Here is a 60948-nt window from a genome sequence, read left to right as displayed (position 1 = left end):
CGTATTTGCAAAAATTATAAAAGTTAGATATTTTTAATGTACTCTTAAAGACGAATCAAATAAGATCTCACATGAATATATTTTCACTTATGTATCGAGAGTGCAAATTGAAGTTGAATGTCCGCTTATAAATAGTGCGCAAAATAGAAAGTTGCAAAGTGGAGTTGAATGGAGGGAGTATCAGGTCCACTTATGAGTCATAACCTTCTTTTATTTTTACCGTTGCTTTAATAATCAGAGTATGAGAGAACATTTCCCTATTTGTTTCCTGCAATTAAAAAGCTGATTCCTTTCACATATATCAGTTTCTATATCCAGTTTTTTCAGCTACCTACCACTTTAATGTGCTGCTGTTTTATTTTCCTCATTTAATTCCTTCTTTCATTCTTTTAGCTGTCACAACTTTCAGTTACTCAACCCATTTCACAAAATCAGATCTTTTTCAAATAAAAATTAAATTTTTATTAGTTTTATATGAATTTATGCATTATAATATTTGTATGAGTGTATTAGTGTTGTGTATGTCTATGTTACTCAGACTCGTTTAAAAGGATCTACACGGGTGCATATTTAAGTGTCGGAAACGGGTATGTGAAGGAATAAGAAGAGTTGGACATTTGTGGGTGTTTTTCCAAATTTTGTGATTGTTTTGTTTTGGGAAATGAAGTCAAGTACCCTTCTTGATTCTATTGCATTTCAGCTCACACCAACTAGAACAAGGTGAAATTCTTTATTTTGTGTTTAATTTTGTTGATTTTATTTTTAATTTAATGCATTTTTTGGTGGGTAGTAATTTGATGAGGATTGAGATGTTCTTAGGCATTGTTTTGAGTAATTGAGGTTGAAATATTATTTAATTTGATGCTGAAATTGGTTGGTTTTATGCTTTTATGTTAGTTTAATGCAAATTGTTGGTGATTGTGTAATTAGTGATAAACCCTTTGATTGATTGATGTTCTTAGGCATTGTTTAGAGTAATTGAGCTTGGAATATTATTTAATTTGATGTTAAAATTGGTTGGTTTTATGCTTTTATGTTAGTTTAATGCAAATTGTTGGTGGGTAGTTTAGTTGATTGTGTGATTAGTGATAAACCCTTTGATATGATTGATGTTCTTAGGCATTGTTTAGAGTAATTGAGCTTGGAATATTATTTAATTTGATGCTGAAATTGGTTGGTTTTATGCTTTTATGTTAGTTTAATGCAAATTGTTGGTGGGTAGTTTAGTTGATTGTGTAATTAGTGATAACCCTTTGATTGATTGATGTTCTTAGGCATTGTTGAGGGTAATTGAGCTTGAATTGGTTTAGGTTTAATAGTGTGGAAGTTGCTTGAGATGTTAGACTATATTTGAATTGGTTAGATAATGTAATTTAGCTCTATTTTCGGTTTTCTGGCTTTGTCCTTTGTCGAATTTATAGAATTACATTCCGAAAAGTAAATGACATCTTTGTATGAGAATGAAAATTACCTTTGGGGGGTTAGAATTAGCTAGAGTTGAGAAATGCAAGTGAGGGACGGCTTGCGAGTGTGCACTTGGGGAGCCAGTAGCGCAGTTTGATGTTGACGGGTTTGGAACCATGAGTACTACCCTACATGGCTTACCTATGTATATGTAAAGGAGACCTTATCCCGATACTTCCATTCCTGTTGTAGTGGAGCCTTACCTCTCATAATAAGCTTTTGCATCACTTAGCCTTTTAAGTCCCTATGAGGGCTTTGAGCAAGAGTGGGCTGCTGGCAACCATTTGAGTTACAAGTTTGCCTTGCGTTTTTGCTTGAATCAGTAGACATGTGGTGATGTGTGCAAGAGTTGCTGTAGAGGGGAAATGTAATGTTTGTTAGAGTGAATCTTTTGACTCTATAGGATGTAGAATAATAAGTTTTGGTTCATGCTTGTAGATTAATATAACTATATAAAGTTTAAAGACTCGGAGCAAGGTAATTGAGAGTTAAGAATGTGGTCCGTCTCTTATGTCTCCGGGTTATGACTATCTTGCATGGATGCATATATACCCGACTATTTTATGAAAAATTCTCAGGTTGGCTTAAAATGTAGTTTCCACATGTCATACCCATAACCCATTTGACCATGTTCCAGTGTCGACTGTCAGGTACGCTAGGTAATCTTTAAGAGCCAGAGTGACATGATGAAATATAATACCATCTGACCAACTAAAGCATTGTTTCAACTTTTAACATCGTCTACCTGAAAAAGTATCTAATCATCAATTTATTTGTATTCTTCATCAGGTGTGACCTAGTGATCACTGCAAATGGCAAAACTGAAAAGATTGCGTCAGGTTTACTGGACCCTTTCCTTGCCCATTTAAAGGCAGCTCAAGATCAGATTGGGAAGGGGGGATATTCAATTGTCCTTAAACCAAATCATGGAAGCGATACCTCGTGGTTTACCAAAGGAACAGTGGAGAGGTTTGCTAATCCTTCACTCATTTTCTCGTGCTTCTATTTCTTCCAATTTTCCACTTCCTTCTTTGCCCATTTGAAGTGTTTGACGTATTCCATTTAAGAGCATGAAAACACACTAATGTCAACCTTCCTGTGATATTATAGGTTTGTTCGCTTTGTGAGTACCCCAGAGATACTTGAGCGGGCATATACGATAGAATCTGAAATCCTGCAGATTGAAAAGGCAATATCCCTCCAGAGTAGTAATGACCCTGGCCTTCACAATGTAAGTAAAATCTTTATGTTTTTTTTTGTTACTGCGACAATCTTTACTTGGACCAGCGTCTGATTTCATTTTCATAAAACTTTCACTTGCATCAGGCTGTAGACAATCCCCTGAAGCGTGAGGATAGCCTTGAAGGTATAGTCACTATAGGCTTTCTGGTCGTGTAAAAAGTCACCTACTTATTTTAAAAAAAAAATTGCATACTCGACAAATTTTCTCTCATTATTGGACGTTTTTCAACCGCCTTCCCTTTTAATCTCAAAAGATTAAGGTGTAAAGATTTAACTGTATTAAATTATTAATGCCAATGTCCGATATCTCAAAAGTGGCTTTTGTAACAGGTAGCAAACCTGCACAGGGTGGCAATGAGGAGAAAGCAATCGTGCTTTACCAGGTAATTTTATGGCGCCGCTATGGTAGATAACTAGAGTTACTAGATGCTAAACCAATATTTATTATTTAAAAGAAGGATTAAAATATGGATTCTTTTGTCATTCCATAGCCTGCCAACCATCAAGCAGAAGATGGAAGCCCACTGGAGAAAAATTCAAAGTAAGCATTTTCTGATTCCGCCGAACATAAATTGTTGTAATCTTTGTAAATTGTAATTTGTAAGTAGTAACTAATTATTATAATGTTTGATTAGAGTGCAGCTGGTACAAGTTCTTGAGACACGTAAATCTGTACTTCAAAAGGAACAAGGCATGGCCTTCGCACGTGCTATTGCTGCTAGCCTCGACATTGACAGCATAGCAGCACTGATTTCGTTTGCTGAATGTTTTGGGGCTTCGCGTATGTTGTAAGTTGCATTTCTTCCTGTCACACAATGTAGCACTATATTTTTTTAACAAATTAAGAAACAAACATCCCCTTTTTTTCGCTACCAGTGAATCAGTGATAATATGTTTAAATTATTGCTGCAGGGATGCATGCAAAAAATTTGTTCATCTGTGGAAAGCAAAGCATGAAAGTGGCCAATGGGTTGAAGTTGAAGCCAATGAAGCAATGTCGTACCCTGCAGACATGCCTTCTTCAAATTCATCAGGCATTGTGTTTCATAGCTCACATGAATATTCACAGGGCGAGGCTACTCCTGAAAAAAATGGAAAAGCAGGTGCCTTTCTGCCTCTAATGATTATTTTTCACCCTTAGGAAACTAGTGGCAACAAAATACTACTACCTCCATTCCGAATTTATCGTCCTTATTGGACTGTAGTTGTCAACTAATGTCAGTTTATCATTATTTCTCCGAATATATATAGATTAGTTAAATTTTTTCATGTTTGTGGTTGAGCGAGCTTGTGTTTGTGGTCTTCCTATTGTTAATGACCTAAGGCCTATGCTTCTTAGTCCACTTTATATGTAGCCATATTTTTGTAGAAGATTAATGAGAATAATTAATTTTCTCTTATATTTAGTTATCTCATTTATCGTTTGAGATTAATTAGCTATATGACTCATGCCTGTTCACTGAGCAGATAGATATGACCGATCACAACCGCATCCTATGTTCGCACCCTGGCAAATGAATTCTCAAGGAAATGGCATGCCAGTTTTTCCACCATATCCAATGCAAGGCATGCCTTACTATCAGAACTATCCAGGGAACAACATGTTTTTCCAGTCACCATATCCTCCACATAACGAACCTAGAGTACATCCTGATCAGAGAACGAGACGGAGGAGGCATTCAGTGGATAGCGTGGACATGAGTTGTGAATCTGAGACCGAGGAGACAGATACTTCTAGAAGAAGAACGCAAGATGATGGAAATAGAGGTGGAAAATCTTCCAAAAAGCGGGCTGGAAAAGTCGTGATTCGTAATATTAACTATATTGCTAGAGCAAAGGAAGGCTCTGGAGACAGTGACGTAGAATCTTGTTCAGGTGATGACTCTAATGATGATTCAGGGCATAATAAGGGCAACGATACAAGAAAAAATGGAAAGCCAGTGAAATCATCGTCAGGGGATGATGGAAATTGGCAAGCTTTTCAGAATTTTTTACTCACAGATGCCGATGAAAGCCGTAACTCCGTAAATAGCATGTTTGCAATGGAGGGTAAACTTCAAGGTAGGAAACGACAAAATGCTATTGGGGACTCTTCTTCTGCTCTTGGACGGCGTAGTATGGGTGAAGGTATTGGTTCCAGTGATCGCTTTGAGATTTCCGGAGACACTACCTGCATTCGGAAACAGGTAGATGATCAAATGCTGAGCTACAGGCGAGAAGCAAACTTAGTGAATTCTCCGTTTGATCCCGTCATCTCAAACGGGCTTCAGGGTTCAGCCGATAATAACAGGAACTCATCGCAAGCTTTAGCTGATGAATCTTTTGTGGGCCTGCATAGAAGAGATTCTGTGGATCAGGTTGCTGGTGATGGCCGGGCTGCAATGAATATGAACTACGAGCTCCCGGCCGAGAATCATACCGTTGGGAATGACCAAAGTAATTATGAGGCAAATGATTTGAACTTAATGCCTAATCGTGCGATGGAGGTTGGGCTTAGTGATTACGACCCGGCTGTAGATTATCAAATGCAGGCCCAAGTAAAGAAGGCCATTCAACAGAGTGGTAACAGTAAGAAAGTTACTTCAGGTATCAAACAAGGGCCTAAGAAGACTGTCAAGGATCAGAAGTTGAAGGCTGAGAGACTTCTTGCTAGTACAAGGAGAGAGAAGCCTTCTAAGTCGAGTTCTTTAGAAGATGCCCGAGCTCGTGCAGAAAAATTACGTGCTTATAAGGCTGACTTACAGAAGCTGAAAAAGGAAAAGGTACTTTCCTTGCTCATTTTATAGTTAACTTTTAATTTGTAAACATCCCGAATAAAGTGAAATGACTTACAAAATCGGACGTGCGACTTTTAGTCGTGAAGTAATCATTTTAATGCACTTTTTCTCATGGATCATTTGAAAACAACCTCTTAGTGTTAGCACATACACATGCGTAGTTACATGGCGTAAATCTGACCTTTTCACCGTGCCATATGCGGGAGCCTTTAAGGAATTGGGTAATAATGTTGTTACTGATTAATGGGATTATGTGATGTTCAACTTATTATTTTCTGGTCAGTCAAAAAAAACTTATTATTTTCTGAAATTAAGCCATAGGGAGAGTCCCGAGTGAAGATCACAATTGTGTAGAGAAGTCTCCTTTCAAGTATGACCGTTATGTATCCTCTTATACTCTTCCAGGAAGAGGAACAATTAAAAAGATTGGAAGCTTTAAAATTGGAGAGGCAGAAGAGAATTGCTGCTAGAAGCGGTACTACTGTTCCTCAATCACCTTCGGCGTCCCAACAGGCTCGCAAATCACTACCAAAACTTTCTCCCATCTCTCACAAAGGCTCTAAATTTAGTGATACAGAGCCTGGATCATCGTCACCATTACAAAGGTCCACGATAAAACTTGTCCGAAAGGTATCAAGTGACAGTACTAAAGTTTCAAAGCCGGTGAAATCAATTGGTGGAAGCCAATCGAATGGAAATAGGTTGACAAGGTCAGCTTCGTCACTGAGTGTGCGTCACGAAGAAAACAATGGCCCCACACCAGAATCAAAGGCGACGATAGCGAGAATTAGAAGATTGTCAGAGCCGAAAAACATCGTCCATCATGTTTCTTCTGGAAAGACCCAGAGTGCTGAGGGTGTGTCAAGACGTAGAGTAGCCGAGAGGGCTGAAACGAGGAAAAGGCCAGCTGATGTGGACTCTGACAATGCAAAATCTTCATCCCTTCCAGAACAGAAGTTAAATACTTCAAAAGGGTCCTTGGTATCTGTTCAGAAAAGATTAACATACAAAGAGAAGTTGCAAAAGCCGAGTGAGAAATCACTTTCACATCCTGCCAGGGATGGAGATGATTCAGTAGTTGAAAAGACGGTTGTCATGCTTGAATTTAAGAAACCTGAAAACTCAGTCTTCCATCAGCATGACAATGAAACAAGTATTCACAATATGCAGCGGGGTGTAGACGAGAATGTTGGTGGTATACTAGAGGAAGATACATCCATTCCTCCACCGGCTTCACCAATCATTGTCAAAGAAATTGAATGCAAACCATCTAGTCGGGAAGTCAAAAGGCATTCCTATACTCGTGTAAGTTCTTTCTTCCCGTTTATGTGGTCCAAAAATATTTTCTTACAATATACAATGGTTAAAACTTTCTGAAGTAGTTTTGATAAACAAAACATGATGAATTTTATGTTGTATCACTTGTTCCCTACATATTTTTGGAGAAATTAATGGTCAAATTGTGAAGCTGTTGTTAGGGCAACTTCGGCCTCGATCTACTAATTGTTTCTAATTACAGTCAGTAGACGTATCATCAAGCTTACCCAATGTTGGCACTGCTGAAGAACCATATCGGGCGCCGTATGCACGCATATCCTCCACAGAAGATCGCTGTATGGTTGAGTCTGAGTATGGGAAGGCACTTCCGACAAGCTTTTCTATGGCATCAACAGGTGTCCAGACTACTAGAGCACTTGTCTCTGACGGTCAAAAGGAGGATTCCATTAAGATATCACAAGCTGTTTTAGGTAAACATCAGGGAAAGGATTCAGCAAAAGGTTTCAGAAAGCTATTGAAGTTTGGAAAATGGAGCTCAGCAGGCAGTGACTCCAGCATTGATTTAGATAAAACAAGTCTTGAGGGCGCTGGGGCCAGTGATAATGCATTGAATGGTTCTTCTAGTGAAGGTATAACGTTCCGTCTTTACTTTTTTTTTTTCCTATATACGTATCTTATTGAGAATAGAAAGCCAAGGAGCTGCTACGCAACACCGAGTTTGTGTAGAGACCATGCAAAATAAAAAGTATAAAATCCAAAAGATTAAACCACCTTAACAGATGAAAAGAGAAAAACCCAGAGCCATGTAAGTTCACCATAATACTTGCTTCATGCGTTCCGCTTTCATTTTGACTGTCCCAATCTCAAGACCCATTTCTCGATGTACCAATGGAGCATCGACACCAAATTGCACCCACATCGTTACTGTTTCACCCACGCCGCTTGTTCACCTGCATTGGAATTCATACAGGGATTAGTGCATCAGCTTTATCTGCTTTCTTGAGTCTATCTGTATATGTGAGTCTGATCAGCGCATCAATCATCTGACTACTTGTTTCACAACTGCAACTTGTCTGCAAAACCTGGAATGTTGAAACTAGATGTTATGTTGGCTTAGAGGCAATATCCTATATTGCCTTCAGTGGCAAAATTTTGCCGTTTGCCACCTTTGGGCCACGATTCCCACGATTGTTCCCTTGTAAAACTAAACTATGACTGTCTGTCCGACTTTTTAATCTTCAACTTCTGGTGAAAACCAATTTAGATCAAAGTATGTAGCTGGTTTAAGTTGACAGTTAACCAGCTCTATTAGTTACATGCACCATTTTACTAATGAGAGAAATACCATGGGGGGCTAGATTCCATGTAAATTATCGAGATTGAAGTATCTCTTGAAAATGATGGCTTAATGCAGTGATGCTCGTCTTTGTTGATTGATTACCTACAAAATGGTTTCGAATTCAAGATATGTTCCTTTTCTCGGTAAAATGTAGCCAAAGACAAGACTAGCATTCGTTAATTTTGAAGTGCGATGGTATAGGGAAGTTTGCTTACTAAACGTTTGTGCAAATTGCACGGTATGTAGCACAGTTTTTATTGCTTGACTAACGTTTTTGCGTTTGATTATGCCAAGCAGTTTTCACATTGAAAAATCTTCTGACTCAAGAGGAAAGCTCCAGCACTGTCACTGCTTCAAAGAAGTGTAAGACACATTGAAATTATTTGCCTTTCAGTTCCTAATTTTCATATGCTTCTGGACTCATCACAAGTTTCTGTACTCATTTGCAGCTTCTCGATCCTTCTCCCTTCTATCGCCTTTCAAAAGTAAAAGCTCTGAAAAGAAGGCGACCGCCTGAATACTACTCCCGTCTATCTTGCACCGAGTAATACACAAATTTTGTTCCACACATTTTTCTATAATTAGATTGGGAAAGTTTGTTGTATGAGAAAATGACACTGTTCTTATGAAATGTAAACCTAGTAAATTTAGTCAGGCCATGTCACTTGACAGAGGTCTCTTGTTGTACGGCCGAATGATATAAATTTTCTATCTATATTCATCTGATATTCTCGACTCCGCCGATCACAATTTGTCAAGATTTTTTGGTGTTAACCAGGAGTATTCCCTCCAAGTTTGACTTTTTCATTCGCAAGAGCCAGGAATCGAACCCCTGACCACTTGTTTAAGAGATGAGAGTCTTTATCGTTGTTTTGAAACACCAGCCAACTTTGGTACAAATATGGTTGTTTTGAAATGAGTTAGCGGGCCACGCCTACGTAAATTTTTGAATCACAAAATCTCATTGAAGACGGCATGTATCCGTCACTCTGGAGTGACGGATACCATTTCCTCTCACAAATGACCCAAATAGAGGAGAGAGGGAAGCACATGGGGGTGCCCCCACCTTGTCCCCCCTATCCGTTTTGTGAGTGGCAATGTGGCATTAACCGTCACTTGCTCCGACCCGTCTTCAGTTTTGAATATGCAGTGTATGTAATTCTGTGTGTCTTTTCCAGGCCTGTCCAATGAGCTATATCGCTCATGAACAGATGTGGTAATAGTTTGTGTTACGACGTCCAAGGCATGACGCGTGATTTGTCAAAAATCGCCTATAATAGATCGTCAATACAAAGAATCGTGTTTTTTTTATACGATTACAAAGTTCAAATTTAGGGGTTTCAAAAAATGTATAATTCTCCTAATCAAAACGAATAACTAAACAAGAAATGGTGCTTTTGCTCATTCTACTTAAAGCTTCCCTTGCCAGGCATTCGGCCGCTTCCTGAGCATCATCTATGTGCCAAATAAGGTCTACTGCTTCTTGATTTCTCATTACCTGAATGACACGACACAAACTCATCAGCTTATCCGCCTTTTCATGCACTGATTTAGGGATACGAATAATGTAAGATTATTGCACAGTTAGAAATACCTCGAAAACACCAGTACTTGCTAAGATCAGGAATTCAGTATCAGAATCTAGTTTCTCAGTTACAGTAATGAGTTCTGTACTGTTATTCTGTTTTCTGCTTGATTGTCTCCGTAATTGACACGCTTGTATATGTACTTTTGGAATGCGCATCGCCCCTGATGTCAACAATGTCAAGCACGAAATAAGCCGAGAGCCTATCTACTGACGATCCATAAAGAAAATTGAGTCGAAAATTTAGATACCTGAAAGAAGCCTGTGGTGCCAAATATTCCCTTTATGTTGATGCTTTGTGTGCAACTGATGAGCAATGCCATCTCTACAAACAATAACCCTGTAACCACCCATTTGAGCCATCACCAGTCGTTCACCATTTACGACAGTTACTGATGTCGAGGCAGCATTTACCGTCTTCTCTGATATTTCACTCTCTACCTTAGCTTTTGCTGTAAGGTATGCTTTCTTCATTGCTTCTTTGCTTTTACTTCTTACTTGACTCTACATTACAACAACAACAACAACATCAGAGCCTTAATCCCAAAATGAGTTGGGGTCGGCTGACAAGAATCATCCTTTGGAACTATCCATGGGTAAACGCACACCTCAATGCGAAGAAAAGAAAAGAAAAAGTGAACAACAAAAGGGGAATGAAATCTAATATAAAAGCCAGGTAAACTTATAGGTTTTAAAATAGAAATCCGATTTTTTTTTATAAAAAACGAGAATTTAAATCGAGAATAAAGATTAAAACGGTTTTGAAAACAGAAGTAAAACTTAAGGGTCTGGTATACATCAAAAGTGTCTTAAGGGCTTCTGCAGATGACAGGGTTAAGGGGATCAGATGTATGTTGCCTTGTTCAGTAACCACATAGAGGTTTCAACTTTCAAGAGACCTAGGATGAAGATTGTGTCGAAAATTGCATTAAAAGAGTGCAACTTTACAATGGAAAGAAGTCAGTAAGTCATTTGGCCTTATACATATTCTACAATAACGATTATTTTTGTTTGATACGGTCGATGGAAGAAAGCAAAATGACCCATTAAAGTTAAAAAAAAAGGCGTCTTGAAGGATACATGACGCGTACGCCTTCTTAAACTAAAATTTATACAATTGGTCTTGCTTAAGGTCTCGTTTGGTTTCCCCTTCTAAATCATGGGAGTTGTAAAATCTCATGAATTAGAAAATTGCAACTTGTTTGGTTGCTCATTTTTTGGCATGATGTAGGAATTCTATTTTTCAAGGAGTTTAAAACTCCTCCATAATGGAGGAGTTGGATTACCTAGCCCCCTAGGTAATTGCAAATTCCTGTGTAATTGAACACTTATATCAGCAACCAAACGGAGCTAATTCACGTGAATTTAATGTGGGAATTTAAATCCCATGAATTCGATATTTCGGTGGAATTGTATTCCAATAGTGTGAAAATAATAAAAAGTGATATACCTCCTTGAGTGGCTTTGAGAACAAATGTGAATGCATATAACTACTGATATTGTCACCAATTACTGAATCAGAAAGACTAAAAAACCACAGTTCCAAATTACTTATTATTTCCCTCTGAAAAACCAAAGTGTCCTGCTTCTCCAACCCATTTGGTTCCGGGTCTTGTGTTCGATCCTCGACGAGATAATATCCATGGGTGATTGACATCATCCATGATGGTTTATTCATATTCTTAGAATTAGAATCTCTTTTGTTAACATCATCACCTCCCTTAAAAAAACTCCTTAAGCTCAATTCCTACACGCGTTTTTTTACAAGGAAAATGAGATGACGCCAATAAAAAAATGGATAATGATAGGACGCCACCAGTGATACCACCATCTCACATACAAATAATAAATCATACACGTATGTGAAATGGTGGTATCGAGACTTCATACTACCAGGTGGTGTCATCTCATTTTATGTAAAAAAGATAAAATGAGAGGAATTACCTTCAATTTGAGACGTACGTCCTTAAACCTCATGATAAGCAAACTCGTGCAATTTCACACGGGTTTAAAACTAGTTTGATGGAGAAAAAGAAGAGAATTAGGAGTAGAAAAAAAAGGGAAAGCAAGAGTATGATGTAGCTAAGAATTAGGAGGAATGAAGAATGAAATGGGGGCGTATTCAACGTGATATTGTTTAAGAGAGTATTAAGTCCAACGTTTTCATAACCTCTTTTTTAAGTAAAGGTTGAATGCTCTTAATGACACCTATTTATTATCCTAAATATACTTTTTATAACGTTAGTAGTCAAAATTGTAATATCCAACCAATAAACTGATTCGAAACTCTTGTATAAACGCAGATGTTAGCTGCTTAGCTGGTGAAGTTACGAGTGTTGATAAATGGTACTGTCATATTTGTCATTGTGGCTTGGCATTGGACTGTGTTGGGCCGGCCCATCGTGCCTTCCCTCAAAATTGGCCGGCCCATGCAAAGATATTAGGTTGGCCGTGCCGTGCCTGGCCCACCCACCCAAACCCCCGCCGCGGCCCACTCCTGGCACGCCCAGTTTCGTGCTCGGGCCGCGCTTGACCCATGGACTAATCGTGTCTGGCATGTGGGCCGGCCCAATAGCTTTAATATTTTTTTTCTAAATACTTTTTTATTTATATAAATAAATAGTGAATATTAAATATTAATGTAATTGATGTCTTTATTAGTTGATTACTTGTATTTTTAATGTTCTAGATTTAATTAAATAATTAAAAAAAGATATTAAAAAAGGAATTTAATAAATAATTAAGAAACGGGCAAAATTTTGAATCGGGCCGGGCCTGGGTCGTGTCGGACCCTCCGTGCTTGGGTCGTGCCGTGCCTAGGCACGAGAATTCCCAAAAAACGCAGTCGCGTCCCGCCTCCAACCCGTTCGCGCCGTTCCCGTGCCATCAGTATTATTCATCTTGTCGCGCCCGTGCCGCCCGCCATAGCCCGGCCTGAATTGCCATCTCTATGTGGCTCCCAAAAACTCTCATACAAAATGGTCTTATAATAAATTTATGAAAAGTTAAAAACAATACAATGTTTTTTTTTTTGGAAAGAAAAAACAATACAATGAACTAGTAAATAAACCGCAAAAACTCAAATAATTTGTGAGACAGTATTTTTACGATAAATTTATGTACAGCGGTCTTACGTGATGATGTGTGTATTTTTTAATTTTCTATCAACCCCCTTTTTCAATGTTTTGACAATATGGAAAAAAACAAGTTGCATTATTCATGCTTTTGTTTAGAATAAAAAAAAGGTAGACGGGTAGTTTCATGCCTTATTGACAATTCTTATATCAGTCGGTCTCATTGACGATGGTCTCTATCGTCACAAGCTGAAGACGAATAGTGATACTCTCACTTGCACTATCCATTTGCATTTTGTGAGAAGGACACTATCCGTCTTCAACTTGTGACGGATAGTGTCCGTCTTCAATGAGAATTTGTGTTCGACATTAGCAATAGACAAACCTTCAATAGGTTTGTCCTCATCCCACATAAGATAATATACAAACCCATTTACTCACAAACCTCATACCAACAATAGATAAACCTCATCAAGTTTCATAACATGGCCCACTATACTATTTATTCTCTCACATTCTCTCTTCACAAACCTGGATACAATATTGTAACCCCTATCAATCAATCAATCTATCTATCTATCTATCTATCTATCTATCTATCTATCTATATATATATATATATATATATATATATATATATATATATAGAGAAAGGATCAACTAAGGTCCATAGATAAAATAAGTCCATAAGTCCTATTGTGAGCCATTGGATGGAGGGAGATGGATGGCCAAGATCAACCTCCAAAAGTGTGTTTATGTACTAATATCACTCATTCTCTCCTCATTCACTAATCCTTCTAATTAATCACTAATTCACTATAACTTCTTTTCCTCTCATCCACTTCTCTCATATATCACACAACTCATTTTCTCTCTAAAACCCCAAAAAATAAAAACCCAAAAAATCCAAATAAATAAAAAACCCAAAACCCAAATAAATTAATAAAACCCAAAAATTCCAATTAAATCAAAAAACCCAAAAAATCCAATTAAATCAAAAAACCCAAATAAATCATTCATTCTTCTCTTCCTCATTCACCACCACCCACCACTATCCCACCCGACACCAACTCACCGCCCACCACCGCCGCCACCACACCGCCGCCACCGCACCGCCGCCACCGCACGGCCCCCAACTTTTTTTTTTTTTTTTTTTTTTTTTTTTTGCCTCGTTTTTTTTTTTTTTTTTTTTTTTTTTTTTTCGTTTGGTCTTTATTTTCATGTTTTGAGTTGTTTTTTCAATTCATTTTTTGTTGTTGTCTTTTATTTTCTTTTATTTTGTTACTTCTCCTTTTTTATTCATTTTCTCAAATCTCTTCTTGTTATACTTTTTTTTAAGATTTCGGGTTTTAAATCTTGTTATTTGGTTTATTTTAGATTTCGGGTTTGGTTGGGTTGTTGATTTTTTGGTTTTATTATTGTTATTTGGTTTTTTGTTTTTGTTATTATGAGTTTTTTTGGTTTTTGTTATTATTTTTACAAGAATGGACCAAAGTTATACAAAAAATGGACTAAAGTTATACAAAAATGCCTAGAGTTATACATTATATGCCTAGAGTTATACATTATATGCCTAGAGTTATACATCATATGCATAGAGTTATACATCATATGCATAGAGTTATACATTATATGACTAAAGTTATACAATTTTGGACTAAAGTTTACAAATATGGACTAAAGTTATACATATGAAGGACTAGAGTTATACAAAAATGGACTAAAGTTATACAATTATGGACTAAAGTTATACAACTATCGACTAAAGTTATACAAAAATATACCAAAGTTGTACAAAAATATACCAAAGTTGTACAAAAATGAACTTTGTACAAAAATATACCAAATTTATACAAAAAAAGACTAAAGTTATACAAAAATTGGACTAAAGTTATTCAAAAAATTGGACCAAAGTTATACAAAAATGAACCAAAGTTATACAAAAATGGACCAAAGTTATACAAATATGGACTAAAGTTATACAAATATGGATTAAAGTTATACAAGTATGGACTAACTTTAGTCCATTTTTGTATAACTCTAGTCCATTTTTGTATAACTCTAGTCCTTCATATGTATAACTTTAGTCCATATTTGTAAAACTTTAGTCCAAAATTGTATAACTTTAGTCATAAAATGTATAACTCTATGCATATGATGTATAACTCTAGGCATATAATGTATAACTCTAGGCATATAATGTATAACTCTAGGCATTTAATGTATAACTCTAGTCACAGTTTGTATAACTCTAGTCATACAATGTATAACTCTAGTCCATACAATGTATAACTCTAGTCACAGTTTGTATAACTCTAGTCATACAATGTATAACTCTAGTCACAGTTTGTATAACTCTAGTCATACAATGTATAACTCTAGTCACAGTTTGTATAACTCTAGTCATACAATGTATAACTTTAGTCCATTTTTGTATAACTTTGGTCCATTTTTGTATAACTTTAGTCCAATTTTTTGTATAACTTTAGTCCATTTTTTCTATAACTTTAGTCTTTTTTTGTATAACTTTGGTCATAAAATGTATAACTTTGGTCATAAAATGTATAACTTTAGTCATAAAATGTATAACTCTAGTCGTAAATAGTAAAAAATCAAACAATAAATATGAAAAATATGAAAAAAAATAATAATAACAAAAACCAAAAAAACTCATAATAACAAAAACAAAAAACCAAATAACAATAATAAAACCAAAAAACCAACAACCCAACCAAACCCGAAATCTAAAATAAACCAAATAACAAAAAAAAAAACCAAATTTAAATATCGTGTGTATAACTCTAATGCACGCAGTGTATAACTTTAATAGACAAGATGTATAACTTTAGTCATAAAATGTATAACTTTAGTCATAAAATGTATAACTTTAATGTTTTAAGTGTATAACTTTAGTCGTAAATTAAATCTTAGCCATATAAAATGTATAACTTTAATGTTTTAATGTTTTAAGTGTATAACCAACAAAAAATTAATAACCAACAAAAATGGCTTCGTTTTTGAAGGGGTTGCGGGTTGGTTTGGGTCTGGGTATGGACAGATCTAGGTCGAGGGTGGTGAGAGGAGTCGAGTGGTGGTTCTTGGTGGCCGTGAGGGTGGCTGTAGGTGGCGGGAAATGGGAGAGAAAGAGGGATGTCGGGGTGGTTGTGGTTGTTGATGTCGCGGGAAATGGCCACCCTTGAAACCACCGTGGCGGTTGGCAGTGGGAGAGGAGGGCGGCGAGGAGAGTGGTGGAGTGGTATAGGGCAGTAGGAGAGGAGGGTGGCGAGGAGAGTGGTGTTGGGTGGTGGCGGGTCTGTGGAGGGAGGGAGTTTTCGTGTGGGTGGTGGGCAGAGGTCGATGGTGCGGCAGTGGGCAGAGGTCGATGGTCGATGGTGCGGTTGTTGTGGGTCCGGTGGTGGTGAATGGTTGTCGATGGTGGTGGTGAATGGTTGTTGAAAGGTGGTTTGTTGTATGGTGGTGGTGAATGGTTGTCGATGAAATTGTTGTTGTTTCTTTTTTTTTTGGTTTTTTTTTTTGTTGGGTTTTTTTGTGTTGATTTGGGTTTTTTTGTTTTTTGAGAGAATGAGAGAAAGATGAGAGAGAATGAGTGTATGAGAGAAGTGTGAATGAATGAATAATGAGGAAGTGAGTTGGGAGATTAGAATGTTGATAGAGTTGTACAAAATTAGGTAGAGTTATACACAATTAGGGAAGGAGATTAGGGAGGGAGAATTGTGACCCTTCAATGAGATGTAATCTCATCCCTCCATCCCTTCCATCCAAGGGCTCTTATAAGGACTTAGGACCTTATATGGTATAAGGACCTTATAAGAACCCTTCTCTATATATATATATATATATATATATATATATATATATATATATTTATAAAAGAGACTTTTTTCAAGCGATTCTAGAGCGTCCACATCATCAAAAATCAATTTAGGAAAGTATCATAAATAATAATTTTTGATGTAAAAAATAAAGTAGAAAATCCTTTAATTATTATAATATATATAAAGTTCCTCGGGTCAGATAAAGCGGCCACGCAAAATTTGAGTAGCAACGGAAGACATTTGGGGGTGCCGGTATGCCATAAACCAGCATTCGCCGAAACTCGGATTATCGTGAAAAATGTGTTAAAACTCGTTATTCGAGGCTGGAATCGAACAGGTTGATTCCTGAAATGACCTCGGACGCGTGATAGAAAAACCGGGTGAAAAAGAAACAGGGTCCGATACGACCTCCCGAACGGCTGAAATGGAAGTGTATAATACACGGTTTTCCGGGATTCCAGGGTCCCGGAGCAAAATTCTCCGGAAATGAGATAGAAAGTTCCTTGGGTCAGATAAAGCGGCCACGCAAAATTTGAGTAGCAACAGAAGACATTTGGGGAGGCCGGTATGCCATAAACCAGCATTCGTCGAACTTCGGATAATCGTGAAAAATGTATTAATACTCGTTATCCGAGACTGAAATCAATTAGGTTAACTCCTGAAATGATCTCGGACGCGTGATAGAAAAATCGGGACAAAAAGAAACAGGGGCCGGTACGACCTCCTGGCTGAAATTGAAGTGTGTAAATACACGGTTTTTCGGGATTGTAGGGTCCCGGGAAAAAATTCACCGGAAATAACACACAAAGTACCTCGAGTGAGATAATGCGGCCATGCAAAATTTGAGTAGCAACGAAAAACATTTGGGAGTGCCGGTATGCCATAAATCAGCATTCAACGAACCCCGGATAATCGTGAAAAGTGTATTAATACTCGTTTTCCGATGCTAAAATCGAATAGGTTAACTTCTAAATGACCTCGGACGCGTGATAGAAAACCGGGAGAAAAAGAAACAGGGTCTGGTACGTCCTCCCGAACGGTTGAAATCGAACAGGTTGATTCCTGAAATGAGCTCGGACGCGTGATTGAAAAACAGGGAGAAAAAGAAACAGGGTCCGGTACGACCTTCCGAACAACTGAAATTGAAGTGTAATACACGGTTTTTCGGGATTCCGGGGTTGCGGAACAAAATTCTCCGAAAATCACATAGAAAGTTCCTCGGGTCAGATAAAGCGGCCACGCAAAGTTTGAGCACGAACGGAAGACATTTGGGGGTGCCGGTGTGCCAGAAACCAGCATTCACCGAAACTCGGATTATCGTGAAAAATGTGTTAAAGCTCGTTATTTGAGGCTGAAATCGAACAGGTTAATTCCTGATATGGGCTCGGAAGCGTGATTGAAAAACCGGGAGAAAAAGAAACACGGTTCGGTACGGCCTTCCGAACGGCTGAAATTGAAGTGTATAATACACGGTTTTTCGGTATTCCGGGGTCCCGGAACAAAATTTTCCGGAAATCACATAGAAAGTTCCTCGGGTCAGATAAAGCAGCCACGCAAAGTTTGAGCAGCAAAGGAAGACATTTGGGATGCCGGTGTGCCTGAAACCAGCATTCGCCGGAAAAATATGTTAAAGCTCGTTATTTGAGGCTGAAATCGAACAGGTTGATTCCTGAAATGAGCTCGGACGCGTGATTGAAAAACAGGGAGAAAAAGAAACAGGGTCCGGTACGACCTTCCGAACAACTGAAATTGAAGTGTATAATACACGGTTTTTCGGGATTCCGAGGTCCCGAAACAAAATTCTCTGGAAATCACATAGAAAGTTCCTCGGGTCAGATAAAACGGCTACGCAAAATTTGAGCACAAACGGAAGACATTTGGGGGTGCCGGTGTGCCAGAAACCAGCATTCGCCGAACCTCGGTTTATCGTGAAAAATGTGTTAAAGCTCGTTATTTGAGGCTTAAATCGAAAAGGTTAATTCCTGAAATGAGCTCGGACGCGTGATTGAAAAAAAAAGGGAGAAAAAGAAACAGGGTCCGGTACGACCTTCCGAACGGCTGAAATTGAAGTTTATAATACACAGTTTTTCGGGATTCCAGGGTCCCGGAACAAAATTCTCCGGAAAACACATAGAAAGTTCCTCGGGTCAGATAAAGCGACCACGCAAAGTTTGAGCACCAACGGAAGACATTTGGGGAGGCCGGTGTGCCACAAACCAGCATTCGACGAAACTCGGATTATCGTGAAAAATGTGTTAAAGCTCGTTATTTGAGGCTGAAATCGAACAGGTTAATTCCTGAAATGGGCTCGGACGCGTGATTGAAAAACAGGGAGAAAAAGAAATAGGGTCTGGTACGACCTTCCGAACGGCAGAAATTGAAGTGTATAATACACGGTTTTTCGGGATTCCGGGGTCCCGGAACAAAATTCTCCGGAAATCACATAGAAAGTTCCTCGGGTCAGATAAAGCAGCTACGCAAAATTTGAGCACAAACGGAAGACATTTGGGGGTGCCGGTGTGCCAGAAACCAGCATTCGCCGAACCTCGGTTTATCGTGAAAAATGTGTTAGAGCTCGTTATTTGAGGCTTAAATCGAAAAGGTTAATTCCTGAAATGAGCTCGGACGCGCGATTGAAAAAAAAGGGAGAAAAAGAAACAGGGTCCGGTACGACCTTCCGAACGGCTGAAATTGAAGTGTATAATACACAGTTTTTCGGGATTCCGGGGTCCTGGAACATAATTCTCCTGAAATCACATAGAAAGTTCCTCGGGTCAGATAAAGTGACCACGCAAAGTTTGAGCACCAACGGAAGACATTTTGGGTGCCGTTGTGCCAGAAACCAGCATTCGCCGAACCTCGGATTATCGTGAAAAATGTGTTAAAGCTCGTTATTTGAGGCTTAAATCGGAAAGGTTGATTCCTGAAATCGAACAGGTTGATTCCTGAAATGAACTCGGACGCGTGATTGAAAAACAGGGAGAAAAAGAAACAGGGTCTGGTACGACCTTCCGAACGACTGAAATTAAAGTGTATAATAATACACGGTTTTTCGGGATTCCGGAGTCCCGAAACAAAATTCTCCGAAAATCACATAGAAAGTTTCTCGGGTCAGATAAAGCGGCTACGCAAAGTTTGAGCACCAACGGAAGACAATTGAGGGTGCCGGTGTGCCACAAACCAGCATTCGCCGAAACTCGGATTATCGTAAAAAATGTGTTAAAACTCGATATTTGAGGCTGGAATCAAACAGGGTAATTCCTGAAATGGGCTCGGACGCGTGATTGAAAAACCGGGTGAAAAAGAAACAGGGTCCGGTACGACCTTCCGAACGGCTGAAATTGAAGTGTATAATACACGGTTTTTCGGTATTCCGAGGTCTCGGAACAAAATTCTCCGGAAATTACATAGAAAGTTTCTCGGGTCAGATAAAGCGGCCATGCAAAGTTTGAGCACCAATGGAAGACATTTGGGGGTGCCGGTGTGCCACAAACCAGCATTCGCCGAAACTCGGATTATCGTGAAAAATGTGTTAAAACTCGTTATTTGAGGCTGAAATCGAACATGATAATTCCTGAAATGGGCTCGGACGCGTGATTGAAAAACAGGGAGAAAAAGAAACAGGGACCGGTATGACCTGCCGAACGGCTGAAATTGAAGTGTATAATTCACGGTTTTTCGGGATTCCGAGGTCCCGGAACAAAATTCTCCAGAAATCACCAAGAAAGTTCCTCGGGTCAGATAAAGCGGCCACGCAAAGTTTGAGCAGAAACAGAAGACATTTGGGGTGCCGGGGTGCCAGAAACCAGCATTCGTCGAAACTCGGATTATCGTGAAAAATGTGTTAACGGTCGTTATTTGAGGCTGAAATCGAACAGTTTATTTCCTGAAATGGGCTCGGACGCGTGATTGAAAAACAAGGAGAAAAAGAAAGAGGGACCAGTACGACCTTTCGAACGGCTGAAATTGAAGTGTATAATACACGGTTTTTCGGGATTCCGGGGTCCTGGAACAAAATTCTCCGGAAATCACAGACAGAGTTCCTCGGGTCAGATAAAGCGGCCACACAAAGTTTGAGCAACAATGGAAGACATTTGGGGTTCCGGTGTGCCAAAAACCAGCATTCGCCGAAACTCGGATTATCGTGAAAAATGTGTTAAAGCTCGTTATTTGAGGCTGAAATCGAACAGGTTGATTCCTGAAATGAGCTCGGACGCGTGATTGAAAAACAGGAGAAAAAAAAAGTGGTCCCGACGACCTTCCGATAAATTTGAAATTGAAGTGTATAATACACGGTTTTTCGGGATTCCGAGGTCACGGAACAAAATTCTCCGGAATTAACATAGAAAGTTCCTCGGGTCAGATAAAGCGGCTACGCAAAATTTGAGCACAAACGGAAGATATTTGGGGGTGCCGGTGTGCCAGAAACCAGCATTCGCCGAACTCGGATTATCGTGAAAAATGTGTTAAAGCTCGTTATTTGAGGCTTAAATCGAAAAGGTTGATTCCTGAAATCGAACAGGTTGATTCCTGAAATGAACTCGGACGCGTGATTGAAAAACAAGGAGAATAAGAAACAGGGTCCGGTACGACCTTCCGAACGGCTGAAATTGAAGTGTATAATATACAGTTTTTCGGGATTCCGGGGTCCCGGAACAAAATTCTCCGGAAATCACATAGAAATTTGCTCGGGTCAGATAAATCGGCCACGCAAAGTTTGAGCACCAACGGAAGACATTTGGGGGTGCCGGGGTGCCACAAACAAGCATTCGCCGAAACTCGAATTATCGTGAAAAATGTGTTAAAGCTCGTTATTTGAGGCTGAAATCGAACAAGTTAATTCCTAAAATCGGCTCGGACGCGTGATTGAAAAAGAGGAAGAAAAAGAAACAGGGCCTGGTACGACCTTCCGAACGGCTGAAATTGAAGTGTTAATACACGGTTTTTCGGGATTCCGGGGTCCCGGAACAAAATTCTCCGGAAATCACATAGAAAGTTCCTCGGGTCAGATAAAGCGGCCACGCAAAGTTTGAGCAACAACGGAAGACATTTGGGGTGCCGGTGTGCCAGAAACCAGCATTCGCCGAAACTCGGATTATCGTGAAAAATGAGTTAAAGTTCGTTATTTGAGGCTGAAATTGAACAGGTTGATTCCTGAAATGAGCTCGGACGCGTGATTGAAAAACAGGGAGAAAAAGAAACAGGGTCCAGTACGACCTTCCGAACAGCTGAAATTGAAGTGAATAATACACGGTTTTTCGGGATTCCGAGGTCCCGGGACAAAATTCTCCGGAAATCACATAGAAAGTTCCTCAGGTCAGATAAAGCGGCTACGCAAAATTTGAGCACAAACGGAGGACATTTGGGGGTGCCGGTGTGCCTGAAACCAGCATTCGCCGAACCTCGGATTATCGTGAAAAATTTGTTAAAGCTCATTATTTGAGGCTTAAATCGAAAAGGTTGATTCCTGAAATCGAACAGGTTGATTCCTGAAATGAACTCGGACGCGTGATTGAAAAACAAGGAGAAAAAGAAACAGGGTCCGGTACGACCTTCCGAACGGCTGAAATTGAAGTGTATAATACACGGTTTTTCGGGATTCCGGGGTCCCGGAACAGAATTCTCCGGAATCACATAGAAATTTACTCGGGTCAGATAAATCAGCCACGCAAAGTTTGAGCACCAACGGAAGACATTTGGGGGTGACGGTGTGCCACAAACCAGCATTCGCCGAAACTCGGATTATCGTGAAAAATGTGTTAAAGCTCAATATTTGAGGCTGAAATCGAACAGGTTAATTCCTAAAATCGGCTCGGACGCGTGATTGAAAAAGAGGGAGAAAAAGAAACAGGGTCCGGTACGACCTTCCGAACGGCTGAAATTGAAGTGTATAATACACGATTTTTCGGGATTCCGGAACAAAATTCTCCGGAAATCACATAGAAAGTTCCTCGGGTTAGATAAAGCGGCCACGCAAAGTTTGAGCAGCAACGGAAGACATTTGGGGTGCCGGTGTGCCAAAAACCAAAGATTCGCGAAACTCGGATTATCGTGAAAAATGTGTTAAAGCTCGTTATTTGAGGCTGAAATCGAACAGGTTGATTCCTGAAATAAGCTCGGACGCGTGATTGAAAAACAGGGATAAAAAGAAACAGGGTCCGGTACGACCTTCCAAACAGCTGAAATTGAAGTGTATAATACACGGTTTTTCGGGATTCCGGGCTCCCAGGACAAAATTCTCCGGAAATCACAGAGAAAGTTCCTCGGGTCAGATAAAGCGGCCACGCAAAGTTTGAGAAGCAACGGAAGACATTTGGGGTGCCGGTGTGCCAGAAACCAAAGCATTCACCGAAACTCGGATTATCGTGAAAAATGTGTTAAAGCTCGTTATTTGAGGCTGAAATCGAACAGGCTGATTCCTGAAATGAGCTCTGACGCGTGATTGAAAAACAGGGAGAAAAAGAAACAGGGTCCGGTACGACCTTCCGAACAGCTGAAATTGAAGTGAATAATACACGGTTTTTCGGGATTCTGAGGTCCCGGGACAAAATTCTCCGGAAATCACATAGAAAGTTCCTCAGGTCAGATAAAGCGGCTACGCAAAATTTGAGCACAAACGGAGGACATTTGGGGGTGCCGGTGTGCCAAAAAACAGCATTCGCCGAACCTCGGATTATCGTGAAAAATGTGTTAAAACTCGTTATTTAAGGCTTAAATCGAAAAGGTTGATTCCTGAAATCGAACAGGTTGATTCCTGAAATGAACTCGGACGCGTGATTGAAAAACAGGGAGAAAAAGAAACAGGGTCCGGTACGACCTTCCGAACGGCTGAAATTGAAGTGTATAATATTATACAGTTTTTCGGGATTCCGGGGTCCCGGAACAAAATTCTCCGGAAATCACATAGAAATTTCCTCGGGTCAGATAAATCGGCCACGCAAAGTTTGAGCACCAACGGAAGACATATGGGGGTGCCGGGGTGCCACAAACCAGCTTTCGCCGAAACTCGGATTATCGTGAAAAATGTGTTAAAGCTCGTTATTTAAGGCTGAAATCGAACAGGTTGATTCCTGAAATGAGCTCGGACGCGTGATTGAAAAACAGGGAGAAAAAAAACAGGGTCGCACGACCTTCCGAACAATTTGAAATTGAAGTGTATAATACACAGTTTTTCGGGATTCCGAGGTCCCGGAACAAAATTCTCCGGAAATCACATAGAAAGTTCCTCGGGTCAGATAAAGCGGCTACGCAAAATTTGAGCACAAACGGAAGACATTTGGGGGTGCCGGTGTGCCAGAAACCCGCATTCGCCGAACCTCGGATTATCGTGAAAAATGTGTTAAAGCTCGTTATTTGAGGCTTAAATCGAAAAGGTTGTTTCCTGAAATCGAACAGGTTGATTCCTGAAATGAACTCGGACGCGTGATTGAAAAACAAGGAGAAAAAGAAACAGGGTCCGGTACGACCTTCCGAACGGCTGAAATTGAAGTGTATAATACACGGTTTTTCGGGATTCCGGGGTCCCGGAACAGAATTCTCCGGAATCACATAGAAATTTACTCGGGTCAGATAAATCAGCCACGCAAAGTTTGAGCACCAACGGAAGACATTTGGGGGTGACGGTGTGCCACAAACCAGCATTCGCCGAAACTCGGATTATCGTGAAAAATGTGTTAAAGCTCAATATTTGAGGCTGAAATCGAACAGGTTAATTCCTAAAATCGGCTCGGACGCGTGATTGAAAAAGAGGGAGAAAAAGAAACAGGGTCCGGTACGACCTTCCGAACGGCTGAAATTGAAGTGTATAATACACGGTTTTTCGGGATTCCGGGACAAAATTCTCCGGAAATCACATAGAAAGTTCCTCAGGTCAGATAAAGCGGCTACGCAAAATTTGAGCACAAACGGAGGACATTTGGGGGTGCCGGTGTGCCAGAAAACAGCATTCGCCGAACCTCGGATTATCGTGAAAAATGTGTTAAAACTTGTTATTTAAGGCTTAAATCGAAAAGGTTGATTCCTGAAATCGAACAGGTTGATTCCTGAAATGAACTCGGACGCGTGATTGAAAAACAGGGAGAAAAAGAAACAGGGTCCATTACGACCTTCCGAACTATTTGAAATTGAAGTGTATAATATACAGTTTTTCGGGATTCCGGGGTCCCGGAACAAAATTCTCCGGAAATCACATAGAAATTTCCTCGGGTCAGATAAATCGGCCACGCAAATTTTGAGCACCAACGGAAGACATATGGGGGTGCCGGGGTGCCACAAACCAGCATTCGCCGAAACTCGGATTATCGTGAAAAATGGGTTAAAGCTCGTTATTTGAGGCTGAAATCGAACAGGTTAATTCCTAAAATCGGCTCGGACGTGTGATTGAAAAAGAGGGAGAAAAAGAAACAGGGTCTGCTACGACCTTCCGAACGGCTGAAATTGAAGTGTTAATACACGGTTTTTCGGGATTCCGGGGTTCAGGAACAAAATTCTCCGGAAATCACATAGAAAGTTCCTCGGGTTAGATAAAGCGGCCACGCAAAGTTTGAGCAACAACGGAAGACATTTGGAGTGCGGTGTGTGCGTAAACCAAAGATTCGCCGAAACTCGGATTATCGTGAAAAATGTGTTAAAGCTCGTTATTTAAGGCTGAAATCGAACAGGTTGATTCCTGAAATGAGCTCGGACGCGTGATTGAAAAACAGGGAGAAAAAGAAACAGGGTCCGGTACGACCTTCCGAACAGCTGAAAATGAAGTGTATAATACACAGTTTTTCGGGATTCCGAGGTCCCGGAACAAAATTCTCCGGAAATCACATAGAAAGTTCCTCGGGTCAGATAAAGCGGCTACGCAAAATTTGAGCACAAACGGAAGACATTTGGGGGTGCCGGTGTGCCAGAAACCCGCATTCGCCGAACCTCGGATTATCGTGAAAAATGTGTTAAAGCTCGTTATTTGAGGCTTAAATCGAAAAGGTTGATTCCTGAAATCGAACAGGTTGATTCCTGAAATGAACTCGGACGCGTGATTGAAAAACAAGGAGAAAAAGAAACAGGGTCCGGTACGACCTTCCGAACGGCTGAAATTGAAGTGTATAATACACGGTTTTTCGGGATTCCGGGGTCCCGGAACAGAATTCTCCGGAATCACATAGAAATTTACTCGGGTCAGATAAATCAGCCACGCAAAGTTTGAGCACCAACGGAAGACATTTGGGGGTGACGGTGTGCCACAAACCAGCATTCGCCGAAACTCGGATTATCGTGAAAAATGTGTTAAAGCTCAATATTTGAGGCTGAAATCGAACAAGTTAATTCCTAAAATCGGCTCGGACGCGTGATTGAAAAAGAGGGAGAAAAAGAAACAGGGTCCGGTACGACCTTCCGAACGGCTGAAATTGAAGTGTATAATACACGCTTTTTCGGGATTCCAGAACAAAATTCTCCGGAAATCACATAGAAAGTTCCTCGGGTCAGGTAAAGCGGCCACGCAAAGTTTGAGCAGCAACGGAAGACATTTGGGGTGCCGGTGTGCCAAAAACCAGCATTCGCCGAAACTCGGATTATCGTGAAAAATGTGTTAAAGCTCGTTATTTGAGGCTGAAATCGAACAGGTTGATTCCTGAAATAAGCTCGGACGCGTGATTGAAAAACAAGGATAAAAAGAAACAGGGTCCGGTACGACCTTCCAAACAGCTGAAATTGAAGTGTATAATACACGGTTTTTCGGGATTCCGGGCTCCCAGGACAAAATTCTCCGGAAATCACAGAGAAAGTTCCTCGGGTCAGATAAAGCGGCCACGCAAAGTTTGAGCAGCAACGGAAGACATTTGGGGTGCCGGTGTGCCAAAAACCAGCATTCGCCGAAACTCGGATTATCGTGAAAAATGTGTTAAAGCTCGTTATTTGAGGCTGAAATCGAACAGGTTGATTCCTGAAATGAGCTCTGACGCGTGATTGAAAAACAGGGAGAAAAAGAAACAGGGTCCGGTACGACCTTCCGAACAGCTGAAATTGAAGTGAATAATACACGGTTTTTCGGGATTCTGAGGTCCCGGGACAAAATTCTCCGGAAATCACATAGAAAGTTCCTCAGGTCAGATAAAGCGGCTACGCAAAATTTGAGCACAAACGGAGGACATTTGGGGGTGCCGGTGTGCCAGAAAACAGCATTCGCCGAACCTCGGATTATCGTGAAAAATGTGTTAAAACTCGTTATTTAAGGCTTAAATCGAAAAGGTTGATTCCTGAAATCGAACAGGTTGATTCCTGAAATGAACTCGGACGCGTGATTGAAAAACAAGGAGAAAAAGAAACAGGGTCCGGTACGACCTTCCGAACGGCTGAAATTGAAGTGTATAATATACAGTTTTTCGGGATTCCGGGGTCCCGGAACAAAATTCTCCGGAAATCACATAGCAATTTCCTCGGGTCAGATAAATCGGCCACGCAAAGTTTGAGCACCAACGGAAGACATATGGGGGTGCCGGGGTGCCACAAACCAGCATTCGCCGAAACTCGGATTATCGTGAAAAATGGGTTAAAGCTCGTTATTTGAGGCTGAAATCGAACAGGTTAATTCCTAAAATCGGTTCGGACGCGTGATTGAAAAAGAGGGAGAAAAAGAAACAGGGTCTGGTACGACCTTCCGAACGGCTGAAATTGAAGTGTTAATACACGGTTTTTCGGGATTCCGGGGTTCCGGAACAAAATTCTCCGGAAATCACATAGAAAGTTCCTCGGGTTAGATAAAGCGGCCACGCAAAGTTTGAGCAACAACGGAAGACATTTGGGGTGCAGGTGTGCCAGAAACTAGCATTCGCCGAAACTCGGATTATCGTGAAAAATGTGTTAAAGCTCGTTATTTAAGGCTGAAATCGAACAGGTTGATTCCTGAAATGAGCTCGGACGCGTGATTGAAAAACAGGGAGAAAAAGAAACAGGTCCGTCGACCTTCCGAAGCAAATTGAATTTGAAGTGTATAATACACAGTTTTTCGGGATTCCGATGTCCCGGAACAAAATTCTCCGGAAATCACATAGAAAGTTCCTCGGGTCAGATAAAGCGGCTACGCAAAATTTGAGCACAAACGAAAGACATTTGGGGGTGCCGGTGTGCCAGAAACCCGCATTCGCCGAACCTCGGATTATCGTGAAAAATGTGTTAAAGCTCGTTATTTGAGGCTTAAATCGAAAAGGTTGATTTCTGAAATCGAACAGGTTAATTGCTGAAATGAACTCGGACGCGTGATTGAAAAACAGGGAGAAAAACAAACAGGGTCCGGTACGACCTTCCGAACGGCTGAAATTGAAGTGTATAATATACGGTTTTTCGGCATACCGGGGTCCCGGAACAAAATTCTCCGGAAATCACATAGAAATTTCCTCGGGTCAGATAAATCGGCCACGCAAAGTTTGAGCACTAACGGAAGACATTTGGAGGTGCCGGTGAGCCATAAACCAGCATTCGCCGAAACTCGGATTATCGTGAAAAATGTGTTAAAGCTCGTTATTTGATGCTGAAATCGAACAGGTTAATTCCTAAAATCGGCTCGGACGCGTGATTGAAAAAAAGGGAGAAAAAGAAACAGGGTCTGGTACGACCTTCCGAACGACTGAAATTGAAGTGTATAATACACGATTTTTCGGGATTCCGGGGTCCCGGAACAAAATTCTCCGGAAATCACATAGAAAGTTCCTCGGGTCAGATAAATCGGCCACGCAAAGCTTGAGCGCCAACGAAAGACATTTGGGGGTGCCGGTGTGTTACAAACGAGCATTCGCCGAAACTCGGATTATCGTAAAAAATGTGTTAAAGCTCGTTATTTGAGGCTGAAATCGAACAGGTTAATTCCTGAAATGGGCTCGGACGCGTGGTTGAAAAACAAGGAGAAAAAGAAACGGAGTCCGGTACGACCTTCCGAATGGCTGAAATTGAAGTGTATAATACACATTTTTCGGGATTCCGGGGTCCCGGACAAATTTCTCCGGAAATCACATAGAAAGTTCCTCGGGTCAGATAAAGCGGCCACGCAAAGTTTGAGCACCAACGGAAGACATTTGGGGGTGCCGGTGTGCCACAAACCAGCATTCTTCGACACTCGGATTATCGTGAAAATGTGTTAAAGCTCGTTATTTGAGGCTGAAATGGAACAGGTTAATTCCTGAAATAGGCTCGGACGCGTGGTTGAAAAAAAGGGAGAAAAAGAAACGGGGTCCTGTACGAGCTTCCGAACGGCTGAAATTGAAGTGTATAATACACGATTTTTCGGGATTCCGGGGTCCCGGACAAAATTCTCCGGAAATCACATAGAAAGTTCCTCGGGTTAGATAAAGCGGACACGCAAAGTTTGAGCACCAACGGAAGACATTTGGGGGTGCCGGTGAGCCGCAAACCAGCATTCGCCGAAACTCGGATTATTGTGAAAAATGTGTTAAAGGTCGTTATTTGAGGCTGACATCGAAAAGGTTGATTCCTGAAATGAGCTCGGTCGCGTGATTGAAAAACAGGGAGAAAAAGAAACAGGGTCCGGTACGACCTTCCGAACGGCTGAAATTGAAGTGTATAATACACGGTTTTTCGGGATTCCGGGGTCCCGGAACAAAATTCTCCGGAAATAACATAAAAAGTTCCTCGGGTCAGATAAAGCGGCCACGCAGAGTTTGAGCACCAACGGAAGACATTTGGGGGTCTTTGGTGTGCAAAAACCAAAGCATTCACGAAACTCGGATTATCGTGAAAAATGTGTTAAAGCTCGTTATTTGAGGCTGAAATCGAAAAGGTTGATTCCTGAAATGAGCTCGGACGCGTGATTGAAAAACATGGAGAAAAAGAAACAGGGTCCGGTACGACCTTCCGAACTAGTGAAATTGAAGTGTATAATACACGGTTTTTCGGGATTCCGGGGTCCCGGAACAAAATTTTCCGAAAATCACATAGAAAGTTCCTCGGGTAAGATAAAGCGGCCACGCAGAGTCTGAGCACCAACGGATGACATTTGGGGGTGCCGGTGAGCCACAAACCAGCGTTCACCGAAACTCGGATTATCGTGAAAAATGTGTTAAAGCTCGTTATTTGAGGCTGAAATCGAACAGGTTAATTTCTGAAATGAGCTCGGACGCGTGATTGAAAAATAGGGAGATAAAGAAACAGGGTCTGGTACGACCTTTCGAACGGCTGAAATTGAAGTGAATAATACACGGTTTTTCGGGATTCCGGGGTCCCGGAACAAAATTCTCCGGAAAACACATAGAACGTTCCTCGGGTCAGATAAAGCGGCCACGCAAAGTTTGAGCACCAACGGAAGACATTTGGGGGTGCCGGTGTGCCAGAAACCAGCATTCGCCGAAATTCGGATTATCGTGAAAAATGTGTTAAAGCTCGTTATTTTAGGCTGAAATCGAACAGGTTGATTCCTGAAATGAGCTCGGACGCGTGATTGAAAAACATGGAGAAAAAGAAACAAGGTCCGCTACGACCTTCCGAACGGCTGAAATTGAAGTGTATAATACACGGTTTTTCGGGATTCCGGGGTCCCCGAACAAAATTCTCGGGAAATCATATAGAAAGTTCCTCGGGTCAGATAAAGCGGCCACGCAAAGTTTAAGCACCACCGGAAGACATTTGGGGGTGCCGGTGTGCCACAAACCAGCATTCGCCGGAACTCGGATTATCGTGAAAAATGTGTTAAAGCTCGTTATTTGAGGCTGAAATCGAACAGGATAATTCCTGAAATGAGCTCGGACGCGTGATTGAAAAACAGGGAGAAAAAGAAACGGGGTCCGGTACGAGCTTCTGAACGGCTGAAATTGAAGTGTATAAAACACGGTTTTTCGGGATTCCGGGGTCCCGTTAAAAAATTCTACGAAAATCACATAGAAAGTTCCTCGGATCGGATAAAGCGGCCACACAAAGTTTGAGCACCAACGGAAGACATTTGGGGGTGCCGGTGTGCCACAAACCAGCATTCGCCGAAACTCGGATTATCGTGAAAAATGTGTTAAAGCTCGTTATTTGAGGCTGAAATCGAAAAGGTTGATTCCTGAAATGAGCTCGGACGTGTGCTTGAAAAACAGGGGGAAAAAGAAACAGTGGTCGGACGACCTTCCGAACGGTCGAAATTGAAGTGTATAATACACGGTTTTTCGGGATTCCGGGGTCCCGGAACAAAATTCTCCGGAAATCACATAGAAAGTTACTCGGGTCAGATAAAGCGGCCACGCAAAGTTTGAGCACCAACGGAAGACATTTGGGGGTGCCGGTGTGCCACAAACCAGCATTCTTCGAAACTCGGATTATCGTGAAAAATGTGTTAAAGCTCGTTATTTGAGACTGAAATCGAACAGGTTGAATCCTGAAATGAGCTCGGACGCGTGATTGAAAAACATGAGGAAAAAGAAACAGGGTCCGCTACGACCTTCCGAACGGCTGAAATTGAAGTGTATAATACACGGTTTTTCGAGATTCTGGGGTCCCAGAACAAAATTCTCCGGAAATCACATAGAAAGTTTCTCGGGTCAAATAAAGCGGCCACGCAAAGTTTGAGCACCAACGGAAGACATTTGGGGGTGCCGGAGTGCCAAAAACCAGCATTCGCCGAAACTCGGATTATCGTGAAAAGTGTGTTAAAGCTCGTTATTTGAGGCTGAAATCGAAAAGGTTGATTCCTGAAATGAGCTCGGACGCGTGATTGAAAAACGGGGAGAAAAATAAACAGGGTCCGTTACGACCTTCCGAACGGCTGAAATTGAAGTGTATAATACACGGTTTTTCGGGATTCCGGAGTTCCGGAACAAAATTCTCCGAAAATCACATAGAAAGTTCCTCGGGTCAGATAAAGCGGCCACGCAAAGTTTGAGCACCAACGGAAGACATTTGGGGGTGCCGGTGTGTTACAAACCAGCATTCGCCGAAACTCGGATTATCGAGAAAAATGTGTTAAAGCTCGTTATTTGAGGCTGAAATCGAACAGGTTGATTTCTGAAATGAGCTCGGACGCGTGATTGAAAAACATGGAGAAAAAGAAACAAGGTCCGCTACGACCTTCCGAACGGCTGAAATTGAAGTGTATAATACACGGTTTTTCGGGATTCCGGGGTCTCGGAACAAAATTCTCCGGAAATCACATAGAAAGTTCCTCGGGTCAGATAAAGTGGCCACGCAAAGTTTGAGCACCAACGGAAGACATTTGGGGGTGCCGGTGTGCCACAAACCAGCATTCGCCGAAACTCGGATTATCGTAAAATATGTTTTAAAGCTCGTTATTTGAGGCTGAAATCGAAAAGGTTGATTCCTGAAATGAGCTCGGATGCGTGATTGAAAAACACGGAGAAAAAGAAACACGGTCCGTTACGACCATCCGAACGGCTGAAATTGAAGTGTATAATACACAGTTTTCCGGGATTCTGGAGTCCCGGAACAAAATTCTCCGGAAATCACATAGAAAGTTCCTCGGGTCAGATAAATCGTCCACGCAAACTTTGAGCACCAACGGAAGACATTTGGGGGTGCCGGTGTGTTACAAACCAGCATTCGCCGAAACTCGGATTATCGTGAAAAATGTGTTAAAGCTCGTTATTTGAGGCTGAAATCGAACAGGTTGATTTCTGAAATGAGCTCGGATGCGTGATTGAAAAACACGGAGAAAAAGAAACAGGGTCTGTTACGACCATCCGAACGGCTGAAATTGAAGTGTATAATACACGGTTTTCCGGGATTCCGGGGTCCCGGAACAAAATTCTCCGGAAATCACATAGAAAGTTCCTCGGGTCAGATAAATCGGCCACGCAAACTTTGAGCACCAACGGAAGACATTTGGGGGTGCCGGTGTGTTACAAACTAGCATTCGCCGAAACTCGGATTATCGTGAAAAATGTGTTAAAGCTCGTTATTTGAGGCTGAAATCGAACAGGTTGATTCCTGAAATGAGCTCGGACGCGTGATTGAAAAATAGGGAGAAAAAGAAACAGAGTCCAGTACGACCTTCCGAACAGCTGAAATTGAAGTGTATAATACACGATTTTTCGGAATTCTGGGGTCCCGGACAAAATTCTCCGGAAATCACATAGAAAGTTCCTCGGGTCAGATAAAGCGGCCACGCAAAGTTTGAGCACCAACGGAAGACATTTGGGGGTGCCGGTGTGCCACAAACCAGCATTCGCCGAAACTCGGATTATCGTGAAAAATGTGTTAAAACTCGTTATTTGAGGCTGAAATCGAACAGATTAATTCCTGAAATGAGCTAAGATGCATGATTGAAAAACAGGGAGAAAAACAAACAGGGTCCGGTACGACCTTCTGAACGGCTGAAATTGAAGTGTATAATACACGATTTTTCGGGATTCCTGGGTCCCGGAAAAAAATTCTCTGGAAATCACATAGAAAGTTCCTCGGGTCAGATAAAGCGGCCACGCAGAGTTTGAGCACCAACGGAAGACATTTGGGGGTGCCGGTGTGTTACAAACCAGCATTCGCCGAAAATCGGATTATCGTGAAAAATGTGTTAAAACTCGTTATTTGAGGCTGAAATCGAAAAGGTGGATTCCTGAAATGAGCTCGGACGTGTGCTTGAAAAACAGGCGGAAAAAGAAACAGGGTCCGGTACGAGCTTCCGAACGGCTGAAATTGAAGTGTATATTACACGGTTTTTCGGGATCCCGGGGTCCCGGCACAAAATTCTCCGAAAATCACATAGAAAGTTTCTCGGGTCAGATAGAGCGGGCACGCAAAGTTTGAGTACCAACGGAAGACATTTGGGGGTGCCGGTGTGCCACAAACCAAAGATTCGCCTAAAAATCGGATTATCGTAAAAAAATGTGTTAAAGCTCGTTATTTGAGGTTGAAATCGAAAAGGTTGATTCATGAAATGAGCTCGGACGCGTGATTGAAAAACAGGAGAAAAAGAAACAGGTCCGGTACGACCTTCCGAACGGCTGAAATTGAAGTGTATAATACTGAGTTTTTGGGATTCGGGGTCCGGAACAAAATTCTCCGGAAATCACATAGAAAGTTCTTGGTCGATAAATCGGCCACGCAAAGTTTGAGCACCAACGGAAGACATTTGGGGGTGCTGGTGTGTTACAAACCAAAGATTCGCCGAAACTCGGATTATCGTGAAAAATGTGTTAAAGCTCGTTATTTGAGGCTGAAATCGAACAGGTTGATTTCTGAAATGAGCTCGGACGCGTGATTGAAAAACATGGAGAAATAGAAACCGAGTCCGGTACGACCTTCCGAACGGCTGAAATTGAAGTGTATAATACACGCTTTTTCGGGATTCACGGGTCCCGGAACAAAATTCTCGGAAATCACATAGAAAGTTGCTCGGGTCGGATAAAGCGGCCACGCAAAGTTTTAGCACCAACGAAAGACATTTGGGGGTGCTTAGGTGCGTTACAAACCAAAGATTCGCGAAACTCGGATTATCGTGAAAAATGTGTTAAAGCTCGTTATTTGAGGCTGAAATCGAACAGGTTGATTCCTGAAATTAGCTCGGACGCGTGATTGAAAAATAGGGAGAAAAAGAAACAGAGTCCAGTACGACCTTCCGAACAAATTTGAAATTGAAGTGTATAATACACGATTTTTTGAATTCGGTCCGGACAAAATTCTCCGGAAATCACATAGAAAGTTCCTCGGGTCAGATAAAGCGGCCACGCAAAGTTTGAGCACCAACGGAAGACATTTGGGGGTGCCGGTGTGCCACAAACCAGCCTTCGCCGAAACTCGGATTATCGTGAAAAATGTGTTAAAACTCGTTATTTGAGACTGAAATCGAACAGGTTAATTCCTGAAATGAGCTAAGATGCATGATTGAAAAACAGGGAGAAAAACAAACAGGGTCCGGTACGACCTTCTGAACGGCTGAAATTGAAGTGTATAATACACGATTTTTCGGGATTCCTGGGTCCCGGAAAAAAATTCTCCGGAAATCACATAGAAAGTTCCTCGGGTCAGATAAAGCGGCCACGCAGAGTTTGAGCACCAACGGAAGACATTTGGGGGTGCTGGTGTGCCACAAACCAGCATTCGCCGAAACTCGGATTATCGTGAAAAATGTGTTAAAGCTCGTTATTTGAGGCTGAAATCGAAAAGGTTGATTCCTGAAATGAGCTTGGACGTGTGCTTGAAAAACAGGGGGAAAAAGAAACAGGGACCGGTACGAGCTTCCGAACGGCTGAAATTGAAGTGTATAATACACGGTTTTTCGGGATCCCGGGGTCCCGCCACAAAATTCTCCGAAAATCACATAGAAAGTTCCTCGGGTCAGATAGAGCGGGCACGCAAAGTTTGAGTACCAACGGAAGACATTTGGGAGTGCCGGTGTGCCACAAACCAGCATTCGCCGAAAATCGGATTATCGTAAAAAAATGTGTTAAAGCTCGTTATTTGAGGCTGAAATCGAAAAGGTTGATTCCTGAAATGAGCTCGGACGCGTGATTGAAAAACAGGGAGAAAAAGAAACAGGGTCCGTTACGACCTTCCGAACGGCTGAAATTGAAGTGTATAATACACGTTTTTGGGATTAGGGGACCCGGAACAAAATTCTCAGGAAATCACATAGAAAGTTCCTCAGTCGGATAAATCGGCCACGCAAAGTTTGAGCACCAACGGAAGACATTTGGGGGTGCGGTGTGCCCACAAACCAAAGATTCGCCGAAACTCGGATTATCGTGAAAAATGTGTTAAAGCTCGTTATTTGAGGTGAAATCGAACAGGTTGATTCCTGAAATGAGCTCGGACGCGTGTTTGAAAACAGGAGAAAAAGAAACCGAGTCCTGCACGACCTTCCGAACGGTGAAATTGAAGTGTATAATACACGGTTTTTCGGGATTCCGGGTCCCGGAAAAAATTCTCCGGAAATCACATAGAAAGTTCCTCGGGTCAGATAAAGCGGCCACGCAAAGTTTGAGCACCAATGGAAGACATTTGGGGGTGCCGGTGTGCCACAAACCAGCATTCGCCGAAACTCGGATCATCGTGAAAAATGTGTTAAAGCTCGTTATTTGAAGCTTAAATCGAAAAGGTTGATTCCTGAAATGAGCTCGGACGCTTGATTGAAAAACAGGGAGCAAAAGAAACAGGGTCCGGTACGACCTTCTGAACGGCTGAAATTGAAGTGTATATTACACGATTTTTCGGGATTCCAGGGTCCCGGACAAAATTCTCCGGAAATCACATAAAAAGTTCCTCGGGTCAAATAAAGCGGCCACGCAAAGTGTGAGCACCAACGGAAGACATTTGGGGGTGCCGGTGTGCCACAAACCAGCATTCGACGAAACTCGGATTATCGTGAAAAATGTGTTAAAGCTCGTTATTTGAGGCTGAAATCGAACAGGTTGATTCCTGAAATGAGCTCGGACGCGTGATTGAAAAACAGGGAGAAAAATAAACAGGGTCCGTTACGACCTTCCGAACGGCTGAAATTGAAGTGTATAATACACAGTTTTTTGGGATTCCGGGGACCCGAAACAAAATTCTCCGGAAATCACATAGAAAGTTCCTCAGGTCAGATCAATCGGCCACACAAAGTTTGAGCACCAACGGAAGACATTTGGGGGTGCCGGTGTGTTACAAACCAGCATTCGCCGAAACTCGGATTATCGTGAAAAATGTGTTAAAGCTCGTTATTTGAGGCTGAAATCGAACAGGTTGATTTCTGAAATGAGCTCGGACGCGTGATTGAAAAACATGGAGAAATAGAAACCGAGTCCGGTACGACCTTCCGAACGGCTGAAATTGAAGTGTATAATACACGCTTTTTCGGGATTCCTGGGTCCCGGAAAAAAATTCTCCGGAAATCACATAGAAAGTTGCTCGGGTCAGATAAAGCGGCCACGCAAAGTTTGAGCACCAACGGAAGACATTTGGGGTGCTGGTGTGCCACAAACCAAAGATTCGACGAAACTCGGATTATCGTGAAAAATGTGTTAAAGCTCGTTATTTGAGGCTGAAATCGAACAGGTTGATTCCTGAAATGAGCTCGGACGCGTGATTGAAAAACGAGGAGAAAAATAAACAGGGTCCGTTACGACCTTCCGAACGGCTGAAATTGAAGTGTATAATACACGGTTTTTCGGGATTCCTGGGTCCCGGAACAAAATTCTCCGAAAATCACATAGAAAGTTCCTCGGGTCAGATAAAGCGGCCACGCAAAGTTTGAGCACCAACGGAAGACATTTGGGGGTGCCGGTGTGTTACAAACCAGCATTCGCCGAAACTCGGATTATCGTGAAAAATGTGTTAAAGCTCGTTATTTGAGGCTGAAATCGAACAGGTTGATTTCTGAAATGAGCTCGGACGCGTGATTGAAAAACATGGAGAAATAGAAACAAGGTCCGCTACGACCTTCCGAACGGCTGAAATTGAAGTGTATAATACACGGTTTTTCGGGATTCCGGAGTCCCGGAACAAAATTCTCCGGAAATCACATAGAAAGTTCCTCGGGTCAGATAAAGCGGCGACGCAAAGTTTGAGCACCAACGGATGACATTTGGGGGTGCCGGTGTGCCACAAACCAGCATTCGCCGAAACTCGGATTATCGTAAAAAATGTGTTAAAGCTCGTTATTTGAGGCTGAAATCGAAAAGGTTGATTCCTGAAATGAGCTCGGATGCGTGATTGAAAAACACGGAGAAAAAGAAACAGGGTCCGTTACGACCATCCGAACGGCTGAAATTGAAGTGTATAATACACAGTTTTCCGGGATTCCGGGGTTCCGGAACAAAATTCTCCGGAAATCACATAGAAAGTTCCTCGGGTCATATAAATCGGCCACGCAAACTTTGAGCACCAACGGAAGACATTTGGGGGTGCCGGTGTGTTACAAACCAGCATTCGCCGAAACTCGGATTATCGTGAAAAATGTGTTAAAGCTCGTTATTTGAGGCTGAAATCGAACAGGTTGATTCCTGAAATTAGCTCGGACGCGTGATTGAAAAATAGGGAGAAAAAGAAACAGAGTCCAGTACGACCTTCCGAGCAATTTGAAATTGAAGTGTATAATACACGATTTTTGAATTAGGGGTCCCGGACAAAATTCTCCGGAAATCACATAGAAAGTTCCTCGGGTCAGATAAAGCGGCCACGCAAAGTTTGAGCACCAACGGAAGACATTTGGGGGTGCCGGTGTGCCACAAACCAGCATTCGCCGAAACTCGGATTATCGTGAAAAATGTGTTAAAACTCGTTATTTGAGGCTGAAATCGAACAGGTTAATTCCTGAAATGAGCTAAGATGCATGATTGAAAAACAGGGAGAAAAACAAACTGGGTCCGGTACGACCTTCTGAACGGCTGAAATTGAAGTGTATAATACACGATTTTCGGGATTCGGGTCCGGAAAAAATTCTCCGGAAATCACATAGAAAGTTCCTCGGGTCGATAAAGCGGCCAGGCAGAGTTTGAGCACCAACGGAAGACATTTGGGGTGTCTTTGGTGTGCCACAAACCAAAGATTCGCCGAAACTCGGATTATCGTGAAAAATGTGTTAAAGCTCGTTATTTGAGGTGAAATCGAAAAGGTTGATTCTGAAATGAGCTTGGACGTGTGCTTGAAAAACAGGGGGAAAAAAAACAGGGGACCGTACGAGCTTCCGAACGGTGAAATTGAAGTGTATAATACACGGTTTTTCGGGATCCCGGGGTCCCGCCACAAAATTCTCCGAAAATCACATAGAAAGTTCCTCGGGTCAGATAGAGCGGGCACGCAAAGTTTGAGTACCAACGGAAGACATTTGGGGGTGCCGGTGTGCCACAAACCAGCATTCGCCGAAAATCGGATTATCGTAAAAAAATGTGTTAAAGCTCGTTATTTGAGGCTGAAATCGAAAAGGTTGATTTCTGAAATGAGCTCGGACGCGTGATTGAAAAACAGGGAGAAAAAGAAACAGGGTCCGTTACGACCTTCCGAACGGCTGAAATTGAAGTGTATAATACACGTTTTTGGGATTAGGGGACCCGAACAAAATTCTCCGGAAATCACATAGAAAGTTCCTCAGTCGATAAATCGGCCACACAAAGTTTGAGCACCAACGGAAGACATTTGGGGTGCGGTGTGTACCAAACCAAAGATTCGCCGAAACTCGGATTATCGTGAAAAATGTGTTAAAGCTCGTTATTTGAGGCTGAAATCGAAAAGGTTGATTCTTGAAATGAGCTCGGTCGCGTGTTTGAAAAACAGGGAGAAAAAGAAACCGAGTCCAGTACGACCTTCCGAACGGCTGAAATTGAAGTGTATAATACACGCTTTTTCGGGATTCCTGGGTCCCGGAAAAAAATTCTTCGGAAATCACATAGAAAGTTCCTCGGGTCAGATAAAGCGGCCACGCAAAGTTTGAGCACCAATGGAAGACATTTGGGGGTGCCGGTGTGCCACAAACCAGCATTCGCCGAAACTCGGATCATCGTGAAAAATGTGTTAAAGCTCGTTATTTGAAGCTTAAATCGAAAAGGTTGATTCCTGAAATGAGCTCGGACGCTTGATTGAAAAACAGGAGCAAAAAAAGTGGTCCGACGACCTTACGAACGGTGAAATTGAAGTGTATATTACACGATTTTTCGGGATTCCAGGGTCCCGGACAAAATTCTCCGGAAATAACATAGAAAGTTCCTCGGGTCAAATAAAGCGGCCACGCAAAGTGTGAGCACCAACGGAAGACATTTGGGGGTGCCGGTGTGCCACAAACCAGCATTCGACGAAACTCGGATTATCGTGAAAAATGTGTTAAAGCTCGTTATTTGAGGCTGAAATCGAACAGGTTGATTCCTGAAATGAGCTCGGACGCGTGATTGAAAAACGGGGAGAAAAATAAACAGGGTCCGTTACGACCTTCCGAACGGCTGAAATTGAAGTGTATAATACACGGTTTTTCGGGATTCCGGGGTCCCGGAACAAAATTCTCCGAAAATCACATAGAAAGTTCCTCGGGTCAGATAAAGCGGCCAAGCAAAGTTTGAGCACCAACGGAAGACATTTGGGGGTGCCGGTGTGTTACAAACCAGCATTCGCCGAAACTCGGATTATCGTGAAAAATGTGTTAAAGCTCGTTATTTGAGGCTGAAATCGAACAGGTTGATTTCTGAAATGAGCTCGGACGCGTGATTGAAAAACATGGAGAAAAAGAAACAAGGTCCGCTGCGACCTTCCGAACGGCTGAAATTGAAGTGTATAATACACGGTTTTTCGGGATTCCGGGGTCCCGGAACAAAATTCTCCGGAAATCACATAGAAAGTTCCTCGGGTCAGATAAAGCGGCCACGCAAAGTTTGAGCACCAACGGAAGACATTTGGGGTGCGGTGTGCCAAACCCGCATTCAAATAAACTCGGATTATCGTAAAAATGTGTTAAAGCTCGTTATTTGAGGTTGAAATCGAAAAGGTTGATTCATGAAATGAGCTCGGATGCGTGATTGAAAAACAGGGAGAAAAAGAAACAGGCCCGTTACGACCATCCGAATGGTCTGAAATTGAAGTGTATAATACACGATTTTCGGGATTCGGGGTTCCGGAACAAAATTCTCGGAAATCACATAGAAAGTTCCTCGGGTCAGATAAATCGGCCACGCAAACTTTGAGCACCAACGGAAGACATTTGGGGTGCCGGTGTGTTACAAACCAAAGATTCGCCGAAACTCGGATTATCGTGAAAAATGTGTTAAAGCTCGTTATTTGAGGTGAAATCGAACAGGTTGATTCCTGAAATGAGCTCGGACGCGTGATTGAAAAATAGGAGAAAAAGAAACAGAGTCCAAGACGACCTTCAAAATTTGAAATTGAAGTGTATAATACACGATTTTTTTGAATTCGGGTCCCGGACAAAATTCTCCGGAAATCACATAGAAAGTTCCTCAGTCGATAAAGCGGCCACGCAAAGTTTGAGCACCAACGGAAGACATTTGGGGGTGCGGTGTGCCACAAACCAAGATTCGCCGAAACTCGGATTATCGTGAAAAATGTGTTAAAACTCGTTATTTGAGGTGGAAATCGAACAGGTTAATTCTGAAATGAGCTAAGATGCATGATTGAAAAACAGGAGAAAAACAAATAGGGTCCGACGACCTTCCGAACGGAAATTGAAGTGTATAATACACGATTTTTGGGATTCCTGGGTCCCGGAAAAAATTCTCCGGAAATCACATAGAAAGTTCCTCGGGTCGATAAAGCGGCCACGCAAAGTTTGAGCACCAACGGAAGACATTTGGGGGTCTTTGGTGTGTCACAAACCAAAGATTCGCCGAAACTCGGATTATCGTGAAAATGTGTTAAAGCTCGTTATTTGAGGCTGAAATCGAAAAGGTTGATTCCTGAAATGAGCTCGGACGTGTGCTTGAAAAACAGGGGGAAAAAGAAACAGGGTCCGGTACGACCTTCCGAACGGCTGAAATTGAAGTGTATAATACACGGTTTTTCGGGATTCCGAGGTCCCGGAACAAAATTCTCCGAAAATCACATAGAAAGTTCCTCGGGTCAGATAAAGCGGCCACGCAAAGTTTGAGCACCAACGGAAGACATTTGGGGGTGCCGGTGTGTTACAAACCAGCATTCGCCGAAACTCGAATTATCGTGAAAAATGTGTTAAAGCTCGTTATTTGAGGCTGACATCGAACAAGTTGATTTCTGAAATGAGCTCGGACGCGTGATTGAAAAACATGGAGAAAAAGAAACAAGGTCCGCTACGACCTTCCGAACGGCTGAAATTAAGTGTATAATACACGGTTTTTCGGGATTAGGGTCCGAACAAAATTCTCGGAAATCACATAGAAAGTTACTCGGGTCAGATAAAGCGGCCACGCAAAGTTTGAGCACCAACGGAAGACATTTGGGGGTGCCGGTGTGCCACAAACCAGCAATCGCCGAAACTCGGATTATCGTAAAAAATGTGTTAAAGCTCGTTATTTGAGGCTGAAATCGAAAAGGTTGATTCCTGAAATGAGCTCGGACGCGTGATTGAAAAACAGGGAGAAAAAGAAACAGTGGTCCGTTACGACCTTCCGAACAACTGAAATTGAAGTGTATAATACACGGTTTTTTGGGATTCGGGGGTCCCGGAACAAAATTCTCCGGAAATCGCATAGAAAGTTCCTCAGTCGGATAAATCGGCCACGCAAAGTTTGAGCACCAACGGAAGACATTTGGGGTGCGGTGTGCCTACAAACCAAAGATTCGCCGAAACTCGGATTATCGTGAAAAATGTGTTAAAGCTCGTTATTTGAGGCTGAAATCGAAAAGGTTGATTCTTGAAATGAGCTCGGTCGCGTGTTTAAAAACAGGAGAAAAAGAAACCGAGTCCCAGCACGACCTTCCGAGCATTTGAAATTGAAGTGTATAATACACGCTTTTTCGGGATTCCTGGGTCCCGGAAAAAAATTCTCCGGAAATCACATAGAAAGTTCCTCGGGTCAGATAAAGCGGCCACGCAAAGTTTGAGCACCAATGGAAGACATTTGGGGGTGCCGGTGTGCCACAAACCAGCATTCGACGAAACTCGGATTATCGTGAAAAATGTGTTAAAGCTCGTTATTTGAGGCTGAAATCGAACAGGTTGATTCCTGAAATGAGCTCGGACGCGTGATTGAAAAACGGGGAGAAAAATAAACAGGGTCCGTTACGACCTTCCGAACGACTGAAATTGAAGTGTATAATACACGGTTTTTCGGGATTCCGGGGTCCCGGAACAAAATTTTCCGAAAATCACATAGAAAGTTCCTCGGGTCAGATAAAGCGGCCACGCAAAGTTTGAGCACCAATGGAAGACATTTGGGGGTGCCGGTGTGTTACAAACCAGCATTCGCCGAAACTCGGATTATCGTGAAAAATGTGTTAAAGCTCGTTATTTGAGGCTGAAATCGAACAGGTTGATTTCTGAAATGAGCTCGGACGCGTGATTGAAAAACATGGAGAAAAAGAAACAAGGTCCGCTACGACCTTCCGAACGGCTGAAATTGAAGTGTATAATACACGGTTTTTCGGGATTCCGGGGTCCCGGAACAAAACTCTCCGGAAATCACATAGAAAGGTCCTCGGGTCAGATAAAGCGGCCACGCAAAGTTTGAGCACCAACGGAAGACATTTGGGGGTGCCGGTGTGCCACAAACCCGCATTCGCCGAAACTCGGATTATCGTAAAAAATGTGTTAAAGCTCGTTATTTGAGGCTGAAATCGAAAAGGTTGATTCCTGAAATGAGCTCGGATGCGTGATTGAAAAACACGGAGAAAAAGAAACAGGGCCCGTTACGACCATCCGAATGGCTGAAATTGAAGTGTATAATACACAGTTTTCCTGGATTCAGGGGTCCCGGAACAAAATTCTCCGGAAATCACATAGAAAGTTCCTCGGGTCAGATAAATTGGCCACGCAAACTTTGAGCACCAACGGAAGACATTTGGGGGTGCCGGTGTGTTACAAACCAGCATTCGCCGAAACTCGGATTATCGTGAAAAATGTGTTAAAGCTCGTTATTTGAGGCTGAAATCGAACAGGTTGATTCCTGAAATGAGCTCGGACGCGTGATTGAAAAATAGGGAGAAAAAGAAACAGAGTCGATCGACCTTCCGAAGCAATTTGAAATTGAAGTGTATAATACACGATTTTTCGGAATTCGTGGTCCCGGACAAAATTCTCCGGAAATCACATAGAAAGTTCCTCGGGTCGATAAAGCGGCCACGCAAAGTTTGAGCACCAACGGAAGACATTTGGGGGTGCCGGTGTTCCACAAACCAAAATTCGCCGAAACTCGGATTATCGTGAAAAATGTGTTAAAACTCGTTATTTGAGGTGAAATCGAAGAGGTTAATTCTGAAATGAGCTAAGATGCATGATTGAAAAAGGAGAGAAAAAAACAAACGGTCCAGACGACCTTCCGAACAATTTGAAATTGAAGTATATAATACACGATTTTTCGGGATTCACAGGTCCCGGAAAAAATTCTCCGGAAATCACATAGAAAGTTCCTCGGGTCATATAAAGCGGCCACGCAAAGTTTGAGCACCAACGGAAGACATTTGGTGGTCTTTGGTGTGCCACAAACCAAAGATTCGCCGAAACTCGGATTATCGTGAAAAATGTGTTAAAGCTCGTTATTTGAGGCTGAAATCGAAAATGTTGATTCCTGAAATGAGCTCGGACGTGTGCTTGAAAAACAGGGGGAAAAAGAAACACGGTCCGGTACGACCTTCCGAACGGCTGAAATTGAAGTGTATAATACACAGTTTTCCGGGATTCCGGGGTCCCGGAACAAAATTCTCCGGAAATCACATAGAAAGTTCCTCGGGTCAGATAAATCGGCCACGCAAACTTTGAGCACCAACGGAAGACATTTGGGGGTGCCGGTGTGTTACAAACCAGCATTCGCCGAAACTCGGATTATCGTGAAAAATGTGTTAAAGCTCGTTATTTGAGGTGAAATCGAACAAAGTTGATTCTGAAATGAGCTCGGACGCGTGATTGAAAAATAGGGAGAAAAAGAAACAGAGTCCAAGATCGACCTTCCGAGCAATTTGAAATTGAAGTGTATAATACACGATTTTTCGGAATTCCAGGGTCCCGGACAAAATTCTCCGGAAATCACATAGAAAGTTCCTCGGGTCAGATAAAGCGGCCACGCAAAGTTTGAGCACCAACGGAAGACATTTGGGGGTGCCGGTGTTCCACAAACCAGCATTCGCCGAAACTCGGATTATCGTGAAAAATGTGTTAAAACTCGTTATTTGAGGCTGAAATCGAAGAGGTTAATTCCTGAAATGAGCTAAGATGCATGGTTGAAAAACAGGGAGAAAAACAAACAGGGTCCGGTACGACCTTCTGAACGGCTGAAATTGAAGTGTATAATACACGATTTTTCGGGATTCTTGGGTTCCGGAAAAAAATTCTCCGGAAATCACATAGAAAGTTCCTCGGGTCAGATAAAGCGGCCACGCAGAGTTTGAGCACCAACGGAAGACATTTGGGGGTGCTGGTGTGTCACAAACCAGCATTCGCCGAAACTCGGATTATCGTGAAAAATGTGTTAAAGCTCGTTATTTGAGGCAGAAATCGAAAAGGTTGATTCCTGAAATGAGCTCGGACGTGTGCTTGAAAAACAGGGGGAAAAAGAAACAGGGTCCGGTACGACCTTCCGAACGGCTGAAATTGAAGTGTATAATACACGGTTTTTTGGGATTTCGGGGTCCCGGAACAAAATTCTCCGAAAATCACATAGAAAGTTCCTCGGGTCAGATAAAGCGGCCACGCAAAGTTTGAGCACCAACGGAAGACATTTGGGGGTGCCGGTGTGTTACAAACCAGCATTCGCCGAAACTCGAATTATCGTGAAAAATGTGTTAAAGCTCGTTATTTGAGGCTGACATCGAACAAGTTGATTTCTGAAATGAGCTCGGACGCGTGATTGAAAAACATGGAGAAAAAGAAACAAGGTCCGCTACGACCTTCCGAACGGCTGAAATTAAGTGTATAATACACGGTTTTTCGGGATTCCGGGTTCCCGGAACAAAATTCTCCGGAAATCACATAGAAAGTTACTCGGGTCAGATAAAGCGGCCACGCAAAGTTTGAGCACCAACGGAAGACATTTGGGGGTGCCGGTGTGCCACAAACCAGCAATCGCCGAAACTCGGATTATCGTAAAAAATGTGTTAAAGCTCGTTATTTGAGGCTGAAATCGAAAAGGTTGATTCCTGAAATGAGCTCGGATGCTTGATTGAAAAACACGGAGAAAAAGAAACAGGGTCCGTTACGACCATCCGAATGGCTGAAATTGAAGTGTATAATACATAGTTTTTCGGGATTCCGGGGTCCCGGAACAAAATTCTCCGGAAATCACATAGAAAGTTCCTCGGGTCAGATAAATCGGCCACGCAATCTTTGAGCACCAACGGAAGACATTTGGGGGTGCCGGTGTGTTACAAACCAGCATTCGCCGAAACTCGGATTATCGTGAAAAATGTGTTAAAGCTCGTTATTTGAGGCTGAAATCGAACAGGTTGATTCCTGAAATGAGCTCGGACGCGTGATTGAAAAATAGGGAGAAAAAGAAACAGTGGTCCGTGACGACCTTCCGAACAATTGAAATTGAAGTGTATAATACACGATTTTTTGAATTCGTGGTCCCGGACAAAATTCTCCGGAAATCACATAGAAAGTTCCTCGGGTCAGATAAAGCGGCCACGCAAAGTTTGAGCACCAACGGAAGACATTTGGGGGTGCCGGTGTTCCACAAACCAGCATTCGCCGAAACTCGGATTATCGTGAAAAATGTGTTAAAACTCGTTATTTGAGGCTGAAATCGAAGATGTTAATTCCTGAAATGAGCTAAGATGCATGATTGAAAAACAGGGAGAAAAACAAACAGGGTCCGGTACGACCTTCTGAACGGCTGAAATTGAAGTGTATAATACACGATTTTTCGGGATTCCTGGGTCCCGGAAAAAAATTCTCCGGAAATCACATAGAAAGTTCCACGGGTCAGATAAAGCGGCCACGCAAAGTTTGAGCACCAACGGAAGACATTTGGTGGTGCTGGTGTTCCACAAACCAGCATTCGCCGAAACTCGGATTATCGTGAAAAATGTGTTAAAGCTCGTTATTTGAGACTGAAATCGAACAGGTTGATTCCTGAGCTCGGACGCGTGATTAAAAAACATGAAGAAAAAAAAAACAGAGTCCGGTACGACCTTCCGAACGGCTGAAATTGAAGTGTATAATACACGGTTTTTCGGGATTTCGGGGTCCTGGAACAAAATTCTCCGGAAATCACATAGAAAGTTCCTCGGGTCAGATAAAGCGGCCACGCAAAGTTTGAGCACCACCGGAAGACATTTGGGGGTGCAGGTGTGCCACAAACCAGCATTCGCCGGAACTCGAATTATCGTGAAAAATGTGTTAAAACTCGTTATTTGAGGCTGAAATCGAACAGATTAATTCCTGAAATGAGCTCGGGCGCGTGATTGAAAAACAGGGAGAAAAAGTAACGGGGTCCGGTACGAGCTTCTGAACGGCTGAAATTGAAGTGTATAAAACACGGTTTTTCGGGATTACGGGGTCCCGGTACAAAATTCTACGAAAATCACATAGAAAGTTCCTCGGGTCGGATAAAGCGGCCACGCAAAATTTGAGCACCAACGGAAGATATTTGGGGGTGCCGGTGTGCCACAAACCAGCATTCGCCGAAACTCGGATTATCGTGAAAAATGTGTTAAAGCTCGTTATTTGAGGCTGAAATCGAAAAGGTTGATTCCTGAAATGAGCTCGGACTTGTGCTTGAAAAAGAGGGGGTATAAGAAACAGGGTCCGTTACGACCTTCCGAACGGCTGAAATTGAAGTGTATAATACACGGTTTTTCGGGATTCCGGGTTCCCGGAACAAAATTCTCCGAAAATCACATAGAAAGTTCCTCGGGTCAGATAAAGCGGCCACGCAAAGTTTGAGCAACAACGGAAGACATTTGGGGGTGCCGGTGTGCCACAAACCAGCATTCTTCGAAACTCGGATTATCGTGAAAAATGTGTTAAAACTCGTTATTTGAGACTGAAATCAAAGAGGTTGATTCCTGAAATGAGCTCGGACGCGTGATTGAAAAACATGAAGAAAAAGAAACAGGGCCCGCTACGACCTTCCGAAAGGCTGAAATTGAAGTGTATAATACACGATTTTTCGGGATTCTGGGGTCCCAGAACAAAATTCTCCGGAAATCACATAGAAAGTTCCTCGGGTCAGATAAAGCGGCCACGCAAAGTTCGAGCACCAACGGAAGACATTTGGGGGTGCTTGGGGTGTACCCAAACCAAAGATTATTTCGAAACTCGGATTATCGTGAAAAATGTGTTAAAGCTCGTTATTTGAAATTTGAAATCGAAAAGGTTGATTCCTGAAATGAGCTCGGACTTGTGCTTGAAAAACAGGGGGTATAAGAAACAGGGTCCGGTACGAGCTTCCGAACGGCTGAAATTGAAGTGTATAATACACGGTTTTTCGGGATCCCGGGGTCCCGGAACAAAATTCTCCGAAAATCACATAGAAAGTTCCTCAGGTCAGATAAAGCGGGCACGCAAAGTTTGAGCACTAACGGAAGACATTTGGGGGTGCCGGTGTGCCACAAACCAGCATTCGCCGAAACTCGGATTATCGTAAAAAATGTGTTAAAGCTCGTTATTTGAGGCTGAAATCGAAAAGGTTGATTCCTGAAATGAGCTCGGACGCGTGATTGAAAAACAGGGAGAAAAAGAAACAGGTCCGGTACGACCTTCCGAACTATTTGAAATTGAAGTGTATAATACACAATTTTTCAGGATTCCGGGGTCCCGGAACAAAATTCTCCGGAAATCACATAGAAAGTTCCTCGGGTCAGATAAATCGGCCACGCAAAGTTTGAGCACCAACGGAAGACATTTGGGGGTGCCAGTGTGTTACAAACCAGCATTCGCCGAAACTCGGATTATCGTGAAAAATGTGTTAAAGCTCGTTATTTGAGGCTGAAATCGAACAGGTTGATTCCTGAAATGAGCTCGGACGCGTGATTGAAAAATAGGGAGAAAAAGAAACAGGGTCTGGTACGACCTTCCGAACGGCTGAAATTGAAGTGTATAATACACGGTTTTTCGGGATTCCGGGGTCCCGGAACAAAATTCTCCGGAAATCACATATAAAGTTCCTCGGGTCAGATAAAGCGGCCACGCAAAGTTTGAGCACCAACGGAAGACATTTGGGGGTGCCGGTGTGCCACAAACTAGCATTCGCCGAAACTCGGATTATCGTGAAAAATGTGTTAAAGCTCGTTATTTGAGGCTGAAATCGAACAGGTTGATTCTTGAAATGAGCTCGGTCGCGTGATTGAAAAACAGCGAGAAAAAGAAACCGAGTCCGGTACGACCTTCTGAACGGCTGAAATTGAAGTGTATAATACACGATTTTTCGGGATTCCAGGCTCCCGGACAAAATTCTCCGGAAATCACACAGAAAGTTCATCGAGTCAAATAAAGCGGCCACGCAAAGTTTGAGCACCGACGGAAGACATTTGGGAGTGCCGGTGTGCCACAAACCAGCATTCGACGAAACTCGGATTATCGTGAAAAATGTTTTAAAGCTCGTTATTTGAGGCTGAAATCGAACAAGTTGATTCCTGAAATGAGCTCGGACGCGTGATTGAAAAACGGGGAGAAAAAGAAACAAGGTCCGCTACGACCTTCCGAACGGCTGAAACTGAAGTGTATAATACACGGTTTTTCGGGATTCCAGGGTCCCAGAACAAAATTCTCCGGAAATCACATAGAAAGTTCCTCGGGTCAGATAAAGCGGCCACGCAAAGTTTGAGCACCAACGGAAGACATTTTGGGGTGCCGAAGTGTTACAAACCAGCATTCACCGAAACTCGGATTATCTTGAAAAATGTGTTAAAGCTCGTTATTTGAGGTGAAATCGAACAGGTTGATTCCTGAAATGAGCTCGGACGCGTGATTGAAAAACATGGAGAAAAAGAAACAAGGTCCGCTACGACCTTCCGAAGTGGCCAAATCGAAGTGTATAATACACGGTTTTTCGGGATTCCAGGGTCCCGAACAAAATTCTCCGGAAATCACATAGAAAGTTCCTCGGGTCGATAAAGTGGCCACGCAAAGTTTGAGCACCAACGGAAGACATTTGGGGGTGCGGTGTGTTACAAACCAAAGCATTCACCGAAACTCGGATTATCTTGAAAAATGTGTTAAAGCTCGTTATTTGAGGTGAAACCGAACAGTTAATTCCTCGAAATGAGCTCGAACGCGTGATTTAAAAACAGGAGAAAAAGAAAAGGGGTCCAGACGAGCTTCGAACGGTGAAATTGAAGTGTATAAACACGGTTTCGGGATTCCGGGGTCCCGTACAAATTTCTACGAAAATCACATAGAAAGTTCCTCGGGCCGGATAAAGCGGCCACGCAAAGTTTGAGCACCAACGGAAGACATTTGGGGGTGCGGTGTGCCACAAACCAAGATTCGCCGAAACTCGGATTATCGTGAAAAATGTGTTAAAGCTCGTTATTTGAGGTGAAATCTAAAAGGTTGATTCTGAAATGAGCTCGGACGTGTGCTTGAAAACAGGGGGTAAAAGAAACAGTGGTCCAGACGACCTTTCGAACGGCTGAAATTGAAGTGTATAATACACGGTTTTTCGGGATTCCGGGGTCCTGGAACAAAATTCTCCGGAAATCATATAGAAAGTTCCTCGGGTCAGATAAAGCGGCCACGCAAAGTTTGAGCAACAACGGAAAACATTTGGGGGTGCCGGTGTGCCACAAACCAGCATTTTTCGAAACTCGGATTATCGTGAAAAATGTGTTAAAGCTCGTTATTTGAGACTGAAATCGAACAGGTTGATTCCTGAAATGAGCTCGGACGCGTGATTGAAAAACATGAAGAAAAAGAAACAGAGTCCGCTACGACCTTCCGAACGGCTGAAATTGAAGTATATAATACACGGTTTTTCGGGATTCTGGGGTCCCAGAACAAAATTCTCCGAAAATCACATAGAAAGTTCCTCGGGTCAGATAAAGCGGCCACGCAAAGTTTGAGCACCAACGGAAGACATTTGGGGGTGCCGATGTGCCATAAACCAGCATTCGCCGAAACTCGGATTATCGTAAAAAATGTGTTAAAGCTCGTTATTTGAGGCTGAAATCGAAAAGGTTGATTCTTGAAATGAGCTCGGTCGCGTGATTGAAAATCAGGGAGAAAAAGAAACCGAGTCCGGTACGACCTTCCGAACGGCTGAAATTGAAGTGTATAATACACGGTTTTTCGGGATTCGTGGGTCCGGAAAAAATTCTCCGGAAATCGCATAGAAAGTTCCTCGGGTCAGATAAATCGGCCACGCAAAGTTTGAGCACCAACGGAAGACATTTGGGGGTGCGGTGTGTGTTACAAACCAAAGATTCGCCGTAAAACTCGGATTATCGTGAAAAATGTGTTAAAGCTCGTTATTTGAGGTGAAATCGAACAGGTTGATTCCTGAAATGAGCTCGGACGCGTGATTGAAAAATAGGGAGCAAAAGAAACAGTGGTCCAGTCGACCTTCCGAACGTCTGAAATTGAAGTGTGTATAATACACGATTTTTCGGGATTCCAGGGTCCCGGACAAAATTCTCCGGAAATTACATAGAAAGTTCCTCGAGTCAAATAAAGCTGCCACGCAAAGTTTGAGCACCAACGGAAGACATTTGGAGGTGCCGGTGTGCCACAAACCAACATTCGACGAAACTCGGATTATCGTGAAAAATGTGTTAAAGCTCGTTATTTGAGGTGAAATCGAAACAGTTGATTCGAAATGAGCTCGGACGCGTGATTGAAAAACGGGAGAAAAAAAACAGGTCCGTTACGACCTTCCGAACGGTGAAATTGAAGTGTATAATACACGGTTTTTCGGGATTCCGGGGTTCCGGAACAAAATTCTCCGGAAATCACATAGAAAGTTCCTCGGGTCAGATAAAGCGGCCACGCAAAGTTTGAACACCAACGGAAGACATTTGGGGGTGCCGGTGTGCCACAAACCAGCATTCGCCGAAACACGGATTATCGTGAAAAATGTGTTAAAGCTCGTTATTTGAGGCTGAAATCGAACAGGTTAATTCCTGAAATGAGCTCGGACGCGTGATTGAAAAACAGGAGAAAAAGAAACGAGGTCCAGACGAGCTTCCGAACGGCTGAAATTGAAGTGTATAATACACGGTTTTTCGTGATTCCGGGGTCCCGGAACAAAATTCTCCGGAAATCACATAGAAAGTTCCTCGGGTCAGATAAAGCGGCCACGCAAAGTTTGAGCACCAACGGAAGACATTTGGGGGTGCCGGTGTGCCACAAACCAACATTCGCCGAAACTCGGATTATCGTGAAAAATGTGTTAAAGCTCGTTATTTGAGGCTGAAATCGAACAGGTTGATTCCTGAAATGAGCTCGGACGCGTGATTGAAAAACAGGGAGAAAAAGAAACCGAGTCCGCACGACCTTCGAACGGTGAAATTGAAGTTTATAATACACGCTTTTTCGGGATTCCTGGGTCCCGGAAAAAAATTCTCCGAATATCACCTAGAAAGTTCCTCGGGTCAGATAAAGCGGCCACACAAAGTTTGAGCACCAATGGAAGACATTTAGGGGTGTCGGTGTGCCACAAACCAGCATTCGCCGAAACTCGGATTATCGTGATAAATGTGTTAAAGCTCGTTATTTGAAGCTGAAATCGAAAAGGTTGATTCCTGAAATGAGCTCGGACGCATGATTGAAAAACAGGGAGAAAAAGAAACAGGGTCCGTTACGACCTTCCGAACGGCTGAAATTGAAGTGTATAATACACGGTTTTTCGGGATTCCGGTGTCCCGGAACAAAATTCTCCGAAAATCACATAGAAAGTTCCTCGGGTCAGATAAAGCGGCCACGCAAAGTTTGAGCACCAACGGAAGACATTTGGGGGTGCCGGTGTGTTACAAACCAGCATTCGCCGAAACTCGCATTATCGTGAAAAATGTGTTAAAGCTCGTTATTTGAGGCTGAAATCGAACAGGTTGATTCCTGAAATGAGCTCGGACGCGTGATTGAAAACATGGAGAAAAAGAAACAAGGTCCGCTACGACCTTCCGAACGGCTGAAATTGAAGTGTATAATACACGGTTTTTCGGGATTCCGGAACAAAATTCTCCGGAAATGACATAGAAAGTTCCTCTGGGTCGATAAAGCGGCCACGCAAAGTTTGAGCACCACCGGAAGACATTTGGGGGTGCAGGTGTGCCACAAACCAGCATTCGTCGAAACTCGGATTATCGTGAAAATGTGTTAAAACTCGTTATTTGAGGTTGAAATCGAACAGGTTAATTCAAGAAATGAGCTCGGACGCGTGATTGAAAAACAGGGAGAAAAAGAAAAGGGGTCCAGACGAGCTTCGAACGGTGAAATGGAAGTGTATAAAACACGGTTTTTGGGATTAGGGGTCCGGTACAAAATTCTACGAAAATCACATATAAAGTTCCTCTGGTCGGATAAAGCGACCACGCAAAGTTTGAGCACCAACGGAAGACATTTGGGAGTGCCGGTGTGCCACAAACCAGCATTCGTCGAAACTCGGATTATCGTGAAAAATGTGTTAAAGCTCGATATTTGAGGCTGAAATCGAAAAGGTTGATTTCTGAAATGAGCTCGGACGCGTGATTGAAAAACATGGAGAAAAAGAAACAAGGTCCGCTACGACCTTCCGAACGGCTGAAATTGAAGTGTATAATACACGGTTTTTCGGGATTCCGGGGTCCCGGAACAAAATTCTCCGGAAATCACATAGAAAGTTCCTCGGGTCAGATAAAGCGGCCACGCAAAGTTTGAGCACCAACGGAAGACATTTGGGGGTGCCGGTGTGCCACAAACCAGCATTCGCCGAAAGTCGGATTATCGTGAAAAATGTGTTAAAGCTCGTTATTTGAGGCTGAAATCGAACAGGTTAATTCCTGAAATGAGCTAGGATGCGTGATTGAAAAACAGGGAGAAAAAGAAACAGGTCCATCGACCTTCCGAACAAATTGAAATTGAAGTGTATAATACACGATTTTTCGGAATTCGGGTCCCGGAACAAAATTCTCCGGAAATCACATAGAAAGTTCCTAGGGTCAGATAAAGCGGCCACGCAAAGTTTGAGCACCAACGGAAGACATTTGGGGGTGCCGATGTGCCACAAACCAGCATTCGCCGAAACTCGGATTATCGTGAAAAATGTGTTAAAACTCGTTATTTGAGGCTGAAATCGAAAAGGTTGATTCCTGAAATGAGCTCGGACGCGTGATTGAAAAACAGGGAGAAAAAGAAACAGGGTCCGTTACGACCTTCCGAACGGCTGAAATTGAAGTGTATAATACACAATTTTTCGGGATTCCGAGGTACCGGAACAAAATTCTCCGGAAATCTCATAGGAAGTTCCTCGGGTCAGATAAAGCGGCCACGCAAAGTTTGAGCACCAACGGAAGACATTTGGGGGTGCCGGTGTGTTACAAACCAAAGAGTTAAACTCCTCGGATTATCGTGAAAAATGTGTTAAAGCTCGTTATTTGTGGCTGAAATCGAACAGGTTGATTCCTGAAATGAGCTCGGACGCGTGATTGAAAAAGAGGGGGTATAAGAAACAGGGTCCGTTACGACCTTCCGAACGGCTGAAATTGAAGTGTATAATACACGGTTTGCGGGATTAGGGTTCAGGAACAAAATTCTCCGAAAATCACATAGAAAGTTCCTCGGGTCAGATAAAGCGGCCACGCAAAGTTTGAGCAACAACGGAAGACATTTGGGGGTGCCGGTGTGCCACAAACCAGCATTCTTCGAAACTCGGATTATCGTGAAAAATGTGTTAAAACTCGTTATTTGAGACTGAAATCAAAGAGGTTGATTCCTGAAATGAGCTCGGACGCGTGATTGAAAAACATGAAGAAAAAGAAACAGGGCCCGCTACGACCTTCCGAAAGGCTGAAATTGAAGTGTATAATACACGATTTTTCGGGATTCTGGGGTCCCAGAACAAAATTCTCCGGAAATCACATAGAAAGTTCCTCGGGTCAGATAAAGCGGCCACGCAAAGTTCGAGCACCAACGGAAGACATTTGGGGGTGCCGGTGTGCCACAAACCAGCATTCGCTGAAACTCGGATTATCGTGAAAAATGTGTTAAAGCTCGTTATTTGAGGCTGAAATCGAAAAGGTTGATTCCTGAAATGAGCTCGGACTTGTGCTTGAAAAACAGGGGGTATAAGAAACAGGGTCCGGTACGAGCTTCCGAACGGCTGAAATTGAAGTGTATAATACACGGTTTTTCGGGATCCCGGGGTCCCGGAACAAAATTCTCCGAAAATCACATAGAAAGTTCCTCAGGTCAGATAAAGCGGGCACGCAAAGTTTGAGCACTAACGGAAGACATTTGGGGGTGCGGTGTACCCACAAACCAAAGATTCGCCGAAACTCGGATTATCGTAAAAAATGTGTTAAAGCTCGTTATTTGAGGCTGAAATCGAAAAGGTTGATTCCTGAAATGAGCTCGGACGCGTGATTGAAAAACAGGGAGAAAAAGAAACAGGGTCCGTTACGACCTTCCGAACGGCTGAAATTGAAGTGTATAATACACAATTTTTCAGGATTCCGGGGTCCCGGAACAAAATTCTTCGGAAATCACATAGAAAGTTCCTCGGGTCAGATAAATCGGCCACGCAAAGTTTGAGCACCAACGGAAGACATTTGGGGGTGCCAGTGTGTTACAAACCAGCATTCGCCGAAACTCGGATTATCGTGAAAAATGTGTTAAAGCTCGTTATTTGTGGCTGAAATCGAACAGGTTGATTCCTGAAATGAGCTCGGACGCGTGATTGAAAAATAGGGAGAAAAAGAAACAGGGTCTGGTACGACCTTCCGAACGGCTGAAATTGAAGTGTATAATACACGGTTTTTCGGGATTCCGGGGTCCCGGAACAAAATTCTCCGGAAATCACATATAAAGTTCCTCGGGTCAGATAAAGCGGCCACGCAAAGTTTGAGCACCAACGGAAGACATTTGGGGGTGCCGGTGTGCCACAAACTAGCATTCGCCGAAACTCGGATTATCGTGAAAAATGTGTTAAAGCTCGTTATTTGAGGCTGAAATCGAAAAAGTTGATTCTTGAAATGAGCTCGGTCGCGTGATTGAAAAACAGCGAGAAAAAGAAACCGAGTCCGGTACGACCTTCTGAACGGCTGAAATTGAAGTGTATAATACACGATTTTTCGGGATTCCAGGCTCCCGGACAAAATTCTCCGGAAATCACACAGAAAGTTCATCGAGTCAAATAAAGCGGCCACGCAAAGTTTGAGCACCGACGGAAGACATTTGGGAGTGCCGGTGTGCCACAAACCAGCATTCGACGAAACTCGGATTATCGTGAAAAATGTTTTAAAGCTCGTTATTTGAGGCTGAAATCGAACAAGTTGATTCCTGAAATGAGCTCGGACGCGTGATTGAAAAACGGGGAGAAAAAGAAACAAGGTCCGCTACGACCTTCCGAACGGCTGAAACTGAAGTGTATAATACACGGTTTTTCGGGATTCCAGGGTCCCAGAACAAAATTCTCCGGAAATCACATAGAAAGTTCCTCGGGTCAGATAAAGCGGCCACGCAAAGTTTGAGCACCAACGGAAGACATTTTGGGGTGCCGAAGTGTTACAAACCAGCATTCACCGAAACTCGGATTATCTTGAAAAATGTGTTAAAGCTCGTTATTTGAGGCTGAAATCGAACAGGTTGATTCCTGAAATGAGCTCGGACGCGTGATTGAAAAACATGGAGAAAAAGAAACAAGGTCCGCTACGACCATCCGAACGGCTGCAACTGAAGTGTATAATACACGGTTTTTCGGGATTCCAGGGTCCCAGAACAAAATTCTCCGGAAATCACATAGAAAGTTCCTCGGGTCAGATAAAGTGGCCACGCAAAGTTTGAGCACCAACGGAAGACATTTGGGGGTGCCGGTGTGTTACAAACCAGCATTCACCGAAACTCGGATTATCTTGAAAAATGTGTTAAAGCTCGTTATTTGAGGCTGAAATCGAACAGGTTAATTCCTGAAATGAGCTCGAACGCGTGATTTAAAAACAGGGAGAAAAAGAAAAGGGGTCCGGTACGAGCTTCTGAACGGCTGAAATTGAAGTGTATAAACACGGTTTTTCGGGATTCCGGGGTCCCGGTACAAAATTCTACGAAAATCACATAGAAAGTTCCTCGGGTCGGATAAAGCGGCCACGCAAAGTTTGAGCACCAACGGAAGACATTTGGGGGTGCCGGTGTGCCACAAACCAGCATTCGCCGAAACTCGGATTATCGTGAAAAATGTGTTAAAGCTCGTTATTTGAGGCTGAAATCTAAAAGGTTGATTCCTGAAATGAGCTCGGACGTGTGCTTGAAAAACAGGGGGTAAAAGAAACAGGGTCCGGTACGACCTTTCGAACGGCTGAAATTGAAGTGTATAATACACGGTTTTTCGGGATTCCGGGGTCCTGGAACAAAATTCTCCGGAAATCATATAGAAAGTTCCTCGGGTCAGATAAAGCGGCCACGCAAAGTTTGAGCACCAACGGAAAACATTTGGGGTGCTTAGGTGTGCCCAAACCAAAGCATTTTTCGAAACTCGGATTATCGTGAAAAATGTGTTAAAGCTCGTTATTTGAGACTGAAATCGAACAGGTTGATTCCTGAAATGAGCTCGGACGCGTGATTGAAAAACATGAAGAAAAAGAAACAGAGTCCGCTACGACCTTCCGAACGGCTGAAATTGAAGTATATAATACACGGTTTTTCGGGATTCTGGGGTCCCAGAACAAAATTCTCCGAAAATCACATAGAAAGTTCCTCGGGTCAGATAAAGCGGCCACGCAAAGTTTGAGCACCAACGGAAGACATTTGGGGGTGCCGATGTGCCATAAACCAGCATTCGCCGAAACTCGGATTATCGTAAAAAATGTGTTAAAGCTCGTTATTTGAGGCTGAAATCGAAAAGGTTGATTCTTGAAATGAGCTCGGTCGCGTGATTGAAAATCAGGGAGAAAAAGAAACCGAGTCCGGTACGACCTTCCGAACGGCTGAAATTGAAGTGTATAATACACGCTTTTTCGGGATTTGTGGGTCCCGGAAAAAAATTCTCCGGAAATCGCATAGAAAGTTCCTCGGGTCAGATAAATCGGCCACGCAAAGTTTGAGCACCAACGGAAGACATTTGGGGGTGCCGGTGTGTTACAAACCAGCATTCGCCGAAACTCGGATTATCGTGAAAAATGTGTTAAAGCTCGTTATTTGAGGCTGAAATCGAACAGGTTGATTCCTGAAATGAGCTCGGACGCATGATTGAAAAATAGGGAGCAAAAGAAACAGGGTCCGGTACGACCTTCCGAACGGCTGAAATTGAAGTGTGTATAATACACGATTTTTCGGGATTCCAGGGTCCCGGACAAAATTCTCCGGAAATTACATAGAAAGTTCCTCGAGTCAAATAAAGCTGCCACGCAAAGTTTGAGCACCAACGGAAGACATTTGGAGGTGCCGGTGTGCCACAAACCAACATTCGACGAAACTCGGATTATCGTGAAAAATGTGTTAAAGCTCGTTATTTGAGGCTGAAATCGAACAGGTTGATTCCTGAAATGAGCTCGGACGCGTGATTGAAAAACAGGGAGAAAAAGAAACAGGTCCGGTACGACCTTCCGAACGGTTGAAATTTAAGTGTATAATACACGGTTTTTCGGGATTCCGGGGTTCCGGAACAAAATTCTCCGGAAATCACATAGAAAGTTCCTCGGGTCAGATAAAGCGGCCACGCAAAGTTTGAACACCAACGGAAGACATTTGGGGGTGCCAGTGTGCCACAAACCAGCATTCGCCGAAACACGGATTATCGTGAAAAATGTGTTAAAGCTCGTTATTTGAGGCTGAAATCGAACAGGTTAATTCCTGAAATGAGCTCGGACGCGTGATTGAAAAACAGGGAGAAAAAGAAACGAGGTCCGGTACGAGCTTCCGAACGGCTGAAATTGAAGTGTATAATACACGGTTTTTCGTGATTAAGGGGTCCCGGAACAAAATTCTCCGGAAATCACATAGAAAGTTCCTCGGGTCAGATAAAGCGGCCACGCAAAGTTTGAGCACCAACGGAAGACATTTGGGGTGCCGGTGTGCCACAAACCAGCATTCGCCGAAACTCGGATTATCGTGAAAAATGTGTTAAAGCTCGTTATTTGAGGCTGAAATCGAAAAGGTTGATTCTTGAAATTAGCTCGGTCGCGTGATTGAAAATCAGGGAGAAAAAGAAACCGAGTCCGGTACGACCTTCCGAACGGCTGAAATTGAAGTGTATAATACACGCTTTTTCGGGATTCCTGGGTCCCGGAAAAAAATTCTCCGAATATCACCTAGAAAGTTCCTCGGGTCAGATAAAGCGGCCACACAAAGTTTGAGCACCAATGGAAGACATTTAGGGGTGTCGGTGTGCCACAAACCAGCATTCGCCGAAACTCGGATTATCGTGATAAATGTGTTAAAGCTCGTTATTTGAAGCTGAAATCGAAAAGGTTGATTCCTGAAATGAGCTCGGACGCATGATTGAAAAACAGGGAGAAAAAGAAACAGGGTCCGTTACGACCTTCCGAACGGCTGAAATTGAAGTGTATAATACACGGTTTTTCGGGATTCGGTGTCCGGAACAAAATTCCGAAAATCACATAGAAAGTTCCTCGGGTCAGATAAAGCGGCCACGCAAAGTTTGAGCACCAACGGAAGACATTTGGGGGTGCCGGTGTGTTACAAACCAGCATTCGCCGAAACTCGCATTATCGTGAAAAATGTGTTAAAGCTCGTTATTTGAGGCTGAAATCGAACAGGTTGATTCCTGAAATGAGCTCGGACGCGTGATTGAAAACATGGAGAAAAAGAAACAAGGTCCGCTACGACCTTCCGAACGGCTGAAATTGAAGTGTATAATACACGGTTTTTCGGGATTCCGGGGTCCCGGAACAAAATTCTCCGGAAATGACATAGAAAGTTCCTCTGGTCAGATAAAGCGGCCACGCAAAGTTTGAGCACCACCGGAAGACATTTGGGGGTGCAGGTGTGCCACAAACCAGCATTCGTCGGAACTCGGATTATCGTGAAAAATGTGTTAAAACTCGTTATTTGAGGCTGAAATCGAACAGGTTAATTCCTGAAATGAGCTCGGATGCGTGATTGAAAAAAAGGGAGAAAAAGAAAAGGGGTCCGGTACGAGCTTCTGAACGGCTGAAATGGAAGTGTATAAAACACGGTTTTTCGGGATTCCGGGGTCCCGGTACAAAATTCTACGAAAATCACATATAAAGTTCCTCTGGTCGGATAAAGCGACCACGCAAAGTTTGAGCACCAACGGAAGACATTTGGGAGTGCCGGTGTGCCACAAACCAGCATTCGTCGAAACTCGGATTATCGTGAAAAATGTGTTAAAGCTCGATATTTGAGGCTGAAATCGAAAAGGTTGATTTCTGAAATGAGCTCGGACGCGTGATTGAAAAACATGGAGAAAAAGAAACAAGGTCCGCTACGACCTTCCGAACTATTTGAAATTGAAGTGTATAATACACGGTTTTCGGGATTCGGGTTCCCGGAACAAAATTCTCCGGAAATCACATAGAAAGTTCCTCGGGTCGATAAAGCGGCCACGCAAAGTTTGAGCACCAACGGAAGACATTTGGGGGTGCCGTGTGTACCAAACCAAAGATTCGCCGAAAGTCGGATTATCGTGAAAAATGTGTTAAAGCTCGTTATTTGAGGCTGAAATCGAACAGGTTAATTCCTGAAATGAGCTAGGATGCGTGATTGAAAAACAGGGAGAAAAAGAAACAGGGTCCGGTACGACCTTCCGAAGCAATTGAAATTGAAGTGTATAATACACGATTTTTTGAATTCGGGTCCCGGAACAAAATTCTCGGAAATCACATAGAAAGTTCCTCGGGTCGATAAAGCGGCCACGCAAAGTTTGAGCACCAACGGAAGACATTTGGGGGTGCCGATGTGCCACAAACCAAAGATTCATTCCGAAACTCGGATTATCGTGAAAAATGTGTTAAAACTCGTTATTTGAGGTGAAATCGAAAAGGTTGATTCTGAAATGAGCTCGGACGCGTGATTGAAAAACAGGGAGAAAAAGAAACAGGTCCGGTACGACCTTCCGAACGGTTGAAATTTAAGTGTATAATACACGATTTTTCGGGATTCCGAGGTACCGGAACAAAATTCTCCGGAAATCTCATAGGAAGTTCCTCGGGTCAGATAAAGCGGCCACGCAAAGTTTGAGCACCAACGGAAGACATTTGGGGGTGCCGGTGTGCCACAAACCAGCATTCGCCGAAACTCGGATTATCGTGAAAAATGTGTTAAAGCTCGTTATTTGAGGCTGAAATCGAAAAGGTTGATTCCTGAAATAAGCTCGGACGCGTGATTGAAAATCAAGGAGAAAAAGAAACCGAGTCCCGACGACCTTCCGAACGGTTGAAATTGAAGTGTATAATACACGGTTTTTCTGGATTCCGGGTCTGGAAAAAAATTCTCCGGAAATCACATAGAAAGTTCCTCGGGTCAGATAAATCGGCCACGCAAAGTTTGAGCACCAACGGAAGACATTTGGGGGTGCCGGTGTGTTACAAACCAGCATTCTTCGAAACTCGGATTATCGTGAAAAATGTGTAAAAGCTCGTTATTTGAGACTGAAATCGAACAGGTTAATTCCTGAAATGAGCTCGGACGCTTGATTGAAAAACATGAAGAAAAAGAAACAGAGTCCGCTACGACCTTCCGAACGGCTGAAATTGAAGTGTATAATACTCG

The 60948-nt window shown here is 42.7% G+C and overlaps 2 protein-coding genes across 2 annotated transcripts; one reads left to right on the top strand and one right to left on the bottom strand.

Annotated features, from left to right (window-relative positions):
- Positions 1–212: 212 nt before the first annotated feature.
- Positions 213–8838, top strand: LOC141606845 (uncharacterized). Its single transcript, XM_074426184.1, has 13 exons — positions 213–720; positions 2254–2433; positions 2575–2695; positions 2791–2830; positions 3037–3089; positions 3198–3247; positions 3342–3494; positions 3619–3809; positions 4174–5468; positions 5889–6788; positions 7003–7390; positions 8398–8463; positions 8550–8838. The coding sequence occupies exons 1-13, from the start codon at positions 662–664 to the stop codon at positions 8615–8617; spliced, it is 3564 nt and encodes a 1187-aa protein (XP_074282285.1). The 5' UTR covers positions 213–661; the 3' UTR covers positions 8618–8838.
- Positions 8839–9353: 515 nt separating this feature from the next.
- On the bottom strand, positions 9354–11868 carry LOC141606844 (putative protein phosphatase 2C-like protein 44). The gene is made up of 5 exons (XM_074426183.1): positions 11630–11868; positions 11136–11432; positions 9937–10189; positions 9695–9849; positions 9354–9598 (listed from the first exon to the last, which is right to left on the bottom strand). The coding sequence occupies exons 1-5, from the start codon at positions 11660–11662 to the stop codon at positions 9461–9463; spliced, it is 876 nt and encodes a 291-aa protein (XP_074282284.1). The 5' UTR covers positions 11663–11868; the 3' UTR covers positions 9354–9460.
- Between the last annotated feature and the right edge of the window lie 49080 nt (positions 11869–60948).

The sequence above is a fragment of the Silene latifolia genome, chromosome 10 (genome assembly GCF_048544455.1).
Source record: "Silene latifolia isolate original U9 population chromosome 10, ASM4854445v1, whole genome shotgun sequence".
Lineage (NCBI taxonomy): Eukaryota > Viridiplantae > Streptophyta > Magnoliopsida > Caryophyllales > Caryophyllaceae > Silene > Silene latifolia.
This window is presented reverse-complemented; position numbering and strand designations above follow the sequence as displayed.

What these genes read in the sequence shown, in the direction of transcription:
- LOC141606845 (XM_074426184.1), top strand. Translation starts at nt 662, where the DNA reads ATGAAGTCAAGTACCCTTCTTGATTCTATTGCATTTCAGCTCACACCA. An exon ending in TGAAAAAAATGGAAAAGCAG is followed by an intron (nt 3,810 to 4,173) that starts GTGCCTTTCTGC and finishes TTCACTGAGCAG; the next exon opens with ATAGATATGACCGATCACAA. An exon ending in AGAAGCTGAAAAAGGAAAAG is followed by an intron (nt 5,469 to 5,888) that starts GTACTTTCCTTG and finishes ATACTCTTCCAG; the next exon opens with GAAGAGGAACAATTAAAAAG.
- LOC141606844 (XM_074426183.1), bottom strand. Translation starts at nt 11,662, where the DNA reads ATGAGGTTTAAGGACGTACGTCTCAAATTGAAG. An exon ending in ACGTACGTCTCAAATTGAAG is followed by an intron (nt 11,433 to 11,629) that starts GTAATTCCTCTC and finishes AAACGCGTGTAG; the next exon opens with GAATTGAGCTTAAGGAGTTT. An exon ending in TCTCAAAGCCACTCAAGGAG is followed by an intron (nt 10,190 to 11,135) that starts GTATATCACTTT and finishes GTTGTAATGTAG; the next exon opens with AGTCAAGTAAGAAGTAAAAG.